At 39.9% G+C, this 58301-nt stretch overlaps 1 protein-coding gene across 6 annotated transcripts; it reads right to left on the reverse strand.

Moving 5' to 3' along the window:
* Window positions 1-10145: 10145 nt before the first annotated feature.
* LOC149782784 (hydroxysteroid dehydrogenase-like protein 2) lies at window positions 10146-51345 on the reverse strand. 6 transcript variants are annotated; one of them, XM_089934292.1, is made up of 6 exons: window positions 50594-51345; window positions 45397-45668; window positions 21460-21660; window positions 19919-20007; window positions 16951-17092; window positions 10146-16333 (listed from the first exon to the last, which is right to left on the reverse strand). In XM_089934292.1, exons 2-6 carry the CDS (start codon window positions 45639-45641, stop codon window positions 16165-16167), a joined length of 846 nt encoding a protein of 281 aa, XP_089790418.1. In that variant the 5' UTR covers window positions 45642-45668; window positions 50594-51345; the 3' UTR covers window positions 10146-16164. The 6 variants fall into 6 exon arrangements, with proteins under 6 accessions (XP_089790418.1, XP_089790417.1, XP_089790419.1 ...); XM_089934291.1 differs by having other exon boundaries at window positions 50545-51345; XM_089934293.1 differs by having other exon boundaries at window positions 50660-51344.
* Between the last annotated feature and the right edge of the window lie 6956 nt (window positions 51346-58301).

Below are 58301 nucleotides of genomic sequence, written 5' to 3' on the forward strand. Positions count from 1 at the left end.
TTATAGATTTTTTTGTTGAGTGAAGTTAAGTCGAGGACGGAGACGTGTAGAGGACAGGCCCTCCGTCTTGGCACCAGTGGCGAAACAAGTGGGTACGAAATCGCAAATAATCGGGGTCGTAGGTTTCAAATCGACGAGTAAATAGGCGTGTGGAGTTTGAGTGGCATCGTCGTACGCCTGAGTCAGCCAAGGCGTTCCTAACTGTATGGCTAAGACTTGCACTTGCGATTTATCTCAAGGGCTTTTAAACAAGACCACGTAATGCTCATTGAGACTGATGGTGCGATGGGCTTTACTTTGTTGAAACAAATTTTGAGCGATGTAAACGACACTGGCATTACGGTGATGCCCTTTGCGCGTGAACCACAGTTTAATTTCTTCTTCGTCTTCTCCTAACATGTCGTCAAAAATGACCAAATGGGTTTGACGGGAGTCAGAGACGATGCCGTCGTCTTCTTTAGGAATGCCTTCCACAAACACGATGGAATCGCCTTGACTTTCTCGCAAGAGGCTGTACGCCGATTGCCACTCTTTGTAACACCACACGATGCGTTGAGGTGGACGATCGATCAAATGATGTTTATGTTCGATCAAACGTTTGACGAATTCGGTTTTGCCTGAACCGCTAGGTCCAGCAATGAGCATGTTAAAGGGATGGCGAAGATACAAAGCCTCCCAACTGGCACGATCTAAGTGTTCGTCGATGACTTTGACAGTGGAGGAAGAGGGAGCAGAGACAGCAGAGGTAGCCATAGTGTTAGGAATGTCACTTGTGACACGAAAACAAACAAGACAAGAGTTTATATATACTTTCTCAGGACACGTTTATTGAATGTTTCAAAGAAGAACACGAAAGATAAAAATACATAAAAGCCAAAGGCTTAAGTACAACGATAAAAGGCACATGATAACCATCAACGTGGAATAAACACAAGTGTCTGTACAACATGTTTTGGGTAATGTTCTGACCAGTTCTATAGTGGGAAAGGTCACACAAGTGTCCTCCCGAAAGGGTCTTTCAGGCATGTCCACGACAGTCCTGTCCTGGGTGACGGGTTCTTCTTCTTCTGGCACGGTCACTAACACAGGTTGAAAAGTAACTTTTTTCCTTGAACAACTCTCGTGCATACTGGGCCACTTCTTGGGTCCAAGCCTCAAAACCCCCTTATTTCCAGTCACGGACATCTGTCCAATGGGGGTGTAAGTCACAAGCTACACACACATCGTCATACACGTCTTGGGTAGCTAAAAGTTGACGAATCTTTTTTTCCTGTAGAGGTCGAGAAGTATCCAGATGAAAACGCAAGGCTTTGAGCAAAAGGAGTCTTTCGTGACCATTTAAGGCCATTGGGGTGGTAAGTACTGTTCGTAAAGAGTCCACAAGGAATCGGCTGGTAAACGAAATCCCAGAAAACAAGTCACTAAGACACACACTATGCGTCGTCCCAAATTGATTGGATACAGTTCTTGTAATAATTGATGGTAATGATCCACGGTTTGAATATGGGCATTGAGTTCCTTCCACGGAATCTGTTCAATCACATGTGATAAAACTCGTGGCATGGATTCCTGTTTTTATAGCCTCTTTATTTCGGAAGCAATACACGTACTTTCTCGCCAGAGATCTTCGTTCTCCATTGGGGAATCTAAATCTTGCAAACTGTAACCTACAGTTGAAACTTCGTTTAGAAGTTTCCTCTTCCGCTAAGCAGATTCCACGTAATAGACCTTTGTAATCCTTTAACTCGTCTTCCTCAATGCGTTGCACTAGGTAATCTCGAAGTAACCAAAATGATGAACATTTCGTTCATTCACTAACTCAAAGTGTTGAACAAGGTCTGACCACTGAAACAATTTCTGACGAATCAGTTCTCTTATACCATTCAGGTACCAGTGGTTAAACATCTGGTGACGTAACGGATGCAACTGTTCTTTACGTTTGACTTGTATTTTGACCAGCTCTCGGTAAATGCATTCTCTCAACTCCACAGGCAAAGCACGAATGTTCTCTTGTAAAGTATCCATGAATAGGTCATACTAAATCCTCTTTCTGACACAAGAAATGTACCGTTTGCACAGACATGGTTTTACTTCAGTGTCGAATTTAAATCGTTTAGTCACTAATTTACACATTACAATTCGTTCAGAAGTTTCCTCTTTCACTAAGTTGACATTGTGTAAAAGATATTGGTAATTCGTTAACTCTTCCTCTGGAATTCGATGCAGTAAGTTTACAATGTAGTAGATAGAATCATCAATAGCAAACCAATCCTTTTTAAAACTAGGGGATCGTTGATCAATGTCTGTCCAATGGAACACTTTCAACTCAATCAGTCCTTGTATAGCATTCAGGTACCAGTGGTTCAAACACCGGTGACGTAACGGATGCAATTGTTCTTTACGTTTGACTTGTATTTTGACCAGCTCTCGGTAAATGCGTTCTCTCAACTCCACAGGCAAAGCACGAATGTTCTCTTGTAAAGTATCCATTGAAATATATTGTCCTACTAAGGGTAAGTAATGACAACTGGGAGACCATGAGCATGTTCCAGGTAGGCTGAATCTTGCGGTTCCCAGTGGTGAAGTGACACACCGCAACTGAAGCACCTAACTTTATCCCCTTCGCCCAAGTAGTAAAATCCGGGTTTGGCTAATTCCTCGGGGGTCGGTCCTCCCAGATACTTAGGCCATTTTCCTTTGAACGATTGAAAACGATTTTCAAAGTTGCAGTATTCCGACAAACGCACAGGGAACGAATATTCGTCTTTCACCGGTTCGTTTCGATGAGGACTGGGTGACATGGACAGGAGATTGCTCAGGGCTGGATGACATCCGTAGGGAGGTAGACGTGAAGGTGGACATTCACCTTTGAAATGAAACCCAGTAAAGTGTCCAAGAGGACGAGCGGCATCGCTTTCGCATCCCTCAGGTTTGACACGCACAGCATCACTTTCCATGATAGGGGCAGTGAGAACAAAGTTCCCATGATGCTTTACGGCATCGCTAAGGTCACAGCGTAAGGCATCGTTCCCATCGCAAGGCTCACAATCGCATTCCACTTCAGAGGCCCCAAACTTGAATTGTGCCTGTCTGAACTTGTTTTGTGTTTCTCTGAAAGTATTCATCTTGTTCGTTTGGTCTTGGTAGTCACAATGAACTATCGATCTTGACCATAGCCCCCTTTTTATACTAGTCGCATCGAAGTCTCAAGCTTGTACATCGTTCCTTTTTTATGTCTTGTTTTGGAAGGTACCGTCTCTAAGGTGCCGTCATAATTGTACCGTAGTGTTATGGGTGGAAAGGCTATAGAATGGTAAGGGCAGTGCGGAGACCATCCAGTATATTCCAGAATAGCTGAATCTTTATAGATACATAGATCAATTCGTAACTTCAGGCCACAACTGAAACACTGTACTTCGTATCCCAATCCAGTCTCAGGTCCCAAGTAGACAAATCCTGTTCTAGCTAAAACATGCGAAGAAGGTAATCCTTTTCTATCCGTAGGCCATTTTTGAAACGTGTCCAATCGACGGACACAATCACAATAGTCAGGTAAGAAGACCGGAAAATGGTAAGGTTTGAACTTGGAGTTCTCACTGGATTTCTCACTTGATTCTTGCTGTGGCGAAGTCATCCTTCTGGTGAGTGGCTATCCTCTTACAACCAATGTTTTATACCAACATGTCCATACGGCAATGTAAAGTGGTTGGGAAGCCGCACTCGCTTCTGGTACACGATTTGGTAGACTTTTTCTAAGGGTCGACTGACGATGTGGTGGGTGGGTAAACGTACAATTTTGTTGGCCTCATAGGTGGTCACTTTAAAGTGTTCATCCTCTCTAGACTGCAAGGTTTCTTTCAATACGTCAAAGTTCACCACTCGACTGGTACGATAATTCAGAGTCAATCCTTTCACTTTACACGTCGTGTGCACTTCTCCTTGTTTGTCCCGGTATTCGTAGCCGTAATGTTTTGGACCGCCACTGACGAAACTTAGAATCTTGTCGTCGGGTGCTTGTCTGTCCAGGCTCCTAAACGGTCTCCTTCGATGTCAGGGTGATGTTGACTCGGGTGATCGATGTAAATGCAACTGTCCGTGTCAAAGTACAGGACACGTTCCCCTAACAGTTCTAAAGCTTCGTACAATTTTAAGCGAGCATGAGCTGTCACGTAAGCCGCAATGATGACATTTCCAAAGGGGTCGTCTTGTACAAAGTCCAGATCTTCTTCGTAATTCACTAAGACAAATTCTCGTGAACGACATCCACGTGTTTCATGAATTTGGTTTTGTCGTGAATCATCTGGAAATAGCGGGAAGGTTCTGTCAAATATTCCGTCTTGGGTAAACACGGTCGTTGTGCCATTTTACCCCACAAGCAATTTAACATCACTTTGGCGAACGATCGCCTACCTTCGTTTTTCTCGATGTGATCTAAAGTGATGCCTTCTTGTGCCCAGTATTTCTCTTTGAATGTCTTTTGGCCTTCGGGAGTGTGACACCAGGACGGATAGCCACTGGCTTCTTGCTTCAGTTTCAAAAAGGCATCCACGTAGTCTGCGAAAATGCCTTTCTGCGTGGGGTCACCCTTGTGGTATTGTTGTGTCTTGGGAAAGTGGCAAATTTCGTACACTTCTAACAGTTGGTATCCCATGTCCAGAGCTTTGAACAATTCTACGCTGACCCAGGTTCCCGTCAAGGCGCGTTCTTCCTGGGTGTGCTGGCAAGGTTGATCTTGGTTGCACGTTTCGGCACAAGTACGGCACAAAGGAAACATCATTTTGCCTTGACAATGGTGAGGTAACACGGGATGGTATAGGTTCGTGGGGGGTAAAACTTTGCACTTGATCAAGCCTTCGTATTGTCGAATGTTTTTCAGGTCGATGTGTTCCGTGAACAATTGTGGGTGCCCTGCAGGAAAGCGACATTATTTGCACACGTAGGGATACAGCGAACACACGTCCAAGTATTTCATTTCTTCTCCTTTCTCTTCGTCGGCTTGGTACAGCAAACAGGTGGCATTGGTCCTTCCTCCGTACAAACTATCCCTCGGGTTCAGGGGGTCCATGAACTGGTAGCTTTCCAGGAGGCGTTTAAACTTGGGATCGGTTTTCAAACGGTGATCGTACTCGTGTTCCCACATTTCCATCACTTGGCATCCTTCCTGTTCTAACTTTAGGCGTCGCTGACAAGTGGCCTGGTACAAGTCTTCCATGGTTCGTTGTAAAAACTGATTTTTAGTGCCGCGGTCAGGGTAACAGACGGGGCATCCGTGAAATAAGCAACCGTTAAACTCGTACAGGATCTTGGGATTTTCTAAGTCCCAGCCATGACCGAATGCGTTCCGATGGTCTTTTCGCCCCCTCCGTTGCGGGCATGCTGAATCCATTTGTCTTCCTTGTCGCACAAGTAATGTAACCAGCGTAGGGCTTTGACCGAGTATTGACGTTTGATATAGTTGGTCGTTTGAGGACTGATGACAGCCACGGTGTTTTCAGGCATGAATCGTTGCCGGTAAACTAAGGAACACGCTTTGGCAATGGTGCAAGCTTCTTTCAAAGGATCGACCCCTCCGTGTTCCATGAACAGTTCTCGAAATTTTCCACAGCATCGCCGTAAAATGTCCACGTCGGAACGACAATACTTTAGCATTTCTTCCTGAAAGTCGAAAGGGTCTGAGGCGTGAGCCCGGTACCAAGCGTAAAAAGCTTCTCGTTGTTCGGTACGCATGTTGTCGGGGTCGTAACAGTGAGCTCCGGGCAAATGAGGTAGAACGACATGTTGATTGGCTTCCGTACTGAAAAAGTGAGGAAAGTACCCTTTAGCCATTTCTGTCATTCCAAACGTTTTAGGCATTCGACTCAAAGGCATGGCCAAGTAACTCATCGAACCTTTAAACTGCACTTGTCCCACTTGCATGAAAATGACTTGGCTCCGTTCAAAGTGACTTTAGGACGTTCGGTGCCATGTTCCGTATAGTACCTCAAAAGAAACTGTCCATCGTATCCGGAGAAATTGTGAGCCATCACCGTGGCATGACGATGACAATCTCCGTAACGTTCGATGTCCTCTTGGCTCCATGTCTTCTCGATGGGGTGTAAGACCCATCGAGCGAAATCGGCTAACGTGTTCGGTCCTCGAAAGATTTTTTCACGCCCTCCAGGAATCTTGCTGCATTGAGGGCAATAACTCAAGATAGGTTCTTGAATGCACTTTTCGCACGCTCGATGAGCCACGCAGAAATTAGGAATGTGAATGCCAGTCTCTTGCATGCATTCGAAATCGAAAAAGATGAAATTGCCTTTATTCTTGTGTCCATCTTCTTTCTCTGGTTGGTGTTAGTATTTTTGCACGTAGCATTCGTGTTACAAGTCCACGATGTGGTGACAAATGTGACATTTTTTCTTTCCTCGACATACGTGTGCCTTGGTACTGTTGGTACATAAGCCTTGTCCACACGTAGGGCACAATCTCAGCAGTTGACAAGCGCATTTATGCTGTCAACCTTGTGTTTTCAAATGTTGTTGGTAACAGGCAAGGCTGACAAACGTGCGCAGACAAGTTGAACAATGCACTGGTTCTTGCCCTTCGCCAAGACAGGGTGGAGAGGCCAGACATCCTGAGCATTTCGATCCACAATGCTTGTGTTGCTCTCGATTGTTATAGGCATAGTCACATTTCTCACAGTAATAACCGTATCTCAGGAATGCGGTGATACTGGTAATGGTATCGAAATGGTCATCGTGATGATAGACATGAATGTATTTTCCATCCTTAAAGTCTTTCCCTCGAAACAACAGAGGCCCACGCATTTCTTGAGGGTGCACTTTCAAGGTGCAGCGTGGAGCTAGGACATCTTGGAATGTTTGCATTTCAGGAATGCCACAGGGTGTGTCTTTGGACAGTCCGGCTTGTTGCAACAGGAGTTCTGCTTCACTTCGTTGTTTGGCTCGGTATGATTGTTGAATAGTTTTCCAGGCTTTCCATTCTGCCGTGTCGTTCTTGTTGGCGTAGGTTCGTCACACCACGATAGCCCTGGCTAAACACATCTGGTCTTGAGGGTTGTGAATTCGGACGAGACTTGTTTTGGTGCTGCGAAGCTCGTCCACGAATAACATCTTTTTGCGTCCAGTCCCTTGAGGAGGAGAGATGTGGGTTATGTCCAGTGTGGCTTTTCCATCGGTGATGTCAAACTGGTCATTGGATTGTTGTACGTGTTGAATTTTGTCCATGACTTTGGAAGCAGTCAATTCTGCAGGGCTGCTAAACTCGATCCAAACAGGGGATTTCAGACCGTCGTGCTGTATGGAAAGTCTCAAGCGATCGTCTTCTTTGGGTTGACATTGTCGCTTGAGTGTGGTGAGCAAAGAATCCCACATGTCGGTGATGAACCCTTCTGCTTTCTCTAATGGTACTTCGGACTTGAAATCTTTAAACTTCACCGTGTATTTGTAAGCCGTAGTTCTAAATTTTCTAGAGGAGCGCTTTTCCGTCTCTTGAATGGAATAGTACTTTTCAGGGTTGACTAAGGGTGGTGAACTTTGTTTAGAGGGTTTGGATTCTGGTTCACTCATGTCCTCTTCAAAATCACTGGCATGAATTTGTGCCAAGACTTCAGCCCTGGTACGAGGCGATAGATCACGTTTCTGCCTCTCACTTTCTTCTTCTTTCTTCTCATATGAATTGGATCGTTTCATCTTGATAGCAAAATGTCAAATGACTAAAGTTTAAACACCATGGACTAATTTATAGTCCTAGCAGACCAGCGTATATAAAAGGGTATTTGTCTTGTTCTTTCACTATTCATTTCACTCTCAAACCGAGTAGAACGATGGAAGAGACTACCCAGATCGAACGTTTCATCAGAGCTTTGCGAGGGGTCATTAGAAAATTTTCTTCAGACCAGCCGACGGACTACTCTCCTTCCTTGCGAGATAAAAATCAAGATACTTGCTATATCTGTCAGAAGAAAGGGCATTGGTCTTCAGAGTGTCCAGACCGTCAAAAAAGCAAAACAGGGGTTAAAAGAGACAAAAGTCAAGATACCTGTTATTATTGTCAAGAAAAAGGACATTGGTCTCCAGATTGCCCAAAAAAGAAACAAGAGGAGACAGAAGAAGAAGAAAGGGATTATGGAGAGGAAGATGAAGAAGAAGAGAAAGAAAGTAGACAGGTGAAGAAAAAGAAACAGGAGAAGAAAAGAAGATGGGAAGAAAGTGAAGAGGAAGAAGAGAAAAAGACTGTGACAGTGAAAAAAATGAAAAAACTGAGAGAGTAAACAAAGAGACAGAAGAAGTCTTATGAACTTTTTTAAAGTGATTTGTTGTGAATTGTGAATTGGTTTGTAAATATTTATAAAAGAATAAATTAGGTATAAAAAGGTAAGTGTCTTTGGGTTTTGATTTTAAAATAAGAAGCTACACTCACGCGCTCATATACACAGACACGTACTATAGGGGGTAAAATGGTTTTTTTTTTAGTTTGAATGGATGTTGGCAATTGAAAGTCTATCTCTTTTCGAGAGACGTGGGTGGCCCTGAAAAGGGCCTTTTTTGGTGTAGGGGTGAGTTTAAGCAATCAACTTTAACTGTCTTAAGCCTTTGCCACGGCCAAGGCCTACTTCTGGACTGCGTACTGTTGATGATGATGATGATTTGGTTGAAATCACTAAGGGTGGCACGATAGGCTTAGTCACAGGGTTGGAGTGTTTAGCTCGGGAAGGTCGTATTCTCTTCGGTCGTAATAAAGAAGTCTGATACATTTGTTTTAGACTTCTTAACTCCGCTAAAATGTCTAACAGTACCGTGACCGTTTAATTTTCACACCCTTGTTTCTTTGCTGCTGCTTCTTCTTATTGTTGTTTTCTTCTTTCCTCTTCTTCTTGCTGTTGTTGCTGTAGGAGAAAAGCTTGTTCCGCTTCCTTTTGCTGTTGTATAAATTTCTCCAATTCTTCTTTCTGTCTCTGTCTAAAATTCTCCACGTGCGGTAATGAAGAAGGTGACGAAGGTTCCGGAACAAATTCTTGCGAGGTAAGAAAATCCACAAAATCCCAATTCACCTCTTCTGAAAGTAAGTCCGGGTTCCCTTGGGTGGTCTCCACTGCTGGTGCACCCCAACTGATCGTTTTCTGAGTTTCCGTCATGTTGAATAACTGTCGCATGAATTGACTGCGCACAGGCGCTAGCGAATCTATATAGACCACGTGACGTCACAGACTGCTCTCATCGGATTGAATGCGGGCTGACTGAATTTGTAACGCGTGTTTGGATTGGTCAACAAACTCAATCCGTTTCAATCCTTCCACTCCCTATAAATAAGTGCAGTTCACTGCATTCCTTCACTTGTTCTCGGCGCCTCAACATGTGGACCGACGTCCAATCTTCAACCCTTGTATCTTCTATGATGTTCCGGACGGACATACCGATGTATGTCCGATCCAAGTGAACAGTTGTCCACAGGACAGACACCAGTCTGTGGATGCGAAGAGTCTATGTGGAGCGTCAAGGATGCCTCAAAAGAATCCTGATTTACTGTCCTGCAGTCAGGCGCAGCCTAAGGACAAGAAGAAGACCAATGCAGTGCCCTTTATGTTAATATATCTTAATATTAACATAAAACCCAAAGGCCCTTTTCAGGGCCACCCACATCTCTCGAAAAGAGATAGACTTTCAATTGCCTACCCCTTTTTATATTTTTTTTAATTTAAAAAAAAAATAGAGACTCCACCCTGTTTCAATTTTTTCGCCTGTTCCATTTCCATAGACCCATCAGGTCGGGGCCATATTAAAATAGGGTCCCGACCCTGTTCCATTTTCCCTTGACGCTAGACAGTCCCACGATTTATTCCCATATTAAATTTCCCTTGACGCTAGATTGTCCCACGATTTTTTCCCATGTTAAATTTCCATTGACGCTAGATTGTCCCACGGCTTTTTGTAATGCTAATCCCATTGACGCTAGAGGTTGAAAAATATCATATACAAAACACATATTTCCCTATAAGTAGGTGGAAGAATTAAGATATATTGCTTACATGTTACTGACCTTCACTCAACAATCCATATATCCCTGCTGTACATAGAATATTGAAACAGAAAGCAAACAACAAAAGTAATATAATTTTTTTTTTAAATCGCACATACAAAAATCTAAGTTAAAAATAATATCTAACACATTAGACTAATGAGAGGGACAGCTATCTATAATAAAAAAAAATCCAATAAAGTTATCTACATGTGCATTGCAACATGCATTTCAATTAATTTGCCGGCATCAAGTGACTTTCTAAAAAGAGGTGAAACATTTGGTAAACAAACAAAAAAATGTTACTGTATGTTTAAAAACTAGACAGATTGCTGTTATGGACAGAATATTTCCTGTCCCAAAAGTCTAAAACATTGTAAAGGATGAAACATTACTAATAATGGCATCACGCTCTAATCAGGATTTTTCTATATGACATAAATATGCTTATCCAATTCTGTTTGTCACGCTCAATTGACATGTATTGGTCTTGTTTACAAGGTTTAAGCAAAAATATCCCCAGACAAAAAAGGTATACAAATAATTCAAAAATAAGGTCGAATACTAAAAATCACACCGCGTAACCACGCGAAGTAATTAAATATCCAGTCTGGTTTTGTCCGACTCATTAGATGTTTCAGATAAGTTGCTTAAAGCTATAGTGTGACAGCGAGAGCCCAAAACCAAAGCCGTTCTCAATGGGTGGAGATGCGAATAGGAGTGCAATATATGCAACGGTTACGAACATATAATACAGAACCATAAATAATTAAACCCATACAATTAACTACTGGTGATGTTATTGTTTTACGAGTAACAATTGTATTGCTTCTGATAGATCAGGAGAGATAAATTCATCATTGCAAAAAGCACATAAAAGAATTTTCTTTGATTTTTTTCTTCTTCTTCCTAGAATGGGTTGACATAGGGCTAAACAACAGTGAGGTTCCAATTATTACTCGAGATCTAAAATTTATACACAACACCTAATATGACCAAGGATGGTCTACTCGCTTTATCTTTTTCTTCTATGACTGTGCAAGTGTTATCTTACATAGTAATAATTCTTTATTTGTGCATGAATTGATTTCACTATCTACCTATGTTATTAAGAGGATTAAGTAAGATTCAGATTGTTTCATAAACCAAAACGGTATCCACAACTGTAAACTGTCAACATGGTTTTTACTTATAGGACTACTGAAGCATCAAGCTAATTTCAAATGAAATCATGAGTACTTTTTTATTATGGCAAATAAGCTATTAAACTATATATACATTATCTCATGTCCATGTACATAAAATTTGAAGAAAGAGTTATCTCTTTTCAAATATAACCCATCGTTACAAGCACTTAACATTTCCTGGAGTGGGAGTAAACGATAGTATGTTAAATGAACTTTTTTGTTAGGATTGGTGGATGTAGGAAACAGTTCTATCCATTAGTCCATGAAGAAAAAAAATGTAAGACAATGTATGAAAGTAGCATGCTCCTGTGTTTTAAAGTGTAAATGTCATTGTATTTAGAAAACTGTGACTTTTATCGTTTCTTACAATTTGCGTATAATTTATATATGTACTATAATAATACACAATACATGTATAGGACATATAAGATTTACAGGTAAATTGTAAATAAGGATATGAAATTCAGAACATGTTATCTTGAACCTAATTTGAGGAATTTCAACCCCATGAAACGCACAAAGTAATAGTAGACACCTATCTTTCCCTCATTAAGACAGCATTGGACTAGCCCACAACGGATTGAAATCTGGTAATAGAATGGTTATGATATTATAAATCCATCCAAGGTGCGGCTGACCTGCAAATGCGAAAGGTAATTCATCATACTGTTTGTAAAAGAATTACCGAGAATTGTTCTTCACTAAAGAACAAGCAGACATAAAGAACTTCTGTTAATTTATATTTTCTGATTACAACACATAAAAGCAATAAAAATTTTAAAAACCAAGAATCGAGGTATTAATATCATTCAAAGTGTTACCTACATACCTTTATGTCATAGTTTATCGTTCTGTGTGTGAAAATCAACAAAATAAAACGAATAAACTTTCGCAATTAAAATATCCCTGTAACTAGGTTGAATCTATACTTCAAAACTAAAACGTATAAAGGAAAGAATGGATAAGTGGGTCTTACAATACCTAATGAAGGTTACTGCCCACTTGTACAAGCTGAGTCAAAGTGACCATGGCATGCATATATAAAATGACAGTATTTTTATTGAGTACAGCTGGACATGACTGGATTGAATACATGTATCCAAACACATGACGATCTCAGGGTTCTGAGTGGTCATTCATAGAGAGGTTTCAACTTAAATACAATGAGATTTACACCGATAAATAAAGGACAATGTCATAATATGCTAATAACAGCCAGTAAGTTTGATTTATTTAAATGCAATTGGACCTGAGTGTGCTGAACATGTAATGGGAAAACATACGTTGAATTCACAGGATAGTTCATGAGGGTGAGAACAATCGTTTGGTGGTAAAATGTTGCCCATTCGTGGACAATGACTAAAACATAAAACTCTGCATAGGAAATAAACGATAATTAAATATACATTAAATGCATTGATTTGGACAAGGACTTGTGTTGCTTGTCTTGGACAAAACATAATTAATTCACAGTGCTATATTTGTAAGGCTACAAAAGGGCACCATTTAGCAACATCTCAAACTTTCTGCGTGATTATCAGAACATCGTACGTGGTTTAGAGATAAAGCATTAGTTGCACTCAACCAAGTAACTCAATAAATAGATGTAATCCATAAAAAATGCCTCAAATTGATAAGAATTTAACTTCGTCTAAGCAGCACACAAATCGTTAACAAATGAAGCAACATTGTCATAAAAGATGCTGTCCAATTCACACTGTTTATCCACTATGAGCATTTCATGCATTAAATTAATGCTTGGCATTCATAATTCATAATTTAAAAATCGGGCGATCTAAAGTTAAGTTTTTAATGAGACTGTATGAACAAACGTGCGCTCAAGACCACCATGTTGTACTGCTTCTACTAACGTATACCTCAAATTTAAGCGTAGTGAAAATCATTCGTAAAAAAGGGCTGCCACCATTTTGAAGCTTCGCAAGTTCCGTTTGAAAACCGATCCCTTCTATTTAGGCATTATTGGATTGCGAACTGCAAGCAAGATTTACTTACCTCAGAAACTGAAGGACTTTGGTTTAGTAATGTTTGTCTTTAGGAGTGAAGATTTGACAACGGAAGTGCTCCAATAAGCATCAGCAATTTTATGCTTTGCAAAAACACATATAAACACTTTTTAAAAGAATTGAGCTTTGTTTAAAATTACCTCCACGAGATGTATTAGACTAACTTAAGTAAGCCATGAAAATTAACAAAGTAAAGGACCATTTGTATATAAATAATTTGTAGCTCTTAACATACAGAAGTGATCTCCGAGATAGTCGGTGTAGGAATAATATAAAAACTGGATAGTAAATCGTTTATTTAGCTACTATGACGTAAAGTGCATTTTCAAATAGTGGATTTGCTCGTACCAGGCCCGCATATGTGCGGTAGACACATACGGGATAGGAACCAGGCTATAAATAGATGTGGGAAAAGGTTACAACCGTAGTTGACGTTAAATTAATTTAAAGGAAATAGATAAAATTGCTGTATTCAAAGTTCAATAAAATTATAAAACAAAACCGCTCAGAACACACCGAGAAAAAAGACACATTTTGACAGCAGACTACTGTTAGAAAAGGAAGGTATACCGCAAGGATAGTTAGACTTTCTTGAATAATTCCTTTTTTTAATAAAAAAAAACAAATAAGGTGCAAGGACCTTAACAGTCTTATTCGGTCTGAGAGAATGAGATGAACATAATTCATTGTTTTGGGGTTTTTGGTAGTTTTAACGGCACATTTACCACATTTTTGGCTATATAATATCCAGGAACCGAGAGCTAAGTGCCGGTCCCAAGGACACACCGAGGCAGTCGACCCGGGCTGGCCTGGATGGACACTCGTGACCTCTGGATTACGAGACTGACGCCCTACCAGCTGAGATCCTTAGGCTCCTTGATTTATGTGCCTCTTTCCATCCATTCATGAGACAATGAACATCATTTTTAGAAGATTGTTTGAATATGTATGTGTACGTTTATGTATATATGTATGTATGTGAAGGGTTTAGAGGCAAAAAACTCAAAAGAGAAATAAAAAAACTAACAAAGCAGAGATAATGACACAAACGGAGTCAAATCCTTAAAACTGCAAGATTAAAAATTGTTTAAAAAAGGTCAGTTGGAACACCATCATAGGAGGCTTCCTACGGCAAACAGTTGCCTTCACTGGTCGCCTCATGTGACATGCCTGAGAGCCCATTGTGCTTATTTTACATTACGATCCCGCAGGTGAAAAGGATGATTGCAGAAAAGATGCAAAGTTCAAATTAAGCTCATGAAGCAGGGAAGTTGTCGTTTTTGAAACAGAAGAAGGATTGATACAAGCAAATCAAGACCTTTTCCTATTTTCCTACTGTGATTCTTAATTTTTAACAATTAAATTAACACATACTTCAGTAAATATTGTATAAACTAATTATGGAGTTGGAATTACACATTTACAAGAGTACATGTTTCAAAGCTATTCCACATATTATTTATATACATAAAGCACGGGGTAAGCTTGCAAATTATACATCTACGGCAAAAGCTTAGTTTTCGCCGCACGTTTTCAAGAGAACTGAAGCCTATCTTATATATATTCAATTTTTTCTGATCAAAGCAACACTATCATTTATTACGAATCTATGGTCTTAAAATAAGTAAAAGAAAAGAGAAAAGCTGCAAGCTTTGCGAAGTTCAACAAATTTATTTCCCTACAAAACAAAGTTAAAATGCAAACAAAACAAACTTACGGTATAGCGATTTAAATCCAAAATAATCCTAGAATTACTAACGCAAGTATTAATAAATAAACTTCAGGAGAATCTTTAGTGAAATTTCAATTTTTTCTAACGCTGAAGGTGTTGATGTGACTGTAGTGACCGGTAGTCTCAAATGTACTAATGTACCAATGGCCTCAATTGTACTGATATTCCAACCGTCTTTTGTTTAATCACATTAATATAGTCCAAAGTAACCTTGTCTGAATTTCTGTATAATTCCAAGTTCATGTCTCTTTCCAAGAATATTACAGAGCACCTTGTATTTCCAGTGAATAATAAATAATTTCACCCAAATCAAAATCTGAATACATCAATATAAATGATTTCAGCTCAAAAGTTATCGCAGGAGTAAATAATTTTTCCATTAAACAAGATTATACAAAAAAGCTAAGACACAAAAGAATAATCACAATGAGGGCCAAAAGTATGTGTTTAGATAGGTACATGGAGCGGTTGCCCCATCTTTGTATCGTTATCATCCTCAAATATCATCATCATCATCATCATCATCATCAAAATTGCATATGAAAACGCATTGCATATGAAAACGCAGCAACTGAGCAAAGACACTTGAGGAATGTCAGCATACGTGCAAAGACAAAATACATGCGACACATTTGAAAACACTGTTTTGAATTAACCACTTTTACACTAATATAACAATATTGTTACTTGCAACATTATTGTGAAATATAGCTTATAAAATGCGACATCTAATCGAGAAATAAATACAAAGTGTATGTCGAGTGTTATGTGTGTATGTGTGTGTGAGTCTGGTTTATTTTGTTGCTTGTTTGTTTTTGTTTGGGGTTTTTATGCATATAAAACTAGTGACGAATGACGAACAAAGGTTTATCCTTCGTATTCATGTCATTGGTAATATCTATAATACAGTCACAGTAACATTAGCGATCAATGCATGAACAAAATTTCCAGTGTAAATCGTTGACAAGCTTGATACCAAAGATTAAAATAAATGAAAAGTGACTTGCTTGACTCGATCCAACAAAAATAGAGGAATGAAGAAATATCCACGCAACGATTATAAATGGTGTTATGTTCACTTAACAATGAAAGAATTATAACTATATCTAGACTTTCTGAGTAATCTCATAAATGCCTTTTTAAACCTCCAAGCGTATTCAGCTTCTAACCATTTTTAAGTCAATTCGCAATATTACAGCGCCTATAACTTGCTATCTAGACTTTCATCCTCCTCGGGAACAGTGAGATCAGGCAACACTCTCGGCATCATTCGGGGCGGTTCGTGATCTGGGTCACAGCGATACTTGGTGAAATCTGTCATACCTTCTGATCTTAGGTAGTCTTCATCAAGAAGACACTTACCATTCAATCTTGAAAAAAATTGAATTAATACGAGTAGACGGACATTTGGATATCATTCGCTGTAACGTAAATTCCAACTGATTTTATTTGCAAGAGGCATTTTTTTCCCGTGATACTTGAACAAAGTTTAAATAAAGCCGATGTACCAAATATATACATTCTTATCAAGAAATTCTAAATTCAGTGTATGTATGTATGTATGTATGTATGTATGTATGTATGTGTGTGTGTGTGTGTATGTATGTATGTATGTATGTGTGTATGTGGGCGTGAATGCATGCCAGTCAATAGTGGCTATATGGCGATATTAAAGGTAATGTTCTAAAACAAAATGTTATGCAGAAGAAAAGAAAAACAATTAAGAAGAAAATCCCGACCAAATAAATATGAACATGACTGACTACAAAATAAAAAGGTATATACTTTAACAGTTTGTAAAAGATAAATAAAATAAAAGATAAAGGTACAAAATTTAAACTCCTTACAATATGGGGTCAAACAAATTTATCCTGGCATTTCAAGTTAACAACATAAAAAGTTGCAGAAAGAGCAGATGGTTGCGATGAAAACGCATATTTAACAGAACAAAAGCATGAATGATATACAAAAAAATCAGTTAACTTACTTATCAGTTTTCTCTTCAACCATTTTCAAAACAGCATCTGCAAAAATCTTTGGCTTGCGAAGAACCCTGTCAGGGATATTGTTTACATCCGTAACATGTGATTTTATTGCTGTGGTAGGCCAAAGGGAGGTAATTGTTACACCTGCAATATAAATTGTAAATACATCAAATCCAATGCGCTAAGGGGCCAAAAAGCATATCTGGCAATGAAATATATAGTCAAAAATATTGGAGCTTCTGTGCCATCGTAATATCCTGTGTGCTAATTATACCAAAGGGAGTGTCATCACCAATAATTTCAAGATAAAATGTCCCAAAACCTGTTGGAACAGAAATAACATTTTCGTCCTTGCGGATTTTTAAAGCGAATGGTGTTCTTTTTTGTCAGAAGAAAATAACAACAAAACCCACTAATAATGTATAGAACTGACTTATTGTCACAGACATAACAAGCATGTTAAATATATAAAATTGAATTTTATGGACATTGCCAGTAAAGCTGGCAAAACTCAATTCTATATGATAAAAAATTATACACATCCTCAAATTCTAGACTAATTCTTTTTATCCTTCTTGACTTTGACAACGCATAATTATAATTACTATTCCCGAGTAAGTTTTTATAGGAGTAAAAACATTAAGCCACTTTGATCATCAAGGGAAGATTCTGACGTAAAACATTTTACTTTATGCAAGTCCGTGATTAAGTCAATTTTCCAAGAGAACTAATTTTGATAATTCACTGGAGTGAATCATCAACGATACTTTTTCTCTGCAATCAGTAGACATTACAACATCACTGACGAATAAATCTGAACCGCTAATTTGCCAACTGATTGGCATGGTGGAAACATTGCCAAGTCACGCAGCAATGACAGTCTATTTGATCTTTCTGTTTCTTTACTTTTTGGGGTATGTGTGTTTCGACCATGAATTAGGAAACAGAATTATGTCACTACTATTAAATTATGTGCGAATATACTTTAAAAAAAATATGAGAACAAAAGGTTAGATGGCTGATATTATACCGTAAGAAATCTCCTATTCAAAATTGGTTGTACACACTTGCCAAACCGTCAAGGAATAAAATAAACAGAAAATTGTGCTTGTTTCGAGTGAATAATAGGTTCATTATATCTTGTTGTTGTTGTTGTTCTAGGATTTAACGCCATTTTTCAGCACAAGATAGACTATACATGGCGGCCAGTATAATTGGTGGAGGAAGAACCCTGGAAAACCCAGGGAAGAACCACCGACCCACGAGAAGCTACTGGCAGGCTTTTCCCACGTACCCACGCTAGCCGAGCCTTGACCTCGAACCCACGCAGACAGAGGTGAGATGGCAGTGATCCGGAACGGTGAGCGCTTTAGACCACTCGGCCACTCGGAGCCCCCATTATATCTTGTGGATGAAAGTTGGAGTTTTCACTCTTAGCATAGACATTGATGCAAGTTTTTCACCCACTCGATTCAATATACCCGTTCCTTAACTCAATATAACCAAAAGATTCTAACTGTTGTGTTGGGTTTTTTTTGTATCCAAATTTCGATTTATCATACGTGGGGAATTCGAAACATTCTGAATAGTTTGTTATAACTTCTGGTTTTTAAAAAAAATGGCAATGAATGTATTGCCGATCCATAGATAAAATTACGTTCTTTAAAATGTTATGCACTCCAGACATCTGTATATTAGTGTGACGTAACGGATACAGATTACGGATGTCATTCTCTGCCATATAATACAACTCTGAGGTGTTTCGTCCTTTTCTTAAAAGATGGTCGTGAATCCATGGATGATGATGATCCATGTTCTGTAAGACCGCTGTCTGTGATTGGTGAGCGGAAGGTGGCGCTGTGAAGGATGGCGTTGATGAAGATGCTCGATACACAGTGGACGATATTTTTGTTATCACTGAAAATATTCGTTAGCTGTTTTAATATACTGAAAAAGGTTTGCGCAAGATGTGCCCCGCATTTGTTGACGTGAAATCAGATAAAGACTCGGGTTGAAATCACCAAAAACTACTCATTCATTACGAAATGACTGACGAGAAATGTTTGTCACAGGTAATAAAACATGAATTTACTTTATCTGAACCTACTCAAGGGAAAATAATAAAGTCTGGATCGAAGAAAACGGAGGGAAACAACAAACTACTCGATGTAGTCGAACTGTCAAGAGATTTGTATGTGCATTATTTTTAATGCAAAAGGTTCTGGCGTCAAGGTACCTGTGTCTGACTCTGCTAGTGTCACTGGGTAATTCTGAGTCTCCAAAGGTTTGCCAACAGTTGTGGAATACTACCGAACCATCCGTCCGTGCACCGGTACCTGTGGCGTCCATTTACTGTATGACAACGAACCGGCGCATAACTGAGGTATCCATCTACTTCACTACAACGAACCGGCACATAAGAGTTTCGAAAGACTAACTGAAGTAGAAAAGCGTCCAAACTTTGCCACATCCTCCATGCTACCCTTTTTCATCTCCAAGTGTGTTTTGGCTAAATACCGTTACCAATGATTTGCTGAGGGGTAGCTTATCCGAAAGCCGCCGTACCTTTTGGAAGAGTAATTTTCCAATGTGTAAACAACACAAGAAAAACTAAAATATGGAATTTAATAACTGAATAATCAGACTGAGAAAGTGTGTAGAGGTGACAGGTGTATGGGGAGTAGTTCCGGGAATTGCAATTACGTACTGTTCACTACCAAAGAACTTCGTTGTACATAGCAATAATGTTCAGAAGTTTTTATATACCCTTGATTGCAATGTGGCTGCTGTTATGCCTGTGCATATTTTCCAGAAACAAAATAATTTTGTGATCAGATCTGCGTTTTAAACATATTTTAATAACGAGTTGGGACGTTTCTTTTAACTAGATTATATTTATTAGCATAAGATAAAGCAAATACGAATAAGCATAATATTTCTTATTTATTAATTGAAAACTGTACAACTTACCTGTGCCTTTTATTTCATGTGACAATCCCATCGTCAGAATTGATAAGCCGACTTTGGAGACGGAGTATGGCACTTTTCCTTTGAAAAATCTGATGAAGATAGTTAAAACCTCAAAATGCACACTGTTGTCACCTGCAATTTTGTTCTAAATAAGACACTTTCAAATTTATAAATCAGAATGTTTGCTTATCCATAATACACTGTACTCAATTAGCATTTATTAAATGGCAAAATAGCATAGTTGTGATTAATTTTGTCTGCGGATTTACAAACATATAACCGATTTTCTTGGTCATTGTTCCTAACACTTTTTAATTATACAATGTTGAGATCTTATACCAACACCATAAATAATGCTTATGATTTACACAACGTCAATATCTTATACCAAAACCTTAAATAATGCTTATGATTTACACAACGTCGAGATGTTAAATCAACACCTTAAATAATGCTTATGATTTACACAACGTCGATATGTTATACCATCACCATAAATAATGCTTATGATTTACACAACGTCGATATGTTATACCGACACCTTAAATAATACTTATGATTTACACAAATTCGATATGTTATACCAACACCTTAAATAAAGCTTTTGATTTACACAACGTCGATATGTTATACCATCACCATAAATAATGCTTATGATTTACACAACGTCGATAGGTTATACCAACACCTTAAATAATGCTTTTGATTTTCACAACGTCGATATGTTATACCAACACCAAAAATAATGCTTATGATTTACACAACGTCGATAGGTTATACCAACACCTTAAATAATGCTTTTGATTTACACAACGTCGATAGGTTATACCAACACCTTAAATAATGCTTTTGATTTACACACCGTCGAGATGTTAAATCAACACCTTAAATAATGTTTATGATTTACACAACGTCGATATGTTATACCAACACCATAAATAATGCTTATGATTTACACAACGTCGATAGGTTATACCAACACCTTAAATAATGCTTTTGATTTACACAACGTCGATATGTTATACCAACACCTTAAATAATGCTTATGATTTTCACAACGTCGATATGTTATACCAACACCAAAAATAATGCTTATGATTTACACAACGTCGATATGTTAATACCAACACCTTAAATAATGCTTTTGATTTACACACCGTCGAGATGTTAAATCAACACCTTAAATAATGTTTATGATTTACACAACGTCGATATGTTATACCAACACCATAAATAATACTTATGATTTACACAACGTCGATAGGTTATACCAACACCTTAAATAATGCTTTTGATTTACACAACGCCGATAGGTTTTACCAACACCTTAAATAATGCTTATGATTTTCACAACGTCGATATGTTATACCAACACCAAAAATGATGCTTATGATTTACACAACGTCGATATGTTAATACCAACACCTTAAATAATGCTTTTGATTTACACCTCGTCGAGATGTTATACCAACATCTTAAATAATGCTTATGATTTACACAACGTCGAGATGATATTTTACCAACACCATAAATAATAATACCTGCTATATATTGGCGGTGACACCAGAACGATCCGTCCGCTTTTCCTATTAAGAAAGTGTGGTAACACTTCCTGTATCATTATGTATGCCCCTCTGATGTTGACTTCGTTCATCATTTCGAACCGTTTTAGCGGTGTCTCCCGCAAAGGTTTCCACGTGATAGCACCGGCATTATAAATAGCAACATCAAGTTGGCCAAACCTGTAAAGAGAATGAGAAACAATGAGACACTAAAACAGAATTTTCATACAAGATATTTTGTTTCTTAAAAACGCTTCCCCTTTTGTCAGTGATCATTTTTGGGGTAACAGTAAAACCTGTTAAACAATATATGACAGTGATAAAAGATAATAATGGTATACCATGTTATATTTATGTAATCAATACAACGAAAACTGTCTGGCTCTAACCATCACTGAAATATGCTGCCTGCAGATTGAATTACCTCGAGATTCTAATCATGGTTGCGTAATTATTCCTTTAAAGCACGTGATGAGATACGTTAATGATCCATCCACATTTACAATGGACGACGATCTACCGACAGCAGTAGAAACAAGGCAGAGTTCAGTCGATCGACCTCAGAAATTCGAAATTAAGCCAAACTCGAAAATAAGGACACCTCAGAAATAACTCGCCCATTTCCTGCGGCATTTTGTTTTAGAAAGTAACGTAGCTTCGAAAATCCGCTGCCTAATATATTTAATAGCGTCTAACTTAAGATCTGAATATAAACACAGGTTGGTATAACTCAGTTCATGATTTTGACGCAGACAGACATTAAAGGTGGGGAAAATGGTTAGACGGTAGGAGAACGAGAAGAGAAGTAATCCAAATTCATATCGGATAAGTCAACAGTTCGTGGCTTGTGTGTATGGTAATGTGAGTGCATTGTATGGCACAACAACACAAAATGGTTATATGGTGCTGAGGCAATTAGGTCATAGTGTCCTGCCTAAGTAGTGAAGGGGGCCACCCTAGGGACAATGGGAATTAGCATTACAGACCCCCCCCCCGGGCCACTCTAGGGACAATGGAAATTTAACATGGAGAAAAACCCTGGGCCACTCTAGGAACAATGGAAATTTAACATGGGGAATAGAGTTTGGGCTTGTCTAGGGACAAGGGGAATTGAACATGGGGAATAGAGTTTGGGCTTGTCTAAGGACAAGGGGAATTGAACATGGGGAATAGAGTTTGGGCTTGTTTAGGGACAAGGGGAATTTAACATGGGATTTTTTTTTTTTTAAAAATTTTAAAAAAGGGTAGGCAATCGAAAGTCATTCTCTTTTCGAGACCTATGAGTGGCCCTGAAAAGGGCCTTTGGGTTTATGTTAATGTATCCATTAACATAAAGGGCACCGCATTGGTCTTCTTCTTGTCCTTAGGCTGCGTCTCACTGTTGGACCGTAAATCAGCACTCTTTTGAGGCATCCTTGTCTTTCTACGTAGATCCTACGTATCCACAGACTGGTGTCTGTCCTGTGAACAACGGTCCACTTGGATCGGACATACATTAGCATGTCCGTCCTAAACATCATTGAAGACACAAGGGTGAATGATTCAACTGTGGTCCACATCTTGAGGCGACGAGAACAGGTGAATCAATGCAGTGAACTGCGCTTATTTATAGGTAGAGGAAGGATTGAAACGGATTGAGTTCATTCACCAATCCAAAAGCGCGTTACAAAATTCAGTCACCCCGCATCCAATCCGAAGAGAACGGTCTGTGACGTCACGTGGTCTATATAGATTCGCTAGCGCCTGTGTGTAGTCAATCTATGCGACAGTGATTCAACATGACGGAAACTCAGAAAACGATCCACTGGGGTGCACCAGCAGTGGAGACCGCCCAAGGGAACCCGGACTTACTTTCAGAAGAGGTAAATTGGGATTTTGTGGATTTTCTTACCTCGCAAGAATTTGTTCCGGAACCTTCGTTACCTTCTTCATTACCGCAAGTGGAGAATTTTAGACAGAGACAGAAAGAAGAATTGGAGAAATTTATACAACAACAAAAGGAAGCGGAACAAGCTTTTCTCCTACAGCAACAGCAGCAAGAAGAAGAGGTAAGAAAAAAACAACAACAAGAAGAAGAAGTAGCAGCAAAGAAACAAGAAGGTGAAAATCAAACGGTCACGGTACTGTTGGACATTTTAGCGGAGTTAAGAAGTCTGAAACAAATGTATCAGACTTCTTTATTACGACCAAAAAGAATACGACCTTCCCGAGCTAAACACGTCAACCCTGTGACTAAGCCTACCGTACCATCCTTAGTGATTTCAACCAAATCATCATCATCATCAACAGTACGCAGTCCAGAAGTAGGCCTCGGCCGTGGCAAAGGCTTAAGACAGTTAAAGTTGATTGCTTAAACTCACCCCTACACCAAAAAACCAAAGGCCCTTTTCAGGGCCACCCATGTCTCTCGAAAAGAAATACAATTTCAATTGCCAATAACTCAAAAAAAAAATAAAAAAAAAATCCCATTTTACCCTTATAGTACGTGTATATGAGTGCGTGAGTGTACGTTCTTATTTTAAAACCAAAACTCAAAGACACTTACCTTATATAATTAATGTATTCTTTTCTCAATAGTTACAATTCAATTCACAATTCACAACAGAGCACTTTAAAAAGTTCATAAACTTCTTCTGTCTCATTGTTTACTCTCTCTGTTTTTTAAATTTCTTCACCCTCACAGGCTTTTCCTCTTCTTACTCCTCACTTTCTTCCCTTCTTCTTTTCTTCTCCTGTTTCTTTTTCTTTACCTGGCTGCTTTCTTCCTCTGAAGAATCCCTCTCCTCCTCTGAAGAATCCCTCTTTTCTTCTGACTCCTCTTGTTTCTTTTTTGGGCAATCTGGAGACCAATGTCCTTTTTCTTGACAATAATAACAGGTATCTTGATTTTTGTCTTTTCTAGCCCCTTTTTTTCTTTTTTGATGGTCTGGACACTCTGAAGACCAATGCCCTTTCTTCTGACAGATATAGCAAGTATCTTGACTTTTATCTCGAAAGGAAGGAGAGTAGTCCGTGGGTTGGTCTGAAGAAAATTTTATAATGACCCCTCGCAAAGCTCTGATGAAACGTTCTATTTGGGTAGTCTCTTCCATCGTTGTGCTCCGTTTGAGAATGAAATGAATAGTGAAAGGACAAGACACACACCCTTTTATATACGCTGGTCTGCCATGACTATAAATTAGTTTATGGTGTTTAAACTTGAGTCATTTGACGTTTTGCACTCAAGATGAAACGATCCAATTCATTTGAGAAGAAAGAAGAAGAAAGTAAGAGGCAGAAACGTGATGTATCGCCTCGTACCAGAGCTGAAGTCTTGGCACAAATTCATGCCAGTGATTTTGAAGAGGACATGAGTGAACCAGAATCCAAACCCTCTAGACAAAGTTCGCCACCCTTAGTCAACCCTGAAAAATACTATTCCATTCGAGAGACGGAAAAGGGCTCCTCTAGAAAATTTAGAACCACGGCTTACAAATACACGGTGAAGTTTAAAGATTTCATGGCTGAATTACCGTTAGAGAAAGCAGAAAGGTTCATCACCGGAGTGTGGGATTCTTTGCTCACCACACTCAAGCGACAATGTCAACCCAAAGAAGACGATCGCTTGAGACTTTCCATACAACACGACGGTTTGAAATCCCCTGTTTGGATCGAGTTTAGCACCCCTGCAGAATTGACCACTTCCAAAGTCATGGACAAAATTCAACACGTACAACAATCTAATGACCAGTTTGACATCACCGATGGAAAAGCCACACTGGACATGACCCACGTCTCTCCTCCTCAAGGGACTGGACGCAAAAAGATGTTATTGGTGAACGAGCTTTGCAACACCAAAACAAGTCTCGTCCGAATTAACAAGCCTCAAGACCAGATGTGTTTAGCCAGGGCTATCGTGGTGGGACGAATCTATGCCAACAAGAACGACACGGTAGAATGGAAAAGAGCCTGGGAAACTATTCGAAAATCGGACCGAGCCAAACAACGAAGTGAAGCAGAACTCCTGTTGCAACAAGTCGGACTGTCCAAAGACACACCCTGTGGCATTCCTGAGATGCACAAATTGCAAGATGCCCTAGCTCCACGATACACCTTGAAAGTGTACCCTCAAGAAATGCGCGGGCCTCTGTTGTTTCGAGACCAAGACTTTAAGGATGGAAAATACATTCATGTCTATTATCACGACGAACATTTCGATACCATTACCAGTATCACCGGATTCCTAGGATACAGATATTACTGTGAGAAATGTGACCATGGTTAAAATAATCGAGAGCAACACAAGCATTGTGGATCGAAATGCCCAGGATGTTTGGCCTCTCCACCCTGTCTGAGCGAAGGACCAGTGCCTTGTTCAACTTGTCTGCGCACGTTTGTCAGCCCTATCTGTTACCAACAACATTTGAAGACGCAAGGTTCACAGCAGAAATGTGCTTGTCAACTGCTGAGATTGTGCCCTACGTGTGGACAAGGCATACGTACCAATAATGCCAAGGCACACGTATGTTCAGGAAAGAAAAAATGTCACATTTGTCACCACATCGTGGACTTGGAACATACATCAATGTTACATGCAAAAATACCAATCCCAACCAGAGGAAGAGAACGGTCACAAGAAGAATAAAGGCAATTTCATCTTTTTCGATTTCGAATGCATGCAGGAGACCGGTATTCACATTCCTAATTTCTGCGTGGCTCATCGAGCGTGCGAGAAGTGCATTCAAGAACCTATCTTCAGTCATTGCCCTCACTGCAGTAAGATTCCCGGAGGGCGTGAAAAAATCTTTCGAGGACCGAACACGTTAGCCGATTTTGCCCAATGGGTCTTAGACCCCATCGACAAGACGTGGAGCCAAGAGGACATCGAACGTTACGGAGATTGTCATCGTCATGCCACGGTGATGGCTCACAATTTTTCCGGATACGATGGACAGTTTCTTCTCAGATAATATACAGTACAAGGCACCGAACGTCCTAAAGTCACTTTGAACGGAGCCAAAATCATTTTCATGCAAGTGGGACAAGTGCAGTTTAAAGATTCGATGAGTTACTTGGCCATGTCTTTGAGTCGAATGCCTAAAACGTTTGGAATGACAGAAATGGCTAAAGGGTACTTTCCACACTTTTTCAATACGGAAGCCAATCAACACGCCGTTCTACCCCATTTACCTGAGGCTCACTATTACGACCCCGACAACATGCGTACCGAACAACGAGAAGCTTTCTACGCTTGGTACCAGGCTCACGCCTCGGACCCTTTCGACTTTCAGGAAGAAATGCTAAAGTATTGTCGTTCCGACGTGGACATTTTACGACGTTGCTGTGGAAAATTTCGAGAACTGTTCATGGAACACGGAGGGGTCGATCCTTTGAAAGAAGCTTGCACCATTGCCAAAGCGTGTTCCTTAGTGTACAGACAACGATTCATGCCTGAAAAGACCGTGGCTGTCATCAGCCCTCAATCGACCAACTATGTCAAACGTCAATACTCGGTCAAAGCCCTACGCTGGTTACATTACTTGTGCGACAAGGAAGACAAATGGATTCAGCATGCCCGCAACGGAGGAGGCGAAAAGACCATCGGAACGTATTCGGTCGATGGCTGGGACTTAGAAAACCCCAAGATCGTGTACGAGTTTAACGGTTGCTTATTTCACGGATGTCCCGTCTGTTACCCTGATCGTAGCACTAAAAATCAGTTTTTACAACGAACCATGGAAGACTTGTACCAGGCCACTTGTCAGCGACGCCTAAAGTTAGAACAGGAAGGATACCAAGTGATGGAAATGTGGGAACACGAGTACGATCACCGTTTGAAAACCGATCCCGAGTTTAAATGCCTCGTGGAAAGTTACAAGCTGATGAACCCCCTGAACCCGAGGGATAGTTTGTACGGAGGAAGGACCAATGCTACCTGTTTGCTGTACCAAGCCGACGAAGAGAAAGGAGAAGAAATAAAATACTTGGACGTGTGTTCGCTGTATCCTTACGTGTACAAATATTGTCGCTTTCCTGTAGGGCACCCGCAATTGCTGACGGAACACATCGACCTGAAAAACATTCGACAATACGAAGCTCTGATCAAGTGTAAAGTTTTGCCGCCCACGGACTTGTACCATCCCGTGTTACCTCACCATTGCCAAGGCAAACTGATGTTTCCTTTGTGCCGTACTTGTGCCGAAACGTGCAACCAAGACCAACCTTGTCAGCACACCCAGGAAGAACGGGCCTTGACGGGGACGTGGGTCAGCGTAGAATTGTTCAAAGCTCTGGACATGGGATACCAACTGTTAGAAGTGTACGAAATTTGCCACTTTCCCAAGACACAACAATACCACAAGGATGACCCCAGTCAGAAATGCATTTTCGCAGACTACGTGGATGCCTTTTTAAAACTGAAACAAGAAGCCAGCGGCTATCCTTCCTGGTGTCACACTTCCGAAGACCAAATAAAATTCAAAGAGAAATACTATGAACAAGGAGGCATCACTTGAGATCACATCGAGAAAAACGAAAGTAGGCGATCGTTTGCCAAAGTGATGTTAAATTGCTTGTGGGGTAAAATGGCACAACGACCTTGTTTACCCAAGACGGAATATTTGACAGAACCTTCCCGCTACTTCCAGATGATTCACGACAAAACCAAATACATGAAACACGTGGACGTCGTTCGTGAGGATTTGATCTTGGTCAATTACGAAGAAGATCTGGACTTTGTACAAGACGACCCTTTTGGAAATGTCATCATTGCGGCTTACGTGACAGCTCATGCTCGCTTAAAATTGTACGAAGCTTTAGAACTGTTAGGGGAACGTGTCCTGTATTTTGACACGGACAGTTGCATTTACATCCATCACCCGAGTCAACAGCACCCTGACATCGAAGGAGACCGTTTAGGAGCCTGGACAGACGAGCATCCCGACGACAAGATTCTAAGTTTCGTCAGTGGCGGTCCAAAACATTACGGCTACGAATACCGGGACCCACAAGGAGAAGTGCACACGACGTGAAAAGTGAAAGGATTGACTATGAATTATCGTACCAGTCGAGTGGTCAACTTTGGGGTACTGAAAGAAGCCTTTCAGTCTGGAAAAGATCAACACTTTAAAGTGACCACCTATCAACCGAACAAGATTGTACGTTTACCCACTCACCACATCGTCAGTCGACCCTTGGAAAAAGTCTATCAAATCGTGTACCAGAAGCGAGTGCGACTACCCAACCACTTTACTTTGCCGTATGGACACCTTGGTATAAAACATTGGTTGTAAGAGGATAGTCACCCACTAGAAGGATGACTTCGCCACAGCAAGAATCAAGTGAGAAACCCGATGAGAACTCCAAGTTCAAACCCTACCATTTTCCAGTTTTCTTACCTGACTATTGTGATTGTGCCCGTCGATTGGACACGTTTCAGAAATGGCCTACAGATAGGGAAGGATTACCTTCTTCGCATGTTTTAGCTAGAACAGGATTTGTCTACTTGGGACCTGAGTCAGGATTGGGATATGAAGTACAGTGTTTCGCTTGTGGCCTGAAGTTACGAATGGATCTATGTATCTATAAAGATTCAGCTATTCTGGAACATACTCGATGGTCTCCGCAATGCCCTTACCTTTATATGGCCTTTCCACCCATGACATTACGGTACAATGATGACGGTACCTTAGAGACGGTACCGTCCAAAACAAGACATAAAAAACATAAAAAAAGTAAAGATGTACAAGCTGGAGACTGCATTGCGACTAGTATAAAAAGGGGGCTATGGTCAAGATCGATAGTTCATTGGGACTACCAAGACCGAGCGAACAAGATGAATACTTTCAGAGAAACACAAAACAAGTTTAGACAGGCACAATTCAAGTGTGGGGCTTCTGAAGTGGAATGCGATTGTGAGCCTTGCGATGGGTACGATGCTGTACGTTGTGACTTTAGCGATGCCGTAAAGCATCATGGGAACTTTAGTGTCACTACCCCTATCATGGAAAGTGATGCTGTGCGTGTCAAACCTGAGGGATGCGAAAGTGATGCCGCTCGTCCTCTTGGACATTTTACTGGGTTTCGTTTTAAAGGTGGATGTTCACCTTCACGTCTACCCCCCTACGGATGTCATCCAGCCCTGAGCAAACTCCTGTTGATGTCACCCAACCCTCATCGAAACGAACCTGTGAAAGACGAATATTCGTTTCCTGTGCGTTTGTCGGAATACTGCAACTTTGAAAATCGTCTTCAATCGTTCAAAGGAAAATGGCCGAAGTATCTGGGAGGACCGTCCCCCGAAGAATTAGCCAGAGCCGGATTTTTCTACTTGGGCGAAGGAGATAAAGTCAAGTGCTTCAGTTGCGGTGTGTCACTTCACCACTGGGAACCGCAAGATTCGGCCTACGTAGAACATGCTCCATGGTCACCGAATTGTCATTACTTACCCTTAGTAGGACCGAGACATTAAAGTAACTTACCATGTCGTTGACGAAGAAGAAACCAGTTTGGCTAGGAGTCAAATGTTGGACATCACTGAGACCAGTATTTAAACTTCATTTCAAAAACGATATTGAATCATTACCTAAAGAACTGCAAGAGAAGATTTACAAGGAAGTTTGGCAGGGACTTGCCAGAGTGAAATCTCAATGGGTGACTGTAGAACTTTTGTGCCGAGAAATTCACAAGAGGAAAGTGAAAAAAGTCAACCAGTGTGTTAGATTTCTTTGGGTCAAGTGTGCATTCGTCCTATTGTATTACTCCAGACCGTTTACATCAAAAGAGTTCAGTGACATTCTTGGACGTTACCCTGAATGGCAGTGGTCAGAAATTACCTACTATGTGGATTAATTTTGCTCTAGGAGAAGATTGTGATTATTCATGGATACTTTACAAGAGAACATTCGTGCTTTGCCTGTGGAGTTGAGAGAACGCATTTATCGAGAGCTGGTCAAAATACAAGTCAAACGTAAAGAACAGTTGCATCCGTTACGTCACCAGATCTTTAACCTCTGGTACCTGAATGGTATAAGAGAACTGATTCGTCAGAAATTGTTTCAGTGGTCAGACCTTGTTCAATACTTCCAAGCCCCCGATGATCCACGTGTTGATCATTTTGGTTACTTCGAGATTCACCTAGTACAACACATTGAGGAAGACAAGGTAAAGGATTACCGACATATTTTACGTGGAATCTACTTAGTGGAAGAGGAAACTTCTAAACGAAGTCTGACGTTTCGGTTACAGTATGCAACATTTAAATTCCCCACTGGAAAACGAAGATGTCTGGCTAGAAAGTACGTGTATTGTTTCCGAAACAAAGAGACTATAAAAACAGGCTGCCATGCCGCGACTTTTATCGCATGTAATCCAACAGATTCCGTGGCAGGAACTCAATGACCATATTCAATGCGTGGATCATTACCATCGATTATTACAAGAACTGTATCCATTCAATTTGGGACGACGCATACTGTGTGTCTTAGTGACTTGTTTTCTGGGATTTCGTTTACCAGCCGATTCCTTGTGGACTCTTTACGAACAGTACTTACCACCTCAATGGCCTTAAATGGTCACGAAAGACTCCTTTTGCTCAAAGCCTTGCGTTTTCATCTGGATACTTCTCGACCTCTACGGGAAAAAAAGATTCGTCAACTTTTAGCTACCCAAGACGTGTATGACGTGTGTGTAGCTTGTGACTTACATCCCAATTGGACAGATGTCCGTGACTGGAAAGAATGCGATTTTGAGGCTTGGACCCAAGAAGTGGCCCAGTATGCACGAGAGTTGTTCAAGGAAAAAAGTTACTTTTCAACCTGTCTTAGTGACGGTGCCAGAAGAACCCGTCACTCAGGACAGGACTGTCGTGGACAGGCCTGAAAGACCCTTTCGGGAGGACACTTGTGTGACCTTACCCCCTACTATAGAACTGGTCAGAACTTTACCCAAAACATGTTGTACAGACACTTATTTTTATTCCACGTTAATGGTTATTACGTGCCTTTTATCCTTGTACTTAAGCCTTTCGCTTTTATGTATTTTTGTCTTTCGTATTCATGTTTAAAACATTCAATAAACGTGTCCTGAAAAAAAGTATATAAACTCTTGTCTTGTTTGTTTTCGTGTCACAAGTGACATTCCTAACACTATGGCTACCTCTGCTGTCTCTGCTCCCTCTTCCTCTACTGTCAAAGTCATCGACGAACACTTAGATCGTGCCAGTTGGGAGGCTTTGTATCTTCGCCATCCCTTTAACATGCTCATTGCCGGACCCAGCAGTTCAGGCAAAACCAAATTCGTCAAACGTTTGATCGAACATAAACATCATTTGATCGATCGACCACCTCTGCGGATCGTGTGGTGTTACAAAGAGTGGCAATCGGCGTACAGCCTCTTGCGATAAAGTCAAGGCGATTACATCGTGTTTGTGGAAGGCATTCCTAAAGAAGACGACGGCATCGTCTCTGACTCCCGTCAAACCCATTTGGTCATTTTTGACGACATGTTAGGAGAAGACGAAGAAGAAATTAAACTGTGGTTCACGCGCAAAGGGCATCACCGTAATGCCAGTGTCGTTTACATCACTCAAAATTTGTTTCAACAAAGTAAAGCCCATCGCACCATCAGCCTCAATGCGCATTACGTGGTCTTGTTTAAAAGCCCTCGAGATAAATCGCAAGTGCAAGTCTTAGCCAAACATTTAGGAACGCCTTGGCTGACTCAGGCGTACGACGATGCCACTCAAACTCCACACGCCTATTTACTCGTCGATTTGAAACCTACGACCCCCGAGGATTTGCGATTTCGTACCCACTTGTTTCACCACTGGTGTCAAGACGGAGGGCCTGTCCTGTACACGTCTCCGTCCTCGACTAAATTTCACTCCACAAAAAAATCTATAAAAACCTCAGACACTTTTCGTCTGTCTCACACACATTTTGAACATGACGTCCCTTCAGTCGCATCTTCCCGTCAAATTGATTCGTGCCTTGTATGGCATCAGTCGAGAAAAAAATCCACAAATACGAGTTCGTGTCTTAGAAGCTAGTCTCAAAGAAGTCTTACGATGGTTCACGGTGACGGCACATCAATTACTCCAAGGAATCATTCAGATTCCTCATCAAACCAAACGCTTTTTTGATCGAAACAAAGTCGCTTTGACCCAACTGGCCGATCCTCGCATCGACACTCAAACCAAAAGCAAATCATTTTGAAACCTGGAGGGAGCGGTACTCTAGGAGGGGTCATCATTCGCTCTCTCTTAAGATGGGATCCTAATGCCCCCAAACTTCTCCCCAAGAAAAAAGTCCAACGAAGCCCCAAGAAGAAAAAGACCAGGTCCCCAAGGAGAACTTCTTCAGTGGCTGGACCCTCCTCTTACCAGACACCACCCCGGAAAAAGAAAAGAAGCCCCCAGAAAAAGAAACAGAGAAAAAGTCCCCAGAAAAAGAAAACTAGTCGCAAGAGAGGCACTTCGGCCAGGACGCAAAATTACACTCGCAAACCACGACCTGCAACGGCGGTGACCGCGTCTCCGGCAGCCTCAAGTTCATCCACTTCTCCGTTGATGACACCAAGAACTGAAGAGTACTTGGAGACGTTGATCACACCAAGAACATCTCCGTTGATGACCCCAAGAAGACCTTCCCCAGTGGCAGGACCCTCCAATTTAGTGGCAGTGGCTGCTGCTCACAAAGTACCTTCTCCCAAAATCAAAGTCCAAGAAAGATCGGGTATGTTACAAAGTTTACTGGATTTGTCCAAGCAAGAACTGGCTCGATTTAGTCCGTTGCGTACCCCTGCACGACGTGTCATGCCTGTCCTCAAATTGATACGACGTAAAGACAATCAGTGGCGACGCGTTCCAGTATAAAAAAGGCCTGTGACCAAGTCGGGGTATCAGTGTTTTGGTGCTCCTGAAGATGTCACCCTCCAGAAAACATCCCTCTTCTAAACAACCCCAAGGAAAGAAAAGAAAAGGACTGCCTCCTCGTTTAGTCAAACATGGGGACATGTTATCTGTCCTGTCCAAAGCTTCTCCACCTCTACGAAAAAAACTCATTCAATCGGCCTCCAAAGAGGTCATCGATACCGTGTGCGAATGTTGTTTGAACGTCTTGAAAGGCACGATCCCTTTGTCCAAACACCAGAAACAATGCTTAGGCAAACATCGTCACGTTCTTCGCCAAATGGTTCAAAAGAAAATTCCCATTCGTCAAAAGAAGAAGATGTTGGTCCAACGTGGAGGCATTTTACCTCTCTTGTTAGGCCCCTTACTGAAAGGAGTCTTGGGAACCATGTTGGGAGGACTGGTGGGAGCAAGATAAAAAGGCCCTCTGAAGTCCCAAGATCTCAGAATCGACCCCTGACTACCCCATGGAAGGACGAAAACTAGCTTTAGTGCCTTACAAACGATGGATGGAATACCATCGTTGGCAAGAACAACGCACCCCGCATTTACCTCCCAATCCCAATTTGAGCGAGATGTCCCAGTTACAACACGAATTGCAGTCCTTGATGGATCGCCAAGATTTGTCCAAAACAGAAAAATCGCAAAAGTATGGTCAACTCTTGCAACGACTGCAACTCTTTCACCAGAAAGCTTTAGACGAAACAGCTCTACCCACTCCGAAAGATTTTAAGACCTTGATGAAAAGTCCAGCACCATCATCACTACCACCACTACTACCATCCCCATGGGTCACCAGAGATGCTACCCCACGAAGGCCTGAGGAAGAAGAGATGCGAAAAGTGTTTCAAACACCGTCAGCAGCTCCCATTTCGAGTAAGATTGCAGCATCCTTGTTGACCCCGTCCCCCACACCCCAACGAGAAGAAATGAAAGCTTGGGTTAAAAAGATGATGTCCACTCCTCCTTCGACAGAAGTGAAAAAGAAAGAAGGGAAACCAGATGTGAAAAAAAGAAAAGAAGACCAAAGCCATTCCATTGCCACCTCCACCACCACTACCTTCGACTTCTACTCCCGTACCCCATCGGACACGAAAATCCGTTTCCAAACCACACTTTCGACCCACCCAAAGGAGCATCACCGAAGACTGGGCAACTTATTAACACACCAAAAAAAATGGAGAAGGTGTTAGCCAGCATTTACTACGATCTCTCCCATCCTGCAGGTTACGCAGGAGTTCAAAAATTGTATCGTGCTGCCAAAACGCGACTGAAAAGTCTCCGTTTACCTCAAGTGCAACGATGGTTACAAGAACAAGCTACCTACACTTTACACAAACCCATTCGACGCAACTTTGCCAGAAGTCTAACCTGAGTGGAAGGCATCGATCATCAATGGCAAGCCGATTTAGCCGATGTCTCTCATTTGGCCAGCTACAATCGTGGCTACAAATATTTGTTTTGTGTCATCGACGTCTTTTCCAAATTTGCCTGGGTCGTACCCTTGACTTCCAAATCGAGCAGCGAGTTAGTGCGAGCCCTGCAACGAGTGTTGAAACAAAGCGGTCGTCACCCGCTTCGATGGCAAACGGACAAAGGTACCGAATTTCTGAACCAAGCTTTCCAAAAAGAATTAAAGAAACGTGACATTCATTTTTTTACCACCGAGAATCCTGAAACCAAAGCCAGCATCGTGGAACGTTTTCAACGCACTTTGAAAGAACGCATGTGGAAATATTTTACGCATCACCACACTCTGAAGTACGTCGACATCTTACCGCACCTGGTGCAAGCGTACAACCAATCTTACCATCGAAGCATCGGACGTGCCCCGCAAGAAGTGACTCCCGAGAACGAAGTGTCGGTGTTTGAGCGCCTGTTTGGTACGTCCCCGACGAGGGCTGTCCCCAAGAAAAGTGGAGTGTTGACCGTAGGAGATTGGGTACGCATTGGCAAAACCAAACGCACTTTCGACAAAGGTTACTTACCTAACTGGACGACCGAATTGTTTCGTGTCACTGGACGAGTGCATGGCCGTCATCCTGCCGTCTATAAATTGGAAGACATGAACGGAGAAGTGCTCAAAGGAACGTTTTATTTGCCCGAGTTACAACGTGTCAACAAAAAAGAAGACGACGTGTACGACATCGAAAGCATTCTCGAACGCAGAACCCGTAAAGTGGGCAAACGACGTGTCAAAGAAGTCAAAGTACGTTGGAAAGGATATCCACCAGTTTTGATTCTTGGATCGACGCTTCGCAAGTCATCGACTATAAAAAGAAGTGACCATCATACCCTTTCACACAGACGCAGCTACGTCGACCACTCCTTCGCCTAGTTCTTCTGTGCAAGATTTACAAAAACAACCCTTGTGGGTGTGGTGTGGAGAACGTGTGCCTAAAACGCAAATCGTCTTTTTCTGTCAAATCTTCGTGGTGTATTGTGTCATCGGGGCAGCCATCGCCAATTTGAGTTTGCAACAAGGATACAAACAATTGTGGACCATTTTATTGAGCAGTTGCATCGGTTACCTGCTTCCTAATCCCTCCCTGAAATTCTCCTCGAACGGGAACCACGGGAACCTTGTGTCCAGTGCCAGTGTCAATCACCACTCCAATAACAACCACAACCAGAACCCCATTTTGGGCGGAGACACGCCTCTGACGTCCAATAACCCCTCGGACAGCAACAGAACTCTGGAATTATGAGTAACCAAAACCAATTTTACTTAGCCTTACCCAGTGACAGTTCCATGGAGGTGTTTCCCAACAACACGTTGTGCTGTTACACGGCCAAATTACCTCAGGCCATCCCATTAGATCAAGAAGCCCATTGGGCAGTGGCTTTAGTAGAAATCATTCACCCGACCCAAGTCCTCAATGTCCTTCCCAATCAAATTTTTTTTGATGTGGAAGTTTATGACGAGCAAGTGCAACAGTACTTGGATACCCATGTCAAATATGACAAGAAAACCCGTAGCACACAAAATCAAAAGTGGACCACCTATCACTTGTTCATTCCCCCAGGCTATTATTTTAGTGGTCAACATTTGGTCAGCACCATAGCCACCAGGTTTAATGGCGTGTTTCTTAAAGCTTTGGTGAGTGTCAGAAAAAGTGTCACCATGGAATACCACAAAGCAGCCCGTCGCTTCTCGATGAAATTTGACGGCAGTAAAACCCTGTCCATTTTATTTTGTTCTGAGGTGGCGCTATACAGTTTCGCATTTTGCATAGGGTTAGGAATTTAAAGAAAAAGAATGTCCCCGGCTTTCTTCACTGGTTATACTGGCTATTTAAAAAAGACCTTGTATATCTTAGGTATAATGCAAAGAACCTTTAATTCCCTTTATTTTGGTGTATGATTGATGGATGTACTATGGGTTATAGAGTATACAGCTTGGCCTTACTTCAAATGTGCACCTTTCAAAAAAGTGCTAGCTCTACTTGGTCATTTTCACTTCCTGAACTTCAGAGGTCAATTGTATAAAAAAGAGCCGATAACTTTTTTTACATTTTACATATTTGGTAATTCATTCATTGCACTTTCAGAAGCTGGTATTGTCTAGTCTGGCAAAATTCATTTTCCCTATTTTAATAGCTGCTATGTATAGTGTACTTTAGACTAATTCAGACTGATATTTTAACACAAGGGAGCAGTCATTTTAGTTAGCAGTGTGCTTAAATCATGTAAAATTTCCAAAAGTACAATATCCAAAAGAAATATCATCCACATTACATTAATGTAGCATAGAGGTATGCAAACATTCTCTCCACTGTGCATGTTTTAAATGCGAACTACTTCACCTTACATACGTCACTCTCTCAAAAGTACATATTATCTGGTGAGCGCCACCATAAAGAAGATGTAGGTATTATTTTTTATGATTTAATTATGTTTATATGGCTGAAACATTTAAGTCGCAAGCATCAAAACAATCCTTATGAATAATTCTCCTGCCTTTTTCCCCACAGAACAGTATTTATGAGTGTCAGAGTCTCTAACAAGTCCAGACTACCCCCCCCCATGATAAAAGTGAGCTATTTTAAGAATGCACATTACATTTTGTAAACATAGCAACCAATGTTATGCTGAATGACAGGAACATGAAACTAGCCAGAATTATTTCTGAGATATCAACAATGAATTTTACAATTAGAAAAGGGAGGTAACTCATCAGCTTCATAAAGGTCAAAGGTCAAAGTGTAAAATATTTGCCTATTGTTTAATATGGAAGAAGCGAATTCACTTTCTCTTCAATTATTTTTTTATTTCATTGCAAATAAATGAAAAGAAACATTTTCACCATATATTTCTGTCACTTATTGCAACAGTTTTAAATTTAAGTTGACTCTATTCCTATATTCTAAGTCTTCTAATTTCCCCATAATTAAGGTCACTACTCACACAAACATACCTCATGGCAAATTATGTAAGCAAGAGAAAAATGATCATAATTAGCTTATTTTCATGCTTAAATGCAATATGAATGCACCATTTTATTCAGAACATCATACATAATTATATGAAAATAAAAAAAAATAATTGCAAACATTTTTTTATTTTCTTTAAGGTGGCGCTATACAGTTTCGCATTTTGCATAGGGTTAGGAATTTAAAGAAAAAGAATGTCCCCGGCTTTCTTCACTGGTTATACTGGCTATTTAAAAAAGACCTTGTATATCTTAGGTATAATGCAAAGAACCTTTAATTCCCTTTATTTTGGTGTATGATTGATGGATGTACTATGGGTTATAGAGTATACAGCTTGGCCTTACTTCAAATGTGCACCTTTCAAAAAAGTGCTAGCTCTACTTGGTCATTTTCACTTCCTGAACTTCAGAGGTCAATTGTATAAAAAAGAGCCGATAACTTTTTTTACATTTTACATATTTGGTAATTCATTCATTGCACTTTCAGAAGCTGGTATTGTCTAGTCTGGCAAAATTCATTTTCCCTATTTTAATAGCTGCTATGTATAGTGTACTTTAGACTAATTCAGACTGATATTTTAACACAAGGGAGCAGTCATTTTAGTTAGCAGTGTGCTTAAATCATGTAAAATTTCCAAAAGTACAATATCCAAAAGAAATATCATCCACATTACATTAATGTAGCATAGAGGTATGCAAACATTCTCTCCACTGTGCATGTTTTAAATGCGAACTACTTCACCTTACATACGTCACTCTCTCAAAAGTACATATTATCTGGTGAGCGCCACCTGAATTGTTTGACATGTTGGGTGGAGACATGAACATGAGAATGACCATAATCAAGAAAAACGAATTACCAATCATTTACGACAACGATTCTTTTAGCAAGTTATTTCGTACCCCGGTAGAACTGAACCAAGGACTAAATTTGATGTTCGTGTATTCCGATGTGGTGGGGTACAGCGTGGTGGGAAACACCTCCGTGCCGTTACTGCGTGTCATTCCTTTCAAAGTGGATTATGCCACGAACGCTGACGAGGAAGGTGGAAACACTTTTCACGTCCACCGCGAATTTGTACATCCTCACTATTTGTCTGTCAGCAAGTCGTATTTGGACACGGTCAACATTACTATAAAAGGAGATTTGGGACAAAATATTCCATTCACCAAAGGAAAAGTCAGGGTGAAACTCCATTTTCGAAAACGGTTTTCTCACGACTCGTAAGTCATGTATCCAGTGTACCGAGGGGTTGCTCGACAGCGAGGACACGGTTTAGGAGATATGTTAAAATCGGCCTTTCGTTCGGTGGCTCCGGTGTTGAAACCGATGGTGACACGCGGATTGCACGCCTTGAAAGATGCGGCACTGACGCAAGGCAAAGAATTTCTCCAAAATGTCATCATCGACAAACAAAACCCCAAAGAAGCCTTCATGAGGGCAGGCAAAAATGTCTTGCTGCAAACGGGCAAAGACCTTTTGGGCCGCCGAGAAACACCTATAAATGCCCTGCACGCTACCGAGTCAGGCATTCAGCAAGGACAAGGCAGAAAGAGACGACGAAGAAAACACCCTTTCACCAGACTTCACACTTCTAAAGCGAGAAAGGCAAAGAAAAGAAGAAGAACCGTTCGAGACTTAGACGTTTTCGATTATTGAGACACAGAACAAAATGATGCACCGAGAATCTTGCGCTTGTTCCAAGTCGGAAATGGATCTGTTTGCCATGCCCCCCACCATGATGACCATGCAAGAATCCCAGTGGGTGGAATTTCATCCCGTCTCCTCATTGACTGATTCCGCTCCCATCGAGTTTGAAATCAAAGGACAGCCCGAAGATTACATCGATCTGAATAGCAGTTACTTGTACTTGAAAGTCAAAGTAACCGAAGTGGACGGTGACGCTCTCATTGATACGTCCAGAGTAGCTCCCGTCAAAAATTTCATGCATTCCTTGTTCAGTGGAGTGGACTTGTATTTGAATAACAAACTGGTCAGCAGCAGCATGGATACTTACCCTTACCGAGCGTACCTGGAAAATCTCTTGACGTACGGAAAAGAAGCCAAAAACACTCATCTGGATGCTTGCGTGGTATGGAAGCCTGACGCATTAGGTGCAAAGTTCGACAGCACTACAATTGCTGGGGATGATCAAAATACAACGGGATTTATAGAACGAAGAAAGAAAATTGCACTAAGTCGTAGTTTAGAACTGATGGATCGTTTACATTTGGACATGTGGTTGCAAGAAAAGTATTTGCTGAACGGAGTGGATGTCCGCTTGAGACTGAATCGCAGCAGTGCCGCTTTCCATCTGTTGTCTAATACTAACGATTACAAAACTGTCATCCAAGAAGCCAGACTCTACGTGCGACGTGTGGAAGTGTTACCTAAAGTAGGTAACGACATCAGTCAGACGTTGAGCAGAACGACTGCCAAGTATCCGATCCGACGAGTGAAAGTGAAAACCTTCACCATTCCTAGGGGACAGCGATCCATGATCGAAGATCATCTGTTCCAAGGACAGCTACCCAAACGTTTGATCCTTGGTATCGTCGAGAATACAGCCTTCAACGGAGCTGTCGATAAAAATCCTTTCAACTTTCGACACTTTTGGCGTGTCCAAGATCGAAGTCAGTCGCGATGACAAGACCTTGTGTACCCGACCTTTCGAGCCTAACTTTACCCAGAACAATTACTTGAGATCGTACTTGTCCCTGTACGAAGCCACCGGACAGTTAGGAACCAACACCAGTCACGGCATTACGTACGAGGATTATGCAGGAGGCTATGCTTTGTGGGGTTTTGATTTCACTCCGGACCAAGGCAGCGACGAGGGACATTTCCACCCTATAAAATCAAGCCAGATTCGAGTGGAAATTCAGTTTGCAAACCCACCCCCTGATGTAACGTTGAACGTCATCCTGTATGCGGAATTTGACAATACCATAGAAATCAACAGCTTGAGAGAAGTTATTCTAGATTATTAGAAGCTATGGAAGACTGTTATCCCTCTTTACCTAGTGGAGAAACTTTGGAGATGGAATGTGAGGAAACTGTGGAAGAAGAATCCCAAGACAAAGACGAAGAAGTGATCATGATGAAGTCAAGATGGCCAGAACAAGAAGCCCATTTAGTCTCCTGTTTTGCCAAACACTTGGTCGAAAAAATGACGGAATTGATCAAGAAAGATTGCTATGGATGTCAAAACGATCATCCCAGTCAAATTCAACACGATAAATGCCTGATGCTGAGTCAAGAAGAAAAATTGGACGAGTATCTGGACGATGCTTGGAGTCTCATCTCGGACGAAGACGTGTTGCATCAGTGGTATAAAGACTTGCGTGAACATTCTTGTCCACCATTAACCACTCAAGAGATCCATCGCATCGAAGCTCTCCTGAATCAGAGTGAGGAGACGAAACGAAGAAACGGTTATTCGTCAGACATTTTCAAGCAAAAAGTCAGGATCGAATTGATCACTTATTATTACCTGTGAAAAAGAAGGAAAAAAAACACAAAATATGGATACCTGGGAACTTTATTACCTTTTGAACCACAGTTCGTATACGGCTTCTTGGAATCCTGTCGTCTGTGCTAAAGATGAACTCCCTCATCGCAAACCTCAAGACCATCTAGCTTATGTCATCAACACGGACGACAGTCATCTCCCAGGAACCCACTGGGTAGCCGTCTACTTTCCTCAAGAAAGATGTGTGGAATATTTCGATTGGTACGGATTGCCCCCTTTGGAAGACGATATCGTTGACTTTATGAGAAGAAATGCTCAGACCACCCGATTCAATAATGTGAAATTACAAGGCACAGATTCCTTGGTGTGTGGACAGTACTGTGTGTATTTTCTGCATCATCGCAGCCTGGGCTATTCCTTAGAACATTTAGTGACTCATTTTGATCCTCGTTCTTCTTCTAGAAATGATGTGAAAGTAGATCAATGGTTTTGTGACCATTATGCTTATCTTTTGTCTCAAGCTAGGAAACGTAGTGTCCATCAATGGCCTAATGATTTCCAACAGTGGAAATCACAATTTCATTCACAACGTTGTCAGCCCTGTTTAAAGTAGAGTGTGAATTGAAAAAAAAATGTTTGTGATTTGAAAAAAATGTTTGATGTTATATTGTTGGATTATTGTTAAAAATGTTAGAGTTGTTGGTTAGTGTTAAGTGATTTTTAATAAAAAATGTTGTGTTTTGAAAAAAATGCCTTTGTCTTTTGTTTCGCTATAAGAATGTTGATTCATGCTCTTTGACTTCTCTCTATCCCTCTCATGACACTCATTGAACGTTCCGACTCGAAAACCGTGGAGGGATGTTTTCCTTCACGTCCGCGCTTTGACTTTAAGAACCGGGGGAGTTTCCAGTCAAACCATCCATTGTCGACTCATCCTCCTACGAAGATGTGCTCCAAACTAGCTAAGCTAAACGAAGCCTACGTGAATTTGCATAGGGTCAGACACAGTCTGATACCGAAGCCAGAAGAGATAGAGAATGTGAGAATGTTAAAAGTCACTGAAGACCTGATAGAAGAGCTCTTCAGAGAAGAAGTGAACAGGGAGAAAGAATAATGGACAGAGAAGTACAGACTTCAGAGACAGCAGCAACAGCAACAACAACAACAACAGCAGCTGGAACCTGAACCTGACAGAGGCTTTGTCGATTGTCGTATCGACACCAAAGAGTTCTTCTTCTCTTTCCGAAGAAGCAGACCTATCGTCAGAAAGTTTATCCTCAAAGGACGTCGCATTCTTAGAAACTAAAAGATTGCCATAGCAAACAAAAAAACAGCCCTTTTCAGGGCTACCCCAATACTCTAGAAAAGAAATAACAATCGATTTGCCAATGTGTGTAGGTAGAGTAGTGTGAATATAAACAGTGACTCTTTTGTGATGTGAATGTATGTTTGTGTATAGGACTGTGTGTTTGTAAGTGCTCACGTAAGTTTGTGTGGATAGTAGATTAAGATCATGTATATTTTTTTTTGCTGTTTGACGTGTGGGGAGAGTAGATTTGGGGTTTGATTGCTTTGCGTATGTGGATAGTATATTGAAGTGATTAATGAAAATTTTTAGAATAGTAATGGGTAGTATAAAAAAACTGAGTGAGTGTTTCTTTTAGGTCCGCGCGTTGTTTGGTCATGATCTAGGTAAGATCAATTTTGTTTTAGGGGATGTTTTCCATCACGTCCGCGCTTTCAGTATAAATTGAAACTCACTGGACAGTCTAGCTACCCTGTTCATTAGTTGACAAGACAATGAATATCAGAACTGTGAAACTGCTAGACCTCCAGATGAACCTGTAATATGCCAGGCGCATACTAAATGAACTGGCCGCGGAGGCCATTGTCGAAGAGGCAAGGATGAAAGAGGAGGAGGAAAGAAGAAAAAAAAGAAGAGGAGGAGGAAAAGGAGAGAGGAAATTTCAGAATCCCAGAGACAGAAAATTGGGATTCTGAAGCCACTTATCCCGCCTCTGCACTCCCAAGAAGAAAGGTAAAAGGAGACTGGGAAAGAAGATGTGTGTGTGGTGCCAGGCCTGGAAGGTGCCATCATTAGATAGGTGCATCTGGAGTTAAAAAAACAAACAGCCCTTTTCAGAGCTACCCAATACTCTAGAAAAGAAATAACAATCGATTTGCCAATGTGTGTATGTAGAGTAGTGTGAATATAAACACTGACTTTTTTTCCTAGTGTGAGGGTATGTGTTTGTGTGTTTGTGTTTGTAAGTGCTCACGTAAGTTTGTGTGAATAGTAGATTATGGGTTTGTTTATTGTTTCTTAGCGTATGTGGAGAGTATAGTTTGGGTTTTGTAACAGCCAACGTACGATTGTGTGGATAGTAAATTACGGATTTTGTTTTAATGATTTGAGTGTGTAAATAGTAGATTTGGGGTTTGTTAAATGTTGCTTCACTTATGTGGATAGTAGATCATATGAAACGAGAAAAGTAGGGGATGTTTTCCTTCACGTCCGCGCGTTGTTTGGTCATGATCTAGGTAAGATCAATTTTGTTTTGGGGGATGTTTTCCATCACGTCCGCGCTTTCACTATAAAACTAACAGTGTTTGCCATTGGAGCCCATTCCACGGAATAAGGAAACAAGAAGATGCCAGCAGCTTCAGCTTTGTATAACAACCTTATGGGAAGTTGGTATTGGATGGTGGATGGATTGAATGTAGCAGAAAGGCTTGAACAGGAATGGAGGCATGCAGTGACAAAAGACTTCGTCTCAAGACAAGTAACCAGCCTGCACTTAGCAATCGATATTGTGAAAGAAATGATAGAGGATGAGGAGAAGAGAATCAGAGGTTTCATTAACCCACCGTATGTGAAAGTGGGCGAGTTGAAAGAAGCCATAGTTTATGTGACGAGTGTAAGGTGTTTTTTAGAAGACATTGTAGAATGGACAGATTGGTCTTTTGTGAAGTGGGGCTTAGACAAGCTTAAGAAAGCGGAAGAAGTAATGAGGAATGTGCTGACCGAAGAGGTCAAGAAGATCAAAGAAAAGTGGTCAAAGGAAAGAAAAGAAGAAGAAAATAGAAAGAAAAAGGAAGAACTTGAGAAACTAAATGCTAACTGGTTGAAAATCCAACAGAAGTTCCGAGCCATGGGTCACCCGGACTGGATACCGGAAACAGAAAAGAAGAAGAAAGGAAAGATGGAAAAAATAAGAGGATGGTGGAAGAAGTTAAGGAGTTAGAAGAAGAAGAAGAAGAAAAAGAAGAAACCCAAAGGCCCTTTTCAGGGCCACTCATAGGTCTCGAAAAGAGAATGACTTTCGATTGCCTACCCTTTTTTTAAAAAATTTTTTTTAAAAATCCCATGATAAATTCCCCTTGTCCCTAAACAAGCCCAAACTCTATTCCCCATGTTCAATTCCCCTTGTCCCTAGACAAGCCCAAACTCTATTCCCCATGTTAAATTTCCATTGTCCCTAGAGTGACCCAGGGTTTTTCTCCATGTTAAATTTCCATTGTCCCTAGAGTGGCCCGGGGGGGGGTCTGTAATGCTAATTCCCATTGTCCCTAGGGTGGCCCCCTTCACTACTTGCCTAAGAACATACCAAGACAGCCAAGTCAGTTCATCCGATGGCACGATTCAATCCCCTACCCATGTGGTAACATGTTGGCACGTTGACCACAGATCCACCGCGGTTCTCGACCCTTCACATAAATAAATTACAGGAAAATATATCCTTTCCTGAAATGTGTAATATTTCGTTCTCTTTTGCTATGTACCTAAAAAAAAAAAAAAATTCTCGTTTAGCAGCATCAGAAAACAAATCAGCCTATTCAAAACTTAAACAATTAAATCTCTCTCTCTCTCGATCAATCGATCGATTGATCAATCGATCCCTACCTACCTACTAAGGTATTCCGTCTGTTCATACTCTAAGGTATGAGCTTAAACAGACTATAATGGTCTGGCTATAAAGGTAACACACTACTATCACCACCCGTCCACAGACAACAGAATGATCAATCCCATATCAGAGCTGTATTAGACAAAAGTGCCAAGGATTATAAAAAGTAAATATTCCATTTAAACTACAAATAAAATGTCTTTTTATGAAACTGACCGACTGATACAACCTTGAACTGTTGATCTAATGTCTTGCTCATTTCTTGCATTGCATTTGAATGGATAGGCAATGCTTCCTTTTTGGTTAATCTCCTCGATCACGGTGTATATCGAACCCGGAAGGTGGTCACTTGACTCGGTTGTCTTTGCAGCCACGCCTACCTGGTAACCGTTTTCGGAAAGTGTCAAGGCAATCTGTCGCCCTATACCACGTGATGCACCGATTACTAGCGCCGTTTTCATCTTGGAAAAGATTATTCCAAGCTATATCTGTTGGGAATACAAAAAATTGCATTAAAATAAACTAATCAAAGTAATTAAAATGGTTGCAACCCATAATCTTCAAGCACTAAACAAATGTTTTATCAAGCTGGATCATAATAATGTGACGTATCTATGTCAGATGTCCTTTTGGTTTTGCCAGTGTAAAACATCTTATATCAAGTCTGCCACTGGAAGTCTGTCGTCCAGAGTAGAACCTATGTGAAAATTATGTACTAACATCACTGGACATCTTCCCCAGCCAAGGGTCATCCATTCACTTCGTTCCACGTTGAGTTCTTCAAAGTGAATTCACTGGTCAACAGTGAAATCATTACTGACTTGAAAAGGCCCTAATCTGTAGTATTTTGGTGTGCCGAACACGAATATAACCGTGAAAAATTTGTATTGGCTCTCGTTTTGAAGATATTCATATACCTCATTTTCTATGTTTCACTGTGTAAATTTCTCCAGTAGGACTGCAGCAACATCCGGAATAATGATGTAACATTGCATAATACCATAATGCTCACATCATCCACAGTTGATTGCATCATTTTCTGATGCAATGCAATACTAATGCCATGCGGCTGCTGAAGTAAGTTGACGTCAGCAGTGTACTATACATGTGTAGGCCTATTATACTAATGCCAGGCGGCTGCTGAAGCTGACGTAAGCCGTGTACTATATAAAGCCCAATCAGATAGGTTCAGCATTTAAAATATTTTAGACGTTGTGCGAGACAGTTCAAGCTACTGTTACATAAAACTTATTATTTTATCCATTTACGTACAATAAAGAACAGTAATGCCTCGAAAGTGTGTTAATACCGCGGACAATTTTTGCTATATTTGTGGGGAAGTGACATTTGCCAACCAGAAGAAAAGTATCAATTCTCAAGTGAAGAAGGCATATCATCTTTACTTCGGATGCAAGGTTGGTGACCAAGACAAGCCTTGGGCTCCGCATATATGCTGTGCTACATGTACAACACAGCTTTCACAGTGGTTGAATTGCAAAAGGTCATCAATGCCGTTTGCAGTCCCAATGGTGTGGAGAGAGCCAAGCAACCACCTAAATGACTGTTACTTCTGCTTGGTTCCTCCTCTTTCCGGCGGAATAGCGAAGCGAAAGAAGTCGAGAATAGTCTACCCAAACATTCCGTCTGCATTGAGACCAGTTCCACATGGTGAGGGACTTCCTATTCCAGAACCTCCAGCAGAATATTCTCTTGATTCATCTGACGAAGAGAAAGGTGAGTCGACCTGTTCTTCTCCTGGTCCATCAGCATGCAGTGATCCAGATTTTCACTGTGGTGCATCATCAACCCCACACAGAATAACACAGGAAGAACTAAATGACCTGATTCGTGATTTGGACTTATCAAAGAACAAGGCAGAATTGCTAGGATCAAGACTCCAACAATGGAATCTTCTAGAAGAAGATGTCACAATTACTGCATATCGAAAGCGCCACCAGCAATTGGAGCCTTTCTTCAGAAAGGAAAGTAATCTGATATTCTGTTCCGATATTGAGGGCCTCATGAATGCTTTAAAAATCACTCATGACCCACAAGAATGGAGACTATTTGTGGACTCTTCGAAACTGAGTCTCAAGGCTGTGCTTTTGCACAATGGAAACATTCTTCCATCTATTCCAGCAGCGTATGCTGTCCACATGAAAGAGACATACGATAACTTAAGGCAGCTACTGAATTCCATTGAGTATAACAAGTACAGCTGGCACCTCTGTGGTGATTTGAAGGTAGTTGCCCTTTTAATGGGACTGCAGCAAGGATATACAAAATACATGTGTTTCTTATGCGAGTGGGATAGCCGAGCAAGGGAAATGCACTACATGAGGAAGGAATGGACTCACAGGCAGAATGTAGCCATTCGAGAGAAGAATATCCAACACCCAGCTCTGGTTGAGGCTCAGAAAATCTTGCTACCACCCCTTCACATCAAACTAGGTTTGATGAAGAACTTCGTGAAAGCCATTGACCGGACTTTGCCAGCATTCCGATACCTGCATGAAAAATTCCCTCGACTCAGCGAAGCAAAGATTAAAGAGGGAGTTTTTGTGGGTCCTCAGATTCGAGAGCTTTTCAAAGATGACGGGTTCAACAACTTGCTGGAATGTGACGCGAAACAAGCATGGAATGCTTTTCGCCTAGTTTCTACAAACTTCCTCGGAAATGTTAGGGCAGAAAACTATAAGGAACTAGTAGAAGACATGTTGATGAAGTATAAGAAACTTGGCTGCAATATGTCTCTAAAGATTCACTTCCTTCATTCCCATTTGGATTTCTTTCCTAGCAACTGTGGTATTGTTAGTGATGAACACGGCGAACGTTTTCATCAAGATATCGCAACAATGGAACAAAGATACCAGGGAAAATGGTCCCCTACAATGCTGGCTGACTACTGCTGGACACTCCTCAGAGATGCTCCCGAACAGCTGTACAAGAGACAGGCGAAGAAATCTAAGATGTAGTCAATGACTTGATTTTTTATAGGTAGGCTATTACAGTTGACCTTTTACTATTGGAATGCATTTCGTTATGTAAACATTAATTTCTTGCAGATTACAAAAAAACTAGAGCCAATTTTGCAATTTGACTGTCATATTCGTGTTCAGCACATAAAAATTGATAAGAATTGACTAATTTTATTTCAGTAACATGACTTTTGTAAAAATTTGTTGTCCAGTGATTTCATATCCGGCAACTAACGATTTTGGTAATGTATATGTGAAATAATCTACAACATAATCAGGTTTGTCAATACACGATAAAGGTGACATAAATCCAAGATATAGCTGATTATTTATCAACATTACCAATCTACCGAACCCTTTTTTCGATTGCTCCGGTGGCCCAGTGGTTAGAGCGTCCTCCTAGGATGCGGGAGGTCGTGGGTTCGATCCCCGGCCGAGTCATACCAAAGACTTACAAAAATGGTACGAACAGCTGGCTCGCTTGGTCCTCAGCATTAAGGACTGATTGGACTGGTCATCCTGGTGTGGGACATCATGCTTCATGTCTGCAGCATGATGCCCCATAGCTAGACATTACTATAAATTGCCATACTGCAGTAATCGTTCGTAGCGATATGACTGAAAAATTGTTAAAGCTACGTTAAAAGTCCAAATCACACACACAAAGACAGTAAAGGTTGAGTAGAAAATAGTCTTGATCGCTATCCTAGACTTGCAGCCTGCCTGTGACTGTGTGTGTGTGTGTGTGTGTGTGTGCAGAATTTTGTTTCCAAAATCTCTGCAGACCAGAGTAGTAAGAGAATGGGGCTGTTTGACCTTATTTTCTAGCCTTTGGGAACTAAGACAGCCGTACGAGACACTAACCCCAATGACTGGCTCAATACCGTCACGTGCGCATTTACATATAGCGGTACAAAATTAAAAGTGATTAAACATTGATGGGTCGCGTGGGAAATGTTTTGTCATAGGGGTTACAGACGAGGACGGGGGCCCATAGGATCACGAATAAGGTAAAACGCACAATTACTTACTACTAACGGTTCTTATCACATATCGCTGGCTATATGGGAACTAAGATAAGTGCCTTTCCCAAGGACATACAAAGGCAGCCGACCCGGGTTAGCTTGTGTGGGTATCAAACACGCAAAAATTAGGTTAAAAGTCTGACACTCTACCAAATGAGATACCACGGCTAAGTAGTTTGTCTGCTTTTATGAATACGGGAAAAGGTAAATACAGAGTATGGCACGATCAAATAGAGATTTATCTCGGTACAATGATCTCCAATGTGTTTCCAGCTCTTTTTCCAGGAGTAGGCCTGCATGATAAAAACTATAGATGAAGTTATATTTATACCCGAGGGAAACTGTTTATATATCGTCAGGCTTCGGTCTCGATATTAATAATGGAGTAAAAGCACAATGGTCGGAAATCATGGCAGGTTCTGTTTGACATGAAAGGAAAACAATTGCACAACACACTTTTGGCATGTTGGTATGTAATAAGAATTATAAGAAGACATCTAAGGGCACACAATTTAATCGAGGTGGTGTGGAATTTTCTTTCGAATTCAGAACAAAAAATATGTAATGTTTATAAATGCATAACAAATATAAAATGTAAAAATTATTTCACTAAAGGGAAAATGAGAAAGATGCTGTATGTAAACATTTATTGTACTAACATGCTGAAAACATAACCTGGCAAAGAACACTAACACATGATACTAAATTCAAGTACAAATACATCCTTCAGTTTCATAAATCGAAGAAACCAAAAATTTAAATTTACAAATATATAAATGATACTAATTTGTTGTACCCCTAAATATGTAATGCTTTGCACACATTAAAAAAAAAATTCGTCAGATTTTCTCGAATGTAGCATTCAAAAATATTATTTATTCCTACTTAAATGATGATTATGTATATACTTTAACCATACCCCTATCGACCGGCAAACTATCTTTCCAAATGTATCTTACAAAAATAGATGCGTGCGGTTTACAGAATGTGATTTGCAAAAAGAATACTTCTTATTTTGAGAGATACCAACTGTAGCTTTTCACACCTTCATCGAGGCTTAAATGCATTTCCACTTACGTGACCAAACAGTATATGCTTCCTACCTCTTTATTATTTGATCTTTGTAGTATTAATCTAATTGGACACGGTGTGCATCCGTACGAGGTCACAATCAAGAACGCATTGAGTCTCGCCGTAGTTTGTGAACATCCCACAACGGTTCATACTCACCACACACCTCAAACCAACTTAAGATACAGGGTATAATCCAGTATGTGCAATGAATTAGTTCAAAGTAATTTGTACTAAATCAGTTATGAAACTTGAACATCCCGAAGCCTAGAGCACATCATTCGGACTACCTCGGTTATATCTGCAGAACAACAACTATGCCGGAAGTATGATGCCTACAATTGCCATCCGGGTAGCCTTTGTCGTCTGTTAAACACCCACTTTCGTATGTGTATGTAGGATTACCCGAAGATGCAGTGAATTCGTCAGCTAACCTGGTTATCGGATCGTATCTGATTAAGGCTTACATGCACAGGGGCTCGTTACAAAGAAAATCAAGGGATGGGGGTTCTAACCTGTAACAATACAACATATTGTACAATATAATATAATGTTATATTGTTACAGGTTAGAACCCCATCCCTTGATTTTCTTTGCAACGAGTCCCTGTGCTTACATGTGGCACTTCTTTAAAAAAGTTATAATAGAGCATCAGTCTTAAGCTTGAGCACGTGCGTACATTTTATTTATTTTGTAAAAGTGCCAAACTAAGACTCAGACAAAGATGTGATTCGGTTCCTAAGTTCGCTCCTAATTATATCAAGGCAGGAGATTATGTTGCATAGCTGATACATGAAACTCAATTGACTACAGAATGAGTTGGATGAAAAACATATATATTTTTTTAACTTGATTTTTATTTATTTTTTGCTTTGTTTCTTTGGTTATATGGATTTCGTTTCTCAGAGTTCCGGGACACAGATTATCAAATGCTATTGCTTATATATTACGTTATAAATTTCATAGGGTAAGCAAAATACATTGTACTTTTTTTAAAAATCCTGGTTATATGTGTGCATCCAAATATTTGAGCATTGTTTGTTTGTACATAACAGAAATCTCACCCAGTAACACACATTGGTAACATTAAATTCTGGGTATACATTAATGAATACCCTCTTTCAGACCTTGACAGCCACCCACAAACCCCCAAGATATTTTTTACAGATTTAAAAAATCATCTCATATAATCACATAACAACTGCAATGTTGTATTTAGTCGAAATCTAATTCATAGAAAGAGAATGCTTAAGATTTGGATCTATTCAAATTTCAATCTTTTTCTCAGTATTTGGTAAACTATTTGTTTTAAATGTAGTAAAAATTCCACAAACAAGATTTTGTGTGCCTGGTTCGCTTAATCTGTCTGGAATAAGGAGCTAAATGTTAATATTGTGATATGCTTTGAAAGACCAGCCCATTTGTCAGTCAATATAAATAAAACCATACACTTTAAAGCGAAACCCATGACTGAATCATTTTTATCTTTTGTAAATCAAATACGTTCAAACATTATCAATTCCTAGTAAAACTGCCAACCGTTGTGGGCAAAAACCACACTTTCTAATATTATTAGATGACTTTAAAACCTTAAAAACAAAATACTTTTAAAATATAGTAGCCCCACCATAACTTCAAGTTGAATTACTTGAATATTCTAGTGCAGAAGATTCCTTTGTCTGCAACCCAAAACTCTTAGCATTTATGGAAGTTTTATTACACAGCACCCCCACCAGCTTGTAAAATATCATGAATATGATATTGCATTTGTTACATATCTCCACTTTTATGCCTTCTACAAGTGATTACAATTTAAAACTGGGCTGTATAAAATTTTGATATTTTCGCATCGAAGAACATGGAGATGCAGATGTCAAGAGTTAAATCTGGGTGTTTAATACAGAAATATGGTAGAACATTTCTACTGAATGACAAGTCAATGATGTATGAGCATATGGTTATGTAGTAAATAGTGGTGTAGTAACATGTTTCACTGAATGTGAATTTTAACAAAGTGTTTGTATTACTTTGTAATGTAATTGACCCTGACCTTCATGTAACTAACTCCAAAACAAGACTCATACTAATGGGAAGAGATGGAATGCATTAGATCTCCTCAGAACCTTTTAGTGTGCTCAAGTCAATTTGGAGCCATTATCTATTTTTAGGATTGTGATTGTAATCCTCGGCTACCCCCATCCACTTTTCTCAGTGAATAGCTAGGTTTATATTTTTAAGAGACTGGGTCGAAGAAAACATTTCAAAGTAAACAAAGGCAAGATATATATTGGATAACAGTGACCTTTACCTTAAGCTACAGGTCCTAGTATTGCTTTGTGCACTATATCTTCATATTAGAAATGAAGTGCATAGTTATTATCAATTTTCTGCTTGACATATTTTAAACTTCAAGCTCCTGATCAAATAATGGCCAGGCATCTTAACTGGATTAATAAAAACTCATTTGTGGAATATATATGGACTAGAAATTTAGTTCTTGTTTCGGAATCAAACAAAGTAAAGTATTTTTTTTTGTATCATGTACCTTGACCTTAATGCTATCATCACGACAAGTCATGAAACATAACCGGACTAAAAAAGCATATGTGGAAATGTATGAAACACTATGTTTAATTGTTTTTATAGAATCAATGACAAAAATGCTTGTATTTAGTGTCAGTGACCTTGACAATCATGTTACTGATCCAAAAGTCAATCAACTTTTTCTCTTGGCGTGAAGAAGGCATGTACACCAGATATTTAAAATCTAATTTGGAAAATTTATAAGCTGCTGTCTGGAAAACGAAATGCAGAAGTAACTGTTTTAAATTACACTAGTCTTGACCTTCAAGTCTTGGGCTCACCGGATTTTTATAGTTAAAAAACAAGCACGTTTACAAAATGTCATTAAGATTTAATTTAAAGAGAGGGACAATTCATAATTTGCATTCATAAAATATATCCGTGCTTCCCATCCTTATCCAGTTATGGAGACGAGTATATAGTCCCCAGAAGGGTACAACTCTTGTAAAAATAGTGCCATTACATGACTGGATAACATGCATACCTGATGATGATGAGCCATAGCATATATCTTGTAATACAATTCAATGAAATCTAATAAAAACTGAAAGTAGTTGCATGCAGAAAATTCAGTCACGCATTGCATCTAGCCACTGGTCAAACAAGGGTAATAACTCCTGCAAATATGAAGTGGGCGTAAATATTTGTAAATTGTTTTTGATCTTTACATTATTACCATAATACACACCAAGTTTCACTTTAATCCAAAATGGATCCATCAAATGTAAGACAAGTTGTTTTCACAATATTCTGTCTTCAGCTGATGGACAAAAAGGCCAATAACTCTAACAAAAGTCATTTGTTGATATGTGCATCCTCAGGAGAGTACCATAACATTTAACAGCTTTTATGGCAATCAATACAAAAATGCAGAACTTCTTGTGCTCATAAGATTGTGACATACTTCAAGACACACAGGATAAAATTTCTAACAAAAATTATAGTGTCAGATTTATTTGCCAGCATGTGCATTTTCAGGCGGGGACAATAATATTTCGCAACTTTCATGGCAGTCCACCAAAAACTGGGGCTACTTGTACTAATAAGATTGTGTCAGATGGAAGACTGGACAGACAGAATGATGGATGGATACAAGGAATATCACATATCCCAACCTTTATAAAAAAATACACATCCAATAAAACTCAACCTAAGGTAATATGAAATGCAATAGCAAAAGCTACCTTTAATTAAAATGACCTTCAACTTGAAGATACTGATACTAATAAGAAACAGATTTCTTTCTGTGGCTGACCAAAGAATATGTCAAATTTAACTGTCGTTTTGTAAGACAACTTCCGATATTAAGGCATTGCCACTTATAAGAACACACTAAATTTTATTCTAAATGGTTCATTAAAATTCTAGTTCTTTTGCTAAAATGAAATACAAAGTCAAAGCCATTGGGGGGGGGGGTAAAAATAACCCTGACCATAATGATACTGCCACCCTATAACTTATAGCCTTCTCAGTTCCGATATATTCTGGCCTCCAGCAACTGATTTATTCTGCAGACAGATAGCACTCTGAATGAACTCCTTGTCCAAACTGACTGTCGGTGTTATCTGTTAGCACTTTGAATGAAATCTTTGTCCAAACTGACTGTCACTGTTATCTGATAGCACTCTGAATGAACTCTTTGTCCAAACTGTAAGTGTTATCTGATAGCACTCTAAATAAACTCTTTGTGCAAACTGACAGAGTGCTATCAGATAACATATGATAGCACTCTAATAACACTCTGACTTAAATCTGTTATCTGATAGCACTCTGAATTAAATCTTGTCCAAACTGACAATATTATTTGATAGCACTGTGAATGAACTCTTTGTCCAAACTGACAATGGTATCTGATGGCACTCTGAATGAACTCTTTGTCCAAACTGACAATGTTATATGATAGCACTCTGATTGAACTTTGTCCAAACTGACAATATTATCTGAAAGCACTCTGAATGAACTCTTAGTCCAAACTGACAATGTTATCTGATAGCACTCTGAATTAACTCATTGTCCAAACTGACAATGTTATATATATAAAAAAACAGCAAAAAACAGCAAATGTTCCTGGTTGAGAATTGTTAACTTTTATTTGTTACCTTGTTTATGTTCATGTGCTACATGTTTTTAAAAAGATTTATTTCAGTTTTTGGTATTGTAACAACACTTTCAAAACACTTTTAAAACACTTGTAGCTACATCCAATTATCATCAAACAATTTTCATTATTGGAAGTAGTTCCAGAATCAGGACTTGAGAGAGGGTGGGGCTGGAGAAATTATTTCTATGCCACTGGCTAACTTGGGACCCAAGTGCCTTTTCCAAGAACAGAGCAGATTACTGGGCTGGCCTGGAGAGGTTATCAAACTTATGACCTTGGATTACACTCTACAGAACTACATTGGCTGGGTCTTAATAAGAAAATGAAATTGAATCCAAGTGGCAATTTTGTTGCAGCTGAGTTACTATGACATTAGAATTAACTAATAACCTGGAGAAAACTACAGATAATGAATATGCAATCAATCATATCTGACTGACAAATTTTCAGACTGAGACTGAGAAAATTTGGACAATATTCCAGAGTGCTGAATTATTTGTTTGTCTAAGGTATTACTGATACAAGTTAATGTGTCTGTATGTATGTATGTATGTTTAATTTGTATTCTTTGTTGACTTTTCTCAATGATTATATGTACAGGTATTTGTATTTTTTGTATTGACCATAGTCTAAAATAAAGTTAATGGTTTACCTAAGTAGACATTTATTTCATAAACAACATAATAGAGAGACAATATTTCACTATGATTAGAGATTAAATATTCAGATCATTAATTTAAATGAGTTTACGTCGGTAATAGATACTGTCTTGATTCTTACTGGAGATGGTTCCAAAAGTAAAATTTGCCATTAAGATGACAGAGTATTTCCAGAAAATGCTACTTGCAACCTAGGTCAAGTGGAGGGGTATATAAAGTTGTTTCTTTAAGATTACTCATTTCTATCTTAATATATAAAGTGAAATCAGTTGTGCTCATTTTTTAATATCGGTGGATTTTTTAAAATTACTCACTGGAATTATAAATACTTCTTCGACTAAATCATTATATTGGAATTATAGCGAATTCAATCAAGGACATTTTAGATTATATGGTTATGATACATCAAAAGACTGTTAACGCATTGCCACATTCCAAGCTATTGGCACATTATTACATTCAAGACAACAGACACATCAACACATTCACTATTGGAATTTATTTGGAACAACACTGGAATTCATTTGGAACAAGAATTGAGCTTTTAGGATTTTGTGTGATTTAGTTCACAATAATGTAAGTTCTATTTAAATATTCACTTTTGTTTTCTAGGGAAATATTTTTTTTTTTGAAGTGGACAAAACTTGTTGGCTATCACTCATTTCTGTTAGACCATAGAGTCATATGTATGCATGTATGTATGTATGTATGTTGTTGTAGGGTTGAACGCCATTTTTCAGCACATGATAGGCTATACATAGCGGCCAGTATATATGGAGGAAGAACCCGGGAAGAACCACCGACCCACGAGAAACTACTGGCAGGCTTTCTCATGTACCAACGTTAGCCGAGGCTGAGACTTGAACTCACACAGACAAAGGTGAGCTGGCAGTGATCTGTAACAGTGAAAGCTTAAGACCACTTGGCCACCATGTATGTATGTATGTATGCATCCATACATGTGTGTATTGGGTGGCATGTGCAGGGATCGTCCTGGGCTTCGCCAGTGTCGCAAATTGTGATTTTTTTTCCTTATTGGCGACAAAAGTATCCCATCTGGCGATTTTTTTGGCGACAGACTTTTTGGTTATTTAATTTGTACATACAATCATGGATTTGGACTGGATAAATTAAAAGGGAGAATGAAAGGAAGCCACAAACTTGACTAAGCAATGCATTGGAATCAATCTGTTACACAAATGATCCTTTGTTCGTATTGACAACCCCATCTTTAGAGTGCATTGTTACATCATAATCTGCTTATGCTGACATCTGGGCTGAGTACTGTATGCTGTGATACAGTCAATCATGCTACCGAACTATACCTACAAATGACCGACTTCTGAAGACGCGAATAGAACAGATACAATTAATTGAATGTCCTTCTGCTTTTTTTTTTTTTTACATATACCAATACAATAGTTTTGCTGAACCTTCATAGAAAACTGATAACCTTTGAAGTACCGACTACTGCGTATAATTACAAAGCAAATGGAAAAAATCTCAATCACAATTATATCTGTCGACAGTGCAGCATTTTACTCATTGATCTTTTCCTTTTGCCATCAATCCTTGTTATGGCTGCAGAGACTTAAACTCCGCAACAAGAAATAGCAAGAAAAAAACAGTTTTGCATAATTAATAATAATTATTTATTTCTCAAAATACAGGAGTGAAAGAATCCCTAAATTGGGTGTGAATTTATGCTTATATATACGGTCCAATATTGCCAGGTGTTGACTCATGTAAGTTTGATTCGTGGGAATGGAGATCTTTGCTTGTCGAGAAAATTTATACAGCATTCAGTGATCATTCTTGGGATTTAGGAAGCAATTCACTTAAAGCTTTGTGAAGCTAGCCATAAGGGGGTGGGGGCTGCCGAGAGACTACTGGTGTCACCTGTCAGCACTGTAGACTGTGAACGTGGATTCAGTAAGATGAACCTCATAAAAACTGACATCAGAAATAAACTTTGCATTTCATCTCTCGAGAATTTAATGAGAATCAGCATGTACAGATGTGAAAAATTAGACTTTGAAACTGCATTCAACAAGTTGGCAGCACTAAAATCGCAACGGATCTTCATATAACACTTTGCAACATTTTGTTAATGCTTATTGTAATTAGAGTACTAACTAACCCATCTTTTGTAATTTTCATTGCCTGTTACATTAATAGACTAAATTAACACTTCAAAAAATATTCACTACTTGTTCTGGCGACACTTTTTGAAAATTGGCGACAAAATATTGAGGTTGGCGATTTTTTTGGCGACAGCTTTTTAAAAGCCAGGACCATCCCTGCATGTGTGTGTGTGATTTGGATTTTTAACATAGTTTAACAATTTTTCATTCATATCACTATGATGTCTGCAGTCTGGCATTTTATAGTGTTCTCTAGCACTGTGGCATCTTGCTGCAAACATGTAGCATCATGTCCATCCCAGTCACATTATCCTGACACCAGGTCGACCAGTCCTAACATTAACCTCTTAATGCTGAGCACCAAGCGAGGCAGCTGCTGCTACTACCATTCTTATAAGACTTTGGTATGACAAGGCCAGGGCTTGGACCAGCAACCTCCTGCATCTGAAGTGGATGCTCTAAACACTTAGGCCACTGGAGCAGTCATCTGGGTGGCACAATGACACGTCAGCACAAATTTAGCCATATGGTGTCACTTAAATATAATGCAGTAAAATTGC

Source organism: Sinohyriopsis cumingii, chromosome 15 (genome assembly GCF_028554795.1).
Source record: "Sinohyriopsis cumingii isolate HCF-2022 chromosome 15, ASM2855479v2, whole genome shotgun sequence".
In the NCBI taxonomy this organism is placed as follows: Eukaryota; Metazoa; Mollusca; class Bivalvia; order Unionida; family Unionidae; genus Sinohyriopsis; species Sinohyriopsis cumingii.

Coding starts and splice junctions, on each gene's coding strand:
- LOC149782784 (XM_089934292.1), bottom strand. CDS start 45,641: ATGAAAACGGCGCTAGTAATCGGTGCATCACGTGGTATAGGGCGACAG. Junction 21,661..45,396: donor GTTCAAGGTTGTATCAGTCG/GTCAGTTTCATA, acceptor TTCTCTTTACAG/GTTTGGCCAACTTGATGTTG. Junction 17,093..19,918: donor ACATGAAATAAAAGGCACAG/GTAAGTTGTACA, acceptor TTTATATTGCAG/GTGTAACAATTACCTCCCTT.